This window comes from Apodemus sylvaticus, chromosome 13 (genome assembly GCF_947179515.1).
Source record: "Apodemus sylvaticus chromosome 13, mApoSyl1.1, whole genome shotgun sequence".
In the NCBI taxonomy this organism is placed as follows: Eukaryota; Metazoa; Chordata; class Mammalia; order Rodentia; family Muridae; genus Apodemus; species Apodemus sylvaticus.
Window position 1 is genome coordinate 54050616 of NC_067484.1, and position 72089 is coordinate 54122704.

Consider the following 72089-nt stretch of genomic DNA (forward strand, 5'->3'; position numbering starts at 1 on the left):
CAATCAGTAATGTTGTTACCTGTGTTGTGGACATTTTGCAGCTTTGAATATACAAGACCAGCCCCTTCTTGTTCTGTAGCAGTTCATGGAGAGGGTAAATGTTGGGGTGGGCCAACTCAAAGCCCTGAATATGGCCTTGGGTTAATCTGGCTAAGGGTTTATCTATCTTATTGATTTTCTCAAAGAAACAGATCCTGGTTTTGTTGATTTTTTGTAAGGTTCTCTTTATTTCTACTTGATTGATTTCAGCCCTGAGTTTGATGATTTCCTGTCTTCTACTCCTCCTGGGTGAATTAGCTTCTTTTTGTTCCAGAGCTTTCTGCTGTGTCGTTAAGCTGCTTGTGTATGCTCTCTCCATTTTCTTTTTGGAGGCACTCAGGGCTATGAGTTTTCCTCTTAGCACTGCTTTCATTGTGTCCCATAAATTAGTGTGTGTTCTACCTTCATTTTCATTGAATTCTAAAAAGTCTTTGATTTCTTTATTTCTTCCTTGACTAAGGCATAATTGAGTATTGTTCAGCTTCCATGTGTATGTGGGCTTTTTGTTGTTTTTGTTGCTGTTGAAGACTACTCTTATTCCATAGTGATCTGATAGGAGGCCTGGGGTTAGTTCGATCTTATATTTGTAGAGGTCTGTCTTGTGACCAAGTATATGGTCGATTTTTGGAGAAAGTACCATGGGGTGCTGAGAAAAAGGTGTGTATTCTTTTTCTTTAGGATGAAATGTTTATATATATATATATATATATATATATATATATATATATATATATATATACATATTTAACATATATATGTTAAATCAATTGGCCCAAAGTTTCAATTAGTTTAACTATGTCCCTGTTTAGTTTCTGTTTTCCTGATTGGTCCATTGAGGAGAGTGGAGTGTTGAAGTCACCCACAATTATTGTGTTAGGTGCAATGTGTGCTTTAAGCTTTAGTAAAGTTTCTTTTACAAATGAGGGTTCCCTTGCATTTTGAGCATAGATGTTCAGAATTGAGAGTTATTCTTGGTGGATTTTTCCTTTGACCAGTAACTAGTGTCCTTCCGCGTCTCTTTTGATGACTTTAGGTTGAAAGTCAATTTTATCTGGTATTAGAATGGCTACTCCAGCTTGTTTCCTGAGACCATTTGCTTGTAAAATTGTTTTCCAGCCTTTTACTCTGAGGTAGTGTTTGTCTTTGACACTGAGCAGTTTTTCCTGTATGCAGTAAAATGTAGGGTCCTGTTTATGTATCCAGTCTGTTAGTCTATGTCTTTTTATTAGGGAATTGAGTCCATTGATGTTGAGATATTAAGGCTTAGTGATTATTACTTCCTGTTAATTTTGATGTTATTTTCATGTTTGAGTGGTTATCTTCTTTTGAATTTGATGAAAGAAAGTTACTATCTTGCTTTTTCCAGGATGTAGTTTCCCTCCTTGTATTGGCGTTTTCCATCTATTCTTTGTAGGGCTAGGTTTGTAGAAAGATATTGTGTAAATTTGGTTTTATCATGGACTATTTTGGATTCTCCATCTGTGGTGATTGAGAGTTTTACTGAGTATAGTAGTCTTGGCTAGCATTTGTGTTCACTTAGAGTCTGTATGAGATCTTCCCAGGATCTTGTAGCTTTCATGGTCTCTGGTGAGATTCTGGTGTAATTCTGATAGGTCTTCCTTTATATGTTACTTGACCTTTTCCTCTTACTGCTTTTAATATTCTTTCTTTGTTTAGTACATTTAGGGTTTTGATTATTATGTGACAGGAGGTATTTCTGTTCTGGTCCAGTCTGTTTGGAGTTCTGTAGGCTTCTTGTATATTCATGGCCATCTCTCTCTTTAGGTTAGGGAAGTTTTCTTTCATAATTTTGTTGAAGATATTTTATGGCTTTTAAGTTGTAAATCTTCACTCTCATCTATACCTATAATTCTTAGATTTGGTCTTATCATTGTTTCCTGGATTTCCTGGATGTTTTGGCTTACAAGCTTTTTGCATTTTGCATTTTCTTTGACTGTTTAGTCAATGCTTTCTATGGTATCTTCGGCATCTGAGTTTCTTTCTTCTATCTCTTGTATTCTGTTGTTGATATTTGCATCTATGTCCCCTGATTTCTTCCCAAGGTTTTCTATCTCCAAAGTGGTCTCCCTTTGTGATTTCTTAGTTGTTTCTACTTCTGTTTTTAGATCCTGGATGGTTTTTCCTTAGTTCCTTTACTTGTTTGTTTGTGTTTTCCTGTAATTCTTTAATAGATTTTTATGTTTCCTCTTTCATGACTTCTGCCTGTTGACCCAAGTTGGCCTGCATTTCTTTGATTTTTGCACTTCCTCTTTATTGACTTCTCTTGACCCATATTCTTCTGAATTTCTTTAAGTGATTTTTGTGTTTCCTTTGTCAAGTCTTTTATCTTATTGATGTTCTCCTCTATTTTTTAAAGAGATTAATTTATGTTCTTCTTGTAGTCCTCTAATAGCATCATGAGATGCGACTTTAAATCCAAATCTTGTTTTTCTAGACTTGCTATTGTCAGAAAATTGGGTTCAGATGTTGCCATATTGCCTTGATTTCTGTTAGCAACATTTCTACATTTGCCTTTTGCCATCTGGTTATCTCTGGTGTTAGTTGGTCCTGTTGTCACTGGCTGGTCTTTGAACCTCCTGTGAGCCTGTAAGCTATTTGTGCACCATTGGATGACTCAGTTTCCTCTGGCACAGATTGCTGATGGGCTGTCCTACTCTTGGGTGCCATTGGACTTCTGGTGTCCCTTGCCCCAAGCAATGTTATACTCAGGTTGTTTCTGTGTACCTGGTGCTGCCTGCCTGGTTCGTTCAGGATCTAAGATGGTGGAGGCTGTGGGGACCCCTCCAAGTGCTCGTCATCCTGCAGGGCGAATGCCTCATGACAGGGCTGGAACACAGTATACCCAAAGAGCTGCCTAGGCCTTGGTGCAGGCAGAAACCTGACAGGCTGTGTTCCAAGAGATGTTTAACGTGGGATATCTCTGCATACCTGGTGTTGCCTGTCTGGTCTGTCCGGGACCGAAGATTGTGGAGCAGCATCTATTTCTTTAGGTTAGGGAAGTTTTCTTCTATAATCTTGTTGAAGATATATACTGGCCCTTTAAGTTGGGAGTCTTAGCTCTCTTCTATACCTATTATCCTTTGGTTTGGTCTTCTCATTGTGTCCTGAATTTCTTGGATGTTTTGGGTTAGGAGCTTTTTGAACTTGCATTTTCTTTGACTGTTGTGTCAATGCTTTCTATGGTATCTTCTGCACCTGCGATTCTCTCTTCTATCTCTTATATTCTGTTGGTGATGCTTGCATCTATGACTCCTGATCTCTTACCTAAGTTTTCTATCTCCAGGGTTGTCTCCCTTTGTGATTTCTTTATTGTTTCTATTTCCATTTTTAGATCCTGGATGGTTTGTTCAATTCCTTCATCTGTTTGGTTGTGTTTTCCTGTAATTCTTTAAGGAATTTTTGGGTTTCCTCTTTAAGCACTTCTAGCTGTTTACCTGTATTCTCCTGTATTTCTTTTAGGGAGTTATTTATGTCATTCTTGCAGTCCTCTATCATCATCATGAGATGTGATTTTAAATACACTATTGCTTTTCTGGTGTGTAGGGGTATCCAGGACTTGCTGTGGTGGGAGAACTGGGTACTGGTGATGTCTTGGTTTCTATTGCTTAGGTTCTTGTGCTTGCTTCTTGCAATCTGGCTATCTCTAGTGTTGGTCTTGTTGTCTCTGACTGGAGCTTGCCCCTCTTGTGAGCCTGTTATCTTAGGTGTCTGAGCACTCCTTCAATACGAGCTTTGTCCTGAAGGTAATAGGGTGCAGAAAGCTGTGATCTTAGGTGTGTCAGCACTCCTGGGAGTCCAGTTCTCTCTGGGCAGGATTTGGGTGTGGAGAGCTTTGTCACAGGGTTAGCTCTGGGGTGCTGATGGAGACTGGAAGGATCCTGTCCCTGGGTGCTACATGGTTCCTAGGCTCTGTGAGTTCCTGGCAGGGCCCACTTTGGCCAGTTATTGGAATAACAGTGGTGGTTTCACCTGTGAACTTAGGAGTGACAGCACGCCTGAGAGACCAGCTCTCTCCAGGCCTTGAAGTTATAATAGAGATCCTAGTATGGTTACATTGGAAACAGCTCCTTGTTGGTCTTTTGGGGTTCATGAACACTTCCGGGAACAACAAGCTTAGGGAGTAAAGTGAAGGAATCCTTGTTGTACTGTGTACAATGATATATTAGTTATTATGTGCATGAATGTACAGAAAAAGAAAAGAAAAAGAAGCAATCTCATTGAGACTATTAGTACTAGCTCCTGGATGGGAAGTAGAGAAGATGTGAGAATTACGGAGACAAAGAAAAAAAATGAGGGATGGAATTTGTGGGAATTTGGTCAGCGGTATACTAAAAAAAGAAAGTAATGGTACCCAGATATCATAAGCCAGGTTAGCCTCTGGTCATTGGGAGTGTTAACAGTAAGAGGGCCAGCATAGAAAAAGAGACAGAAAGGAAATCAGCAGGGAAAAACAAGTGAGAGCAAAATAGTTAAGGTATGATCAATAGGGGTGAGTCTTGATCTGCTACAATGACCCCCTGTAGTATGTAGACAATACATACCTGTCTTTATGAGGAAGAGAGCAGGGCAAAGGCATAAAATAATGAAATCACTTCCAGATAATTGCTATAGTGAATACAGAAAAGTGTGGAAATTTAAGAATATGTGATCATTTGAATGCTAATTTGTCTCTTGGTCTATTGTTTAGTCTCTGTGGTCCTGTGTTGGGCTCTAGCCCTATTTTTCTTTTACGGATGCCCAGCATTCCCTGTATGTAGAGTTTTCTTGACTATGCTCTGTAAGCTATGGATAGCCAAAGAAACTCTCTTACTGCAATTTCTATATTTCCACAGGGTTGTCAAGAATGGGTTTGTGTGTTGCTCAAACCACAGTTTGTGTTTAGCTCAGACAGTGCTGCCTTTCTCCTTTGGGGTGTTGATGCTGTCCTGGAAAAAGTCTCTGGGAAGCCCATCTATAAATTTCCTTCTGGAACAGCGGTCAAAACTTTTCTGCTAGCAGTTGCCTCCAGTCACCAGCTGTAGCAATGTTTGCTTTGGTAGCTCTTGCAGCAGGAAGTCTAATTGGATGATAGAGGAAGTCCATGGATCTCATGGCAGAAGAAGTTTATTGGCTTCTTGATCAAGTTAATTTGGACAGTGAAGAAGCAGCTGCAGGAGTTATGAGATAGTCTTTTTAAAATGTAAAATGTTTTTAATCTTTTAAGAATTTCATGCAATGATTTGATAGTATATACCACTCCTACTCCTCTATCTTTCTACTTACCCAACTTTATTATCCTTCCTTCCTCCTTCCCTTCCTTCCCCTTCCTTCCTTCCTTCCTTCCTTCCTTCCTTCCTTCCTTCCTTCCTTCCTTCCTTCCTTCCTTCCTTCCTTCCTTCCTTCCCTCCTTCATTGTTTCCTAACTTAACTCATAAAGTGAATTGCATAAACTTCTTCAGTGTGGGTCCTGACCTGGAGCGTGGTCAGTATAATAAAAGTCAAATTATCCCTGTTTGCAGATGATAAATTATATGTAAGAAATCCTAAGAATTCCATCAGAAAATTTCTAGAAACAATCATTTCAGCAAAATATCAGGATACAAAATCAACTTATAACAATCAGGAGTTTTCCATACATCATCACCAAACACACTGAGAAAGAGATTATGGACACGTCCCCACCTTCTATATTTTAAATAACCCTTCTTTGAAAATCAATGTTATTTCATAATGCTTTGTCAGGACTTTTGGATTTTGTTGTTATTGCTGTTGGTTTGATTTTTAAACTTATATGACCTTTATGTATAATTATGGTCTCTGGTTTTGTATTTTTATGGGATTTGACTCTGTGTCGGTGTCTTTGTATATTTCTTGAGTTTTTCTTTGTCTCTTTTTCTTCTGTTTCTTTTCTTTTCTTTTGTCTTATACTGGTTTGTTTGGTTTTACTTTATCTGATTTTATTTTATTAACATTTTAGATGCCTGTTTTTAATTTAATGGGGGTGGTGGATGTGAGTTCAGGTGGGTGGAGAAATTGGGGAGGGCCTAGGAGGAACAAAAATCATAATCAGAATATGTCATATGATAACTTTACTTTCAGTTTTAAAAATGTCTTAAATTTTTAATGTTCTAGATTTAATAAAGTTTATTTATTATTTTAACATATATTCTGATATCCTAAAAAAAAGAAAGAAAGAAATTGACCCAAAGCATAGCAGTAGGAGATGTTCCAGCCCTACTGTCTACAGATGCAGAAACATTGGAGAGAAATAATTAATAACCCTTAAAAGGGCAACTTTCCACTCTGCCTGTACTCACTTCAGCTCTGCACTTTTGAATTCTGTTTCTCCAGAACTTCCTTAAATCAGGTTGTTGATGAATCTCACCTAGGAGCTTTTGGCCATGAACAACAATCAGGTCTCTTCTCTTAACTATCAGTTCACTTAACAGTAGAACAATGTCTTTACCATTGTTAGAACTTTTCCATGATTCTTGCATACATTCATTTTAAAAATTCTAATAACCTACACCCATGTCCAAATATCATTGTCAAACTCACTTTTTCTCATTGGTTCTCTTGTCCTCTTACAAGTCATTTATTTGTGAAATATTTTATATATCTTCCCTTTGTTAGAAGAAGTGAGGACTGTCATTCTTCCAGTTCTTACAAGTTGATGAGACCAAATTGTCCCATGTCACCTGCCAAGAAACGATCTACCGAGAAGTATTTGGTAGGCTTCACTTCCCTCATGACCTAATTTTCAACCTTTGGAAAAGAACTCATGATGTCACTGTGTCTTATCTTCCCTGTACAATCTTTTTAGGCCACAGCATCACTCACAGATAAATTGGAGACTTAGCTGGAAGGCTGTGATTGAGGAAAGAAAAGTGAACAAAGTAGCCAAAGTCTCTGAATCAAATATCTCTTTTTGTGAGGTAAGTCAATGGGGCACACAGTGAGCGGGGATCCTTGTGTGAGGACTTCTCCAGGTTAAGGTCCTTCCTAAAAAAAAGTGGAATCTCTCTCTCTCTGTCTCTCTGTCTCTGTCTCTGTCTCTGTCTCTCTCTCTCTCTGGGTGTATTTGTCTCCCACACACCAACAGTTTCCTTTCCTAGTATTTTCCAATTTTATTGATTGATTGAGATAACTTATTTATTACATATCTATCTATCTATCTATCTATCTATCTATCTATCTATCTATCTATCTAACTCTGAGTGGTCTCCCATGATTACATTTTATGACCTTGTTGAAAAATATTTTAGAAATAGATAAGAGGGAATGTCATTCCTTAATTAGGGTCCTGGGTGGATAGAAATGTTTCTTAGAATCAAAAGACTGTCCAACTGAGCCCTGGTTATTTTTATTTGCTGTCCCAGGTACCCTGTTTATCTTCATAAAAGGTTCTTGTTTATCTTTCATAAAATGCTCATCTTCTCAAGAGTTCAAGTTATATACATTACCTTATCATTTCTTCTTTGTTCTGGTGAGTATATTTTTCAGTCCAAATGAGAACTTTAAACATATTCTAAAATATTTAGGGAGGGAAAACTGAAAAATAAAAAATGAGTGAATGAGTTTGTCCTATTGGGGCTGTGATCCTTAAAGTGGTCATGTTACAAATGCCTCTTTAAAATTACAACAGTGGCTTGCTTTTGCTTTTGCTTTTTTTTTTTTTTTTTTTTTTTTTTTTTTTTTTTTTTTGAGCAACTGAGTAATAGGTTTCTTTCTCCCTGTTTGCTTTATGAATATGAACTAGTCCACATTAGAGAAGTTTAAAAAGGGTGGTGGATTAGAATGGGCAGTGGAGACATTTCAGTCCTTGCTCATCTCTAACTCCAGATTACTAATTAAATCCTATTCTTGTTAAATACAAAGCTGAGGAATGAATAATGTCTTTAAACATGCCCTGTAAGTCAAGGGCTACTTTAGTAAATGATTTATATTCCTTCAAGTTCAAGATGGCTATGCATTTCAAAATGTGGTGTTTATGAAACCTTACCTGGAATCTTGAAATTGCAGCTGATGAGCTTTTTCCAACTTAAGTGAATACATGAAAGATATTTGAACTCTGAGGCCAGAATATTTCACCTAAAATCTTATTTAAAGTGACTATATCCAAGAACTATTAACAAATGCAGTATTATAATACTTATATAGGAGAGTAGTATATGATACTACTTTTTACAGTTACATATATTTGAAAATTAGAATTGTCTAGATTTGTGTGCATTTTTATTTACTTTTTTACTATTGCAACATAATTATCATTTATTCCTAAAGCAGCAGGCAATTTACATGTAGATACTTCTCACCGAAGACAATGTGGTCAAGGTTGTCTTTATATGTTTTATATGTTCATATTTGCTTTGTTTTCAGAAAGTTATGTTATAAGAAGAGCATTTTACAAGCATATAGTAAGTTATTATTATTTATATGGAAATTAAAAATGTTTTCTTTTTTATAAACTGAGCAACTTTTTTTCTACATTCTTTGTTTACATTCTAAATGCTTTCCCCTTTCCCAGTTACCCACTCCTCATAAGTCTCATAAGCCCTCTTCCCTCTGCCCATTCTCCAATCAACCCCCTCCCATTTCTCTGTCCTGGTAATCCCCTACATTGCTGCATCAAGCCTTTCCAGGACCACGGCCCTCTCCTTCCTTCTTCTTGGGAATGATTTGATATGTGAGTTGTATCTTGGGTATTCAGAGCTTCTGGGCTAATATCCACTTGTCAGTGACTGCATTCCATGTGTGTTCTTTTGTGATTTGGTTATCTCATTTAGGATGATATTTTCCAGTTCCAACCATTTGCTTAAGGATTTCATAACTTCATTGTTTTTAATTGCTAAGTTAATATGAGCAACTTAATGTAAAGTTTACCCCAAAATGAACTTCTTCAAAGTTAAAAATAGTATATTTTATTACAATAAGTCCAAAATATCAATCCTAAGTGCAAGACAACTTATTATTGATACAAGATGCAAAATTCAATATTTTAATCCCAAATTCCAGCCATTGGCACTCAGATGTGTAATTCAGTATCTCTACAGAACAGTAGGGACAGCACAATGGTCAATTTACCATTAAAATGATGGCTTTCATATACTCATACAATAGATGCTACATAAATTTGAAAATAAGCAAATTATCCCTTTAAATATGAATATATCTGTATATCTGTAATATATATGTGTTACAATGATATGTAAAAGTGAACCACATTGTATAACATATATGGTATTAATATTTTTGTGTAAATTACAAAAGTATCTAAAGTTGAAAATACGTGTTTATGAATATACACATAAATGAAATGTATTGACATGCATACACAGTAAATATGTGCATTGGATTGCATAGTAATTAAAGAGGAATTTTAGAAAAATAATAAAAAATTCAATTTAGTGGTGGGGATGAAGGGAATGTTGTCTGGTGGGGGAGTTTGCTGATGTTTTAATGTGAGCTAGCGCTTTTCAAAATCATATTATGCCAACTGCATAGTAGAAACCTTACAAACTAAAAACATGATAATTGTTTTCACATGGTTTACTGTGTTCTATGTACTTTACATTTATTTGTATATTATATTCAACCCTTGTATGGCATTGCATATTAAGGATGAAGAACATTTCATTCATTAACCCATTGTCTCATACATTTATGTTTTCTTTGTTTTTTTCAGGTAATGTGTAGAGCATATAGCCCTCGAGGATATTGTACCAGAGAGTATTTTCCAGTCTGTGCAACCAATGGCCGTACTTATTTCAACAAATGCACTTTCTGTTTAGCGTACAGGTAAGAATACAGTACTAAATGCACGTTCTTTCTAAGTAATGATGACTTAGTAACAAAATCTTAAATTTGTGTTATTGATATTCCATGCTCATAATAGACAGAAAACGTGTCCCTACCAAATCAATGTAAAAGACAAAGAAACATGTGTATTCCTCTTTAATACTGTGATTTCTGAAAGTGGCTTTTGCATTTGGAACCTAAGACTATGATTGTCTGAACAGGTACAAACACACAGATCAGTTACCTTAATTTTACTTATTAGAAACTATCAATTGTAGATGTACACAACATGAGATAATCCCAAAGCCTTGATGCTCAGTAGTTCTTGATAGAGGCTGTAATCTAGCATGCCAGAAAGGGGGCCCCTGGTAGGCTTGTCTTACCATTCTAAACTCCATGAAAGATTCTAGACCACAGGATGCTCTAAGATACCCCCATTCAATACCCTGTCCTTTCTGCTCCTAAGGACTCTGTGATTGGATAGCTATGCTTCTCCAAGACCTAATAACCATCCCCAATTCTTTTCTCTTGGAATCTGGAAAAGGTCCAAGACTATGGAAGGCAAAGCCAAGAAAGTAGAATGGGTCCCTCCAGCCTCAGCTGGAAGGGTGCAGATGCCAGGAGCAGGGAGGAGTCAATTGCTTAAAGAAGAAGAAATTACTGTCCGCCATTCAGTCTTTCCCCAATCAAAATTACAAAGCACACTTCCCAAAGAGTTTGATGTATTTTTTTCAACAATTTCTTTACATTTTTTATCTCCTTTATTTTTTTTTTTTCTCTACAGAGAAAATGGTGGTTCATTTACTATGTCACATTTCGGCACATGCCGAGATATGGATTGAGCTCCGTAAAGGTCTTACCATGATCATGGTTTTGCACTGAAGTCTTCAGTGAATTGGAAATTTTATCATCAGATCTTTGTAGCCCAAGAAGATTGAGTGAACCTCTGTGTAGGATACACAACAGAAGGCTGGACTGTTGCTGTTCTTTTCACTTCTAAGATCCTGGAATTTCTAGGTTTTAACTCAATTACTTAATGACATCTAAACATCTGGCATTAAGTTTACATTTGGTAAATTGAGAACTTAAAGCCATCAATGCTTAATAAAAACTTAAATTACACTCTTACCAAGATAATCTTTAGAGGGAATGGAAAGATGGCTAGTGAAGCTTGCTGATCTTGGAGAGAGCTCACTTGGTTACCAGTGTCCATGTCAGGTGGCTTATAAGCTGCAGCCCAAGGTGGATGCCATATCATCTTCTGGCCTCTGTATATATTTGGGTAGATATGTTATGCTTGCATGCACACACACACAAATATAAAATTCATTTAAGAACAATGTCCTTTGTTTCTAAGAGATAACATAAACACATACTTTTGACAAATATATATGATAATCATTGAAGTAAAGTGCTCATTTTTTATTTAAGAACAACTTTCTCTGGAAATAACTCTTCTCTTCCTAAGCTGAACTTTTTTTGGCTTGACCTTGCAACCAAGTTAACTATATTCATCAAGACAATTTAATCTTAAGCCATATTCCTTCTCTCTACAATGTGACCTTTCCATGCCCCAGACTCAGAATGAGAATTAATACTAGTAAAAGAGATTGAAGTAAAGGAACCCATATTTTCCTCAGCTGATATCACCAGAAAGAGGCAGAATATACAGAAAATTACTACGAGTGAATTCAAAAGGCCTTGTGAGTATTTGCTTATTCAATACATTAGGCACTGTGAAAAGGTAAACTCAAACTCTTGTGCATGGTGCAGCATCTTTTGGGCATATGTCCAAGAACAGTATAGCATGGTCTACAAGTGTACTCCCTGATGCAGCGAATATTAGACATGAAGTACAGAGTACTCATGATACACCTCACAGACCCACAGAAATTAAACATGAAGGAAGGCCTTGGTGAAGATGCTTGAATCTCACTTAGAAGGTGGTGGTGGTGGGGAACAAAATAGTCATAGGAGACAGAATGAGGGAGAGAAGTGGGTGGGAGAGTAGAGGTCAAGGGAAATGGAGAGGCAGGATCAGGTGTGCAAAGAGACAGGTGAGAAACCCAAAAGGCCTGGAGAATGAATGGAAATCAGCAACTGCTAAAGTGCAAGGGTGTGTTGGGGGAAACCTTAGGAAGTCCCATGGAGTCTCCCAGGAGTCAATTCCGGTGACCTTAGTCAAGGTGCATAACAATGGGGATTTGTCACCTCTTACAGCTTGCCAGCCAGGACTCCCCGGTGGAGGGATAAGAACATCAACCCACCAACAAAACTTTCCACCCCAAATTTTACTGTCTAAAAGAAATGCAGGAACAAAGATGGAACAGAGACCAAAGAAATGGCCAACCAATAACCTGTCCAACTTGAATCCCTTCCTATGGGCCAACACTAATCCCTGATATTATTAATGATACTCTGCTATGCTTGCAGACAGGAGCCTAGCATAGCTATCCTCTGAGCGGCTCTACACAGTAGCTGACTGAGACAGAAACAGATACCCACAGCCAAATATTGGACAGAAGTTGGGGATTCTTTTTTTTGTTGTTGTTTCGTTTTTTTTCTTATTCGATTTATTTTTTATTTACATTTCGAATGGTTTCCCCTTTTCTAGCCCCCCACTCCCCGAAAGTCCCATAAGCCCCCTTCTCTCCCCCTGTCCTCCCACCCACCCCTTCCCACTTTCCCATTCTGGTTTTGCCCTATACTGCTTCACTGAGTCTTTCCAGAACCAGGGGCCACTCCTCCGTTCTTCTTGTACCTCATTTGATGTGTGGATTATATTTTGGGTATTCCAGTTTTCTAGGTTAATATCCACTTATTAGTGAGTGCATATCATGATTTATCTTTTGAGTCTGAGTTACCTCACTTAGTATGATGTTCTCTAGCTCCATCCATTTGCCTAAGAATTTCATGAATTCATTGTTTCTAATGGCTGAATAGTACTCCATTGTGTAGATATACCACATTTTTTGCATCCACTCTTCTGTTGAGGGATACCTGGGTTCTTTCCAGCATCTGGCTATTATAAATAGGGCTGCTATGAACATAGTGGAGCATGTATCCTTATTACATGCTGGGGAATCTTTTGGGTATATGCCCAGGAGTGGTATAGCAGGATTTGTTCTTAGTAAATAAACTTAAGTATATAATATAGCTATTAGCACAATTGCTTGTAGGCCATTTACATCATTCAAGCATCTCTTTTTAAATTTTTATTTTATATATCATAATTCATCTCATTCATTCATCCCAACCAAAGCCATCCCCCCTTCTCTCAGCCCTTCCTCCTCCCCAGATCTACTGTTCTTCTGTTTCCCTTAAAAAATAGCAACCCTCCTAGGCATATAAACCAAACTCAGCATAAGAAGATACAATAAGAGTAGGCACACCCTCCAATCAAGTCTGGATGAGGACACCCAGTAGGAGGAAAAAGAACCCACATTCAGGCAAAAGAGTCAGAGATACCTTCACTCCCATTGCCAAGAGTCCAATAAAAAACCCAAGGTACACAGATATGGAGAGCCTGGTGCAGACAGACCCATGCAGACCCTGTGATTGTAGCTTCAGTTTCTGTGAGCCTCTATGAGCCCTGCTTAGTGGATTCTGTGGACTCCATTCTTCTGGGGGCCTTGAACCTCTGACTTCTACAATCCTTACTCTCTATTTTCTTCAGAGTTCTCAAAGCTTCACAAATGTTTGGCTATGGGTCTCGTATCTACTCCCATCGGCAGTTGGAGTAAACCTCCCTGGTGATGATTTGGTGTAGGCTCCAATCTACGAGTGTAGTAGAATATCATTAAGAATCATTTCGTTGACTTATTTTTCTTTTGGGCAGCTTACTTGGTTCTATCCTAGATATCTGAGATAGTCAGCTTCTGGATCTTTGCCATCTACACAGTGTCACTGATGGGATCCCTTTCTTGGTATGGGCCTCAGGTTAGACCAGTCTTTGGTTGGCTACTCGCACAAGCTCTGAGCCACTATTTCCCTAGTATATTTTGCAGGCAGGCAGGGCATGTTATGGTTCATAGATTTTGTGGTTTCATTGTTGTCCTAGTCCCACCAATGGGAGCCTAATATGGTTACAGAAGATATCTGGTTCCTCCATTATTAGGAATCCTAATAATCCTAGCTAGATTTCCATATTGCCCCCAAATAGCTACCTATTTCAATTCTCTCTCTGTCTCTGTCTCTGTCTGTCTCTCTGTGTCTCTGTCTCTGTGTCTCTGTCTCCCTCTGTCTGTCTCTCTGTGTCTCTCTGTCTGTCTGTCTGTCTCTGTCTCTTTTTCTGTCTGTCTCTCTGTGTCTCTGTCCCTCTCTTTGTCTTTCCCTGTCTCTCTTTCTGTCTGTCTCTCTATGTTTCTGTCTCTCTGTGTCTCTTTCTCTCTGTCTGTGTCTTTGTCTCTCTCTTTCTGTCTGTCTCTGCCTCTCTCTTTCTGTCTCTTTGTGTCCCCGTCTCTCTGTGTCTCTGTCTCTCTGTATGTCTGTCTCTCTCTGTCTCTCTCTTTCTGTCTCTCTCTCTCTCTCCACCCCCAACTTGACCCCTCTGCTTTCCACTCCACCTTCCCCCTGTCAACTCACTAAATGCGTTTTATTTCTCCTTCCCAGGGAGATCTTACATTTGTTTCTGGTCACGCCTTTCCAGCTCTTGCTGTAGGCTCTATGTTCTTTCTCCACTTAACTGCCCTTTTTGATGTTTTGTATAAATAGAATTAAGCAGAATGGTTTTTTGCTACTTCCTTCACTCAGGATTATTCTTTGTGGTTCAGTCACATCATGAATTAGTATTTCAAAGTAATGCATGATATCATCTCTTGAACTGGTAATTAACATTTTAAAATGCATCCATCATTTGATGAATGTTGGGAATGTTTTGGCATTTAACTATTATTATTGATGATACTGTGAACATTACCAAGCATTTACATTGGTTTGATTTTATTTCTTTTCTATAAATTCCTACAGATAACGTGAGTTGGTAACATGTTTGTCATTTATATATGGTATGTCAGAAATGCCAACCAGTTTTTAAAGTGGCTGAACTTTTTTGTGGTCTCCTTGGTAATGCACGAATATACTATTTTCTCTACATCTCTGACAAGACTTTGTTATACCTTTTGGTTTACAGTCACTCTTGTGATTAGATATATTCAAGATGTACAGTGTGGTGATTGTGTGTCGTTATGTAGCAATGACTATAACCTAATTCATGCATCTGTCATCATATGTGTTCCACATAGAAATAAAAATTTTCCTCTTGTTCCAGAAACTTTATATCTTCTTTTTAATAGCTGTCCCTCATCCCCAACTCCCAGGTACTGGCAACCATAATTCCCTCCTCTGATCCTGTGATTATAACTGTTTTAGGGTTCATGTGTGAGTGAGATAATACAGTTATACATCTGTTCCACTTAGCAATATGTCATCCAAGGTCATATATGTTCTCATACATGACATGATTTCCTTATTTTTATTTTTATGGTTGAGTAATATTCAGTTACATAAGTATAACTTGTATTTTATTCACTTATTACTGTAGTCTCTAAGTTATCTTTCTATATTGGTTATTATAAATAATGTTGCCATGAACATGGGAGAGTAGATATCTCTTTAGTATCTTACATTGGAATTATTTGATCAGATGGGCTTTCAGCTTCTAGTTTCTGCGGAAACTCTGTAAAGTTTTCTTCTGTGACTACATTACTTTCCATTCTTTCCAACAGTTCATAAGAGTTCCAGATTCTGTTTCTCCCTTTGACACTAGTCAAATGCTCTTTCCCTGACCTATACCACCATATCCATTCTTATGTATGTTGAGTATTAATTCCTCATCAAATACATAGTTGTAAATATTTTCTCCTTTCATGGTATGATTTAATTTTGTTGATTATTTCTTTTGCTGTTCAGAAGCTTTAAATTCTTTTATATTATGTTTGAGATTTAGCCCTTTCTTTTCCTCCCTACAAATCCTCTCATATATCACTTCGTTCCCATTTTCAAATTAATGATTTTTTTCATTAATTGTTTTTATATAAATACATGTAGATACATATATATTCTAAAATATAAGTTGATCATTCTGTATGTTTTCAGGTCTGACCAGTTGTTTTATACACACACAAACACACACACACACATACACACACATACACAGACACACAAACACACATGTGCACACACATGTGTGTGTGTGTGTGTGTGTGTAGGTTTGTCCACATTGGCATGTCTACAGTTGTCCTAATGCAGCTCATGTTTAGTTTGTCATGGTAGTAGGACTTTATGAGTGTAGCTTCTGATATTACTTAGAAGACATGATCTCACAACAAATTCTTAAAGTTTTCTGCCCCATCCTCTACAATGTTCCATGAGCTTTGGATATTGGATTTGCTTTATAGATATATCCATTGAGACTAGGCTCCACAACTCTGGATTTTTATTGGTTATGGTTTTCTGTAACAATTTCTGTCATTTGCCAAAAGAAATTTACTTGATGAGCATTAGGCCTTCACTTATCTGTAGGTATAAGAATCTTATGGTCCAAGAATTGCTAAGGGAAGATCTAAGACTCAAATAGTATGTAAAGGCAAAGAGTGTTTATTGTGCAGAAATTACTAGCAAGGGTCAACTATTCATCAAAACTGTAATGGTAAGAGGGGCTCATAGGCCCCTTCTATGCAGGACTAGGGGAATTTTTTAGAAAGATTAGATAACCTCCAGTATGATTAGTAGCTTCAAAGCATTGACATTAATACAATATTGATTGGCTATTATGTTAGGTTCTCTTATGAGACCTTGAAGAATTTTGGAAACCAGCTCTGTTCTGGCCTTGTTATTTCCTGCACCTAGGTATCCCAGGAACTGATATTGCTCTAGACTTATCCTTCCTAAGTCAGGGCCATCATTGACTAAAGGTTCATTGTCAGTGGCTCCCTCTAAGGAACACAGTATGCTTCTCAAGGAATTGAAAAATAAATTTTTGCCAAGGTTTTTGAACTTCTCAAGAGCAGTTAATAAATATAGTTAGAGATTGTACTGTTTAGTAAAGTAAATTCTTTACTAAATTCTTCTCCAAGATCCACAAGTTCTTTAGTCCTGAGTGTTAAATCTAATTAGAGAGCTGTTCTTATTCTCTCTCTCTCTCTCTCTCTCTCTCTCTCTCTCTCTCTCTCTCTCTCTCTCTCTCTCTCTCTCTCTCTCTCTTCTCTCTCTCTCTCCCTCCCTCACTCCCTCCCTCTCTCTCCCCCTTTCTCTCCCATCTGTCTGTCTGTCTGTCTGTCTGTCTGTCTGTCTCTCCCTCTCCCTTCACCCCATGTGTGTGAGTGTGTGTGTGTGTGTGTGTGTATGTATGTACGTACATGTTCTGCTCTGCTCTAGACAGTTTATTCTTGCTATTCTAAAATCTCTCTGGTTGAAACAGGTCTATCTGCTAGTAAAAATTGTAAAAGCTATCTGGATAGGTCATGGTTTTTCTATCCAACAGAAAAGCTGCTATAAAAAATTACTGGATCTTCTGACCAAGCAGAAATCCTGTTAAGAAAAAAATTCTTGGAGAGCTATTTTTGCTCTCCAGCGATCTCTAGACAGCTCAGCTCTTGCTAGAGAAAATTGGAAAAGTGCTATCATTTTCTGCTAGCTACTCTCATACATAGCAAAACAAAACAAAACAAAACAAAACAAAAAACAAAACAAAACAAAAGCAAAAACCAACCCCCCAAAACAGTTTTTTATTTACATATCAATTAAGTTATTTACTCCAGATTCCCAGATAATTTTAATTCTCCAGATAATTTTAATTATCCTATAAATTAGGATCCTGTTAAGCCAGCCCTTTGATTCTTAGGACAAAGCAAGCACACATTTTCTTTCAACATTGCAAAAGAATTTAGAGATCTGTGTGCCTTTGTTAAGTACAGAAGATAAGATAGCTGGGTGAGACTCTGTTCTGAAATTATTATTCTGTGACACCTGGGCCTGCACTCTCTTGTGTCCCAGGCTGACCTTGAACTCAAGAATCTGCTTGTCTTTGTATCTGCTGTCCTTGTATCTTTCTGACAAGTTGGCTCATTTATGCAACTGCATTTGTTCCTTTAGATTCTTGAAGCCCCTCATAATTCATACTGCATTCTTATATTTTTGAATATCTGAGAAATTATATATTTTCGAACCCATGTATTGAGATCTCTCTCATAGCCTTAAGGGCTGTCCTGAAGGTCCTAGACTTTACCATTTTGCTGAGACATTAGTCACACCTTTGCTTCCTGGATTCAGGTTGTCTGATTATCATGGAGTCATTAAATTTATCAGGGAGGACATTACTCAGAGAAATGTGTCCCTCAGCTCTTTCTCCCACTATCTAATTCATGCTGTCTAAATAGCAAGTTTTGAAATTAATTATTTTAATGCTCTTGTGAGTTTCTTGTTTCAGTGGTTCCTATTGTGGTGGAGGTAAACTTCTTTGGTCATTTTTTTTAAAACCTGCCTTCCTATGCTTTATATGGGATTTAAATTTTATAGACACAGTGTTCTGAATGGTCACCACATATCAGAATTTCTATTGCCCATCTTTGGTTATTCATATTTTTGCTTAAGGATAGAAATAGTGATTGTGTGCCTCAGAAAACTGGGCATGACACTTCCGGACGACCCTGCTATACCTCTCCTGGGCATATACCCAGAAGATTCCCCATCATGCAATAAGGACACATGCTCCACTATGTTCATAGCAGCCTTACTTATCATAGCCAGGAGCTGGAAAGAACCCAGATGTCCCTCAATGGAGGAATGGATACAGAAAATGTGGTGTATTTACACAATGGAATACTACTCAGTAATTAAAACAATGAACTCATGAAATTCTTAGGCAAGTGGTTGGAACTGGAAAATATCGTTCTAAGTAAGGTAACTCATTCACGAAATAACACACATAAAATGCAGTCACTGATAAATGGATATTAACCCAGAATCTCTGAATACCCAAGACACAACTCACATATCAAATCATTCCCAAGAAGAAGGAAGAAGAGGGCCCTCGTCCTGAAAAGGCTTGATGCAGCATTATAGAGGATTACCAAGACAGAGAAGTGGGAGGGGGTTGATTGGGGAATGGGCAGAGGGAAGAGGACTTATGGGACTTATGGGAAGGGGGGAACAGGAAAGGGAAAATCATTTTGAATGTAAACAAAGAATATAGAAAATAAAAAAGAAAAGAAAAAAATTTAAGTTGTGCAAAGATTGATTTTTGATTTTTTTTTTACTGTAAAATAGTGTTTAGCCAAAATATTCAAAACAAAATGATCCATTATAAGGAGATTCTATGCACTTATTCAGGTCCAATAAAAAGTATAATTCTCCCTCTTAGTATCCTACCATAATAGATACTAAGATTCATTTTCTAAGTCAACTATGTTTGATCACCTATATTCCAGTAAAACTAATCACACTATTTTAGCAACATGTACCTCTATAGTTGCCTGTTTCCAAGGACAAGATGTAAACACCGTTAGCAAAACATAACAAATAGATAATTAATTACTATATCACCATAAGTGATCCATGAACAGAAATGGGAGTCAAAATGAGTTCCTTTCACTGCCACACCAGACCTACACAACTACCTTCCACTCCGAGGTCAGCTGCCACAATACCCATTTACCTGGGAGAAACAAAACTCTTGAAGCTTATAACTAACAAGTCGGATTTATATATCAATTCTCAGCTCACAAGATGCCAATACAATAATTTCAGAACCAACTGATAATGATACAAGCTGTCCATCAAGATTAGACAAGTTATGCCAAATAGTCTATCCTTTATGATATCATTACTGCCTGTGGCTATTAAAAACAGACCGAGGCTTCATTATCCTAAACTTGCATCTCAAGATCAGTCATGGATGCTAGTGAACCACATGATCTTGCCCTATTGAAGCATTGCTTCTTGCCTCCTATTGTATTCTATTCTCTTCTGAGAATACATACAAAGAGAATGGGTCTTCGTCTTCTTAAAAGGTCTTTTTGCTTGTTTATTTGCTTTCCTTTTCTTTCTTTTTAGAAAGAAATAACTCCTAGTTTGTAAATTCTTTCAAATGCAGAGCTGTTATGTTTATTGTTTTTGCTTTTTGAGCAAAATTATGTTAGGCATAATTAAAACATTTTTAATGAGAAATAGGAATTTAAAAATTAACAAAACCACACAAACACTGCAAAATTATTAATCAGAAAACCTATTTTATGAGATTAACGAGCAGAGAGGCTATCTAACACGTAGTTCAGAACTTTGACCCAAATGCATTTGCTTCAGTGGAGAAATGTTCAAGAACATACAACTAATTTTATTGTCCGAGTATACAGAACAATTAGAAACAAACCATACCTAGATTCAATCATAGATATGTTAGTGGGGGGCATTTTTCAGTTTTACTCATTTACATAAACCTGTCAGTGATCTCTTATCCTTTATCTACACAGATGTTGCCCAGCATAGGCTTATTCTATATCACAATCTAGACATGAGTTCACTTGAAACTTCTAATATAGCCTATCTACTAACTGGGAGCCCAGTTAGTAGAATGGGATCCATAGATAGGCAACAACTTTAGGGACAGTGCCTACTCCAGTTGTTTGGGGACCCACATGAAAACCAAGCTGCACATTGTCTATATAGGTGTATGTGTGTGGGAGGGCAGGCTATGTCCATTAATGTATGTATTATGCTCTTTGGTTGATGGTTCAGTCTCTGGGAGCTCCCAAAGTTCCAGGTTAGTTGACTCTGAGATCTGCTCATGGAGTTCCTATCCTCTTTGGGTACCTTAATCCTTCTTTCAACTCTTCTACAAGACTCCCCAAGCTCTGTCTAATGTTTGACTGTGGTTCTCTGCATCCATTTTGGTCTGCTGCTGGATGGAACCTCTCAGAGGACAGTTATGTTAGCCTCTTGTCTAACATAAGTATAACAGAATATCATTAATAATGTCAAGTATTGGTTCTTGCCCATGGGATGGGTCTCAAGTTGGTCCAGTCATTGGTTGGCCATTTCTTCATTATCTGTTCCATCTTTGTCCCTATACATCTTGTAGGCAGAACAAAATTGAATGGAGTTTTTTATGGGTGGTTTGGTCTCTTTATCCATCCACTGGGAGTCCTGTCTGCCTACCTGAAGTGGCCGCATCAGGCTTCATATCACACAGTGCTAGGAGTCTGAATGAGAGTCACCCTCATAGATTCTCTAGAGCTTCCACCATCCCAAGACTTTGGCACATCCTAGAGATGCCCCTGTCCCACTGTTTTTCTTCACTCTCCTGGCCCTCTCTCATTGGCTGTCCCTATAATGTTCCCCACCCATTTCCCTCTTCATCCCCTCTTCCACCCAGTTCCCTCTCTACATCCACCCCCGATGACTATTTTATTTGCCATTTTGAATGAGATTCAAGCATCCTCCCTTTGGCCCTCCTTTTTATTTAGCTTCTTTTGGTGTATGGATTGCAGCTTGGGTATCTGTACTTTTCGGCTAATATCCACTTATAAGTGGGTACATATCCTGCATGACATTTTGGGGCTGGGATACCTCACTCAGGATGATATTTTGTAGTTCCATCGATTTGCCTGAAAACTTCAGGATGTCCTTGTTATTAATAGCTGAGTAGTATTCCATTGTGTAAATGAACCACATTTTCTGTATCCATTCTTCATTTAAGGGACATCTGGGTTGCTTTCCATTTCTGGCTATTACAAATAAAGCCAGCTATGAACATAGGTAAGCAAGTGTCTTTTGAGATGTTGGAGAATCTTTTGGGTACATTCCCAGGAATGGTATAGCTGGGTCTTAAGGCAGAACTATTTCCAGTTTTCTGAGAAACCAACAGATTGATTTCCAGAGTGGTTTTACAAGTTTTTAATCCCACCAGTCATGGAGGAGTGTTTTCCTGTTCCACACCCTCACCAGCATGTCACTTGAGCTTTTGACATTTCCTTGTTATGACTTGGATTCCACTTAGATGGACCTAGAGTAGGCTTTCTTTAATGCCTTAGTAGGTATCTTAAATTTTAACTTTCAATCTGCCATCTTTGCCTATCAGGACATTCTATGCATGGAGATACTAGAAAATCTATAGTGTTAAAGACCTTGAGATAAAGAAAAGATAGATATCTTTACCTTATGGACTTTAAAACTATGGCCAAAATATTAGAGAGAAATGTGAATTGTGCTTGGGAGGATAATGAGATTCTGAGGTTTAAAGTTTAAACCTCATAGTTGAACTTTATCCTCAATAGTTCAAGTTTGACTACAAAAGATAAGTTTTAAAATTTTATTTTAAGCACTTATTTTGTGTGGTTGCTAAGGTTGAAGAAGTTTGGATAGTAATTTTTAAAATCTTTTATTTTTCATTTTGGTTCTTTATTATTCAAAAATGATAGTGAAATACATATGTACAAATAAAATTAATATAGATATATTTAGAAAATGAATTATAAAGTATTTATATCTTGCATTATGCTATTAACTATGCTTGTAGAGATCTGAACTCTGGTTTATTCTAATATCTTCCTATATAGCAGATGAAATTTATAGAGGAGAAATTACATGGATGATGGATATGAAACAATAAAATATGGAGAAACAGCATTTAATTGTTGGGATCATTACTTTTCCATGTAGTCCTAATGTCACAAGCTGTGTTGTGTATATATATATCTGGAATCAAGCCTGAGATGATGAAATAATATACATTTTCTTGATATCTCTACAACTATTAGAAACTGGAATCCTAATTGTTGAGTTCCCATGCCCTTGTTGGGTATGCTCCACCCAGTGCACATGCCTCCCTCACAGAATGTGTCAGTAGCACCATCTGTCCTTCTTCCAGTCTTCAAATAGGGTTCTTCTTCCTGCTAGTTTTGAAATTACTAAAAAATGCATCCACACAACTCTGTATGAAATATGGGTCATTTTCTCCTTTTGTTGCTACAAAGTCTGCCTCTGACTAATACTACTTATACAATCTGTTGTTGAGTTGTAGCTTTATTTAGTGCTGTATGAAAGATTGCTGAGGGCCATGCAGGAACTTGTGGAATGCAGCTCTTTAGTTATCACAGCCATGATGGGTTTGCCTCACATGAGCATGACCCCAAGGACTGCTTGTTCTGAGATCTTCATGCTATTGTGGAGTTCTGCTCTGCTTGCTGCCCTCCCATTCCTCTGAATCTAAGAATTGTCTGTCTGTCTGTCTGTCTGTCTGTCTGTCTGTCTGTCTGTCTGTCTGTCTGTAGGTCTTTCTGTCTGCATGTATGCACGTTATATTTGTATTTGTACGTATGAAGTTATTGGAGTCTGCCTTTTGCTTCATCCTCTGACTCTGTCTCTGTCTCTGAGCGTGTGTGTGTGTACATGTGAGTATAAATTTTCTCTTTCCTTTTCATTCTCACCAGCCCCTAAATGTTAAAAGAGTTCTGAGTTTTTTGTTGCTCCCAGAGAGTGCCAGCCCAAATGAATCAATCTTTGTTTTCTTAGAGAAATGTCTGCTGAGTAATTTCTCTAATCATACCCTCCTAGTGTTGACCTCTGTCTACTTCTTTTAGCCCTGACCTTGATTGCCAATGCCACACCTTGCTGCCTGCCTGTTTACTCTGTAGTGTCAAAGCAGATCTTTGACATCACTTTTTGGCAGGAGATGTTGTGTCTACTTATGGAGCTATGTGTGATTGAACAATGTACTGTTGTGAGTCTCATATTTATGGTAATGGTACTATGATTTTCATTCTCCCTAAAATCCTGGGGTAGGACTTCCTTCTTTAAAAATAGAGCAAAGTGGAGATGAGCATAATGTAGTTTCATGACAGAACATATTATTAATATCTAGATCTATTTAGAAAAATAACTATGGAAATATTCAACATGTATTTTCAAGTAAATTTTTAGATTAATTTACTTTCATTTTATGGTTCTGCATGTTTTATCCTCATGCATATTGAACACTAATAAAAAACTTATAGATCATATAGTTTTCCTATGGAATTATACCAAGCATTTAAAAGAAAATTAATATTACTCCTTCTCAAATCCATGCAAAGAATATTAACAGGGAAACACTTGAAAATTCCCTCCATAAAGCCAATAGATGTAGTTACCCTGTATCTATGCCTATCCATATCCATATATTTATATCTATATCTAGTTTGTTCATATTCCTTCCTTGTCAATGCTGCATTTTTATTACTTTGTCTACTTATGTCACTCAGTTTATTAATTTGCACTTGCTTATCACATTTGCTTATGAAACCCGTTATAACACCCTGGAGGTTGTTTCACTGAGGCTTCTTTAACTCTACCAGAGATTCCTAAAACCAAGATTCCTAAAGTTAAAAAAATATATATACTTTGGAGGCAACCCTGAAATTCTCATCTGTTGGCTTATGTATTGAAAGAGAGACTCATGTCCACAATGATTTGAAGTTTGGGAAGGGGAGATATCAAAGACACTAATAATGTTTGGGAAAGTATGTACACACAAAAATTGAGACCCAGGAGCTATTTTTAAACCAATTTTATTTGAAGCGAGTAGAGCAAACTCAAAAATAATGCAGACTCCATTGTCCGGGGAGCACCATGCTTTCATCACATGTCAACCTTCCAGGAAAGCCATTGAGAAACTGGAATTGTAGTTAGATTTTGAAGTTCCAGATAATTTGGTTCATATGAACATCTAGCATTTCCCATCATAGTTGAGAGTCAGCTGCCGTTTACTCATCCTGAAAATACAATGAGAGAAATCAAGTCACTGTGTCACCTGAACAAAGAGAAATGTGATTATTTATTTGATCTCTCAGGAAATCACTCAGGAAAAGTAGGCATTTAGGCACCTTGCTTCTGCCCTTGTTCCTCTATGAACCTGGTGTTTTTAATCAATCATATAACATAATTGGTGTCTAGGATCACCTTCAATTACAAATGCCTACAAGGGGTGCAATGTTGACAGTTAAGTGACTACTAAATTCTGCAACTCTTGAAAACAGAAGTATTATTACCTTGCTGAGCATACAAGAATTCTAAAATGTTACTTTATAACTCTTTCTTTACCAGTTGCTACATTTTAAACCTTTTTATTGAATTCTATTTATTTCTATTCTATGTATGTGTATAGTGTAGGGTGGTGGTGCAGATGTGTGCCATCACACATATACAAAGGTCAGAGCAGACACACATGCCGGAGTAGCTTCTCTTCTACTGTGTATATTCCTGGGATGGTACTGGTAGTCTCAGCCTTGGAGGCAAGCACATTACTTGATGAATAACCTGCCTGTCTCACATGTTACAATTTCTAAGCATCATAAATCATTTTATTTCTTACAAGCAATATATATCATCTATAGATGTTTCATATGGATCACCAAATTTAACATTTCAATTAGACTCTTATTTTTAAGCAATAGCATCTAATTCAGGCATTTCTTATTGTTTGCTCTTTGATATGTTTTATTTACAGGAACTTCTGAGTGTTTATTAATTGTTTTACTTTCAAATCTTAGATCACTGTCTGGTACATGATAGATATTAAGAAATATTTGGTAAATCTGTAACCTGCCGTGGCTTTATCCTATGATAATGAGATTAACAAACACCAGTCCCCAAGACTTAATTAAATATACAGTTTAGCTATTATGTATCTTGGGGCTAAAGATGTACACCAGTAGTTAAGAGAGTTTGCTGCACTTTTAAAGGACCAGAATTTGATTCTCATGTACCAGACATGTTCACATGCCATCCAATTTGAATTGACATTGGATGAGAAACAAGAATCTAACACTGAAAAGCCCTGAAAATCACTTTCAGGAGTTTGAGTTGCATCTTCTTGTTGACTATAACCACTAAGTAATTTTGATCATAATTTCATTTGGAATTATCATGTTTACTTTGCAGGTTGCAGTTGGAATTGAAGTGGGTGTGAAAGCTAATCCTTAAAGGGATGGATTCAGTTGATGAGATTCTGAATTAATTCAGTTCAGGCACAAGGGTTTGAATGAAAGATGATGGGAAATAATTAGAGAGAAATGCTCTAATGAAGAAAATTCCTCAGCAATCAAAATGTGAAATTGACATTGATTTCATTTTGCTTTAGTCAGTTGCATTGCAAAGTGTCATGAGTTTATTGTATTCAGTTAACTATCATCAGGCTTGGAAAAAAGAATGACTGAAGTAAATAAGTTTAAAGAATGAAAGAGACATCAATACTAACCTGTATCCTCATTGTATTATCCTTTGAAAGGTTATCCATGCATTTTCTTTCTTTTTGATTATACAATGTCCTTGGCTTCCTTTGTTGGCTAGAATGTTCTGGTTTCCCTTGTTGGCTAGAGAATCCTGGTTTCCCTTGTTGACTAAAGGATCCTGGTTTTCCTTGTTGACTAAAGGATCCTGGTTTTCCTTGTTGGCTAGAGGATCCTGGTTTCCCTTGTTGGCTAGAGGTTTCTAAATTCCCTTGGTCAGATGACCCAGGCTTGCCTTTATTGCTAAGTGACGTTGGCTTCCCCTTTTGGCTAACAGACTCGAGCTTGTCTTTAGGCAACGATGGCTTCCCTTTCTGGGTGGGAGACCCTGGCTTTCCTTGTGGACTAGACAATTCTGATTCTTCTTGCTTGCTAGAAGCATGTGGAGTCCCTTTTTGATTAGATCCTCCTAGCTTCCCTTGCAAAATCAGAGCACTGGGCATCCCAGGCTGGTTCAACATTCCTGGCTTCCCTTGCTGATGACCATTAACTGGTTTCCCTGCCTGGTTGGAAAATCCTGGTTGTCTTTGCAGAACTAACATCCCTGGTTTTCCTTGTGAGAGACTACCTCCCTGTTTGTTAGATTCCTTCTCTCCCCCAGGATTAGCTTCATTTTTTGTCTTTACAGTAAGTTCAGGCTTTTGATTCTCTTCTAGCTTGAAAATATTTGGTTTTGAGATCTGGGCAGAAGCCACTGAAACGATACAATAATAAAAAGAAAAAGGTGGAATTATTTTAATAATTCAAAACAAATCATTTGCCACAAGAGTGAGTTTTTAATCACATAGCTTCTTGATTTTTAAATCAATTCCAAGGTAGAATTTTCCCTTTTCTCTCATGTTGAATATTTTGTTTCCTGAATTATAATTTTCAAAAATATAGCATCTAGCAAGCTTTCTCATTTGTAAATCATGAATTTTTTCTCTTCTCATTTTCCCTTGCTTTTGGAGAAACCAGTCTCTAGTCAATGTCCACTTTAAGCTTTTATTCTATCGTCTTAGGGATGATACCAATGCTAGAAGCACTAAGTCTCTCCAAGCCTGCAGGGGAAATCAATATTTGTTTCTAAACAAGAAACCCACTATCAATCATGCTGAAGTTTATTTATCTTTTTGGTCATAGTATAGAAAGTGATATATACTACACACATTTCTTGCTGTGTACCCTCTATTTCAAATTTTATTTCATTCATATATGTTCCAGTAGTACCATCTGATTTTTTTGTTTGTTTGCTTGTTTTTTTTTTATAGTGGCTCTGTTATGCAGTTTTAGACTATCACTTGTGATTCTTCCAATCATGCTCTTTCTTCCTATCAATGGTTTGGTTATCAGAGTCATACATTTTTCATATAAATTTCAGTATTTGTATTCCTTTTCTGTGAAGATTGCCCTTGCAATATTAATGTGAATTGCACTGAGTTAACTTGGACAATATAGACATTTTCTCTTCTTTCTTCTTCTTTTTCTTTTTTCTTTCTTTCTTTCTTTTTTTTTTTTTTTCTTTTTGGTTTACTTTCCAGACAGGGTTTCTCTGTGTATCCCTGGCTGTCCTGGAACTCACTGTGTAGACCAGGCTAGCCTTGAACTCAGAAATCCACCTGCTTCTGCCTCCCAAGTGCTGGGATTAAAGGCATGCGCCACCACCACCTGGCTTTGTTTATTTGTTTGTTTTGTCTTTTTGGATTTGGTTTTTCTGGAGACAGGGTTTCTCTGTATAGCCCTGGCTATCATGGAACTTACTCTGTAGACCAGGCTGGCCTCAAACTCAGAAATCCACCTGCCTCTGTCTCCCAGAGTGCTGGGATTACAGGCGTGCACCACCACCGCCTGGTTTGTAAACATTTTCATAATGTTCATTCTGTCAATTTATGAACACGTATGTTATTACTATCTCCTAGAACTCTCAATATTTGTTCAGGTTCTTAGAACGTTTGTTGGAGAGGTCCTTTATTTCCTTTGTTAGGTTTATTCTAAGGTATTATATTCATAATTTTAAATGAAATATAAGAGAATTGTATGCAACATATCTTGATCACATTCAGTTCCCAGCTCTCCTTTCTACTCCCTTACCACCTTCATGTCCTTTATTTTATTACTGGCTGAGAGGACATAAAACTTAGCATTTTAACAGTAGATCGTGAAATTAAATCTACAGTCTAAAAACAAGACGTGGGCATTTGGTTGTAAATATGAAAATTAACATAGTAAATCATGCTGACATAGTGACATATATCTTTCAACTGAGCAGTAGAGTGGCTCAGTGAGGAAGACTGAGTTTAGTCTACCTTGGGATAGCAGGAAGAAAACTATCTCAAAATAAAATAGGTATCATATCATGTTAGACCACAAATTTAAGTAATAAATTTATAAAGTAATTCTCATCTGCTTTGACTTTTTAAAAAAATTCTCAATTTACAAATCTCGATAGGTGCTTGGCTTCTCTATCTTCTCACCCCTCTCTGTGTTACCTCCCAAGTCTATATGATTGCTGCCTAGTCTTGACACACGCTCTCTTCTATCATCTGCATATTTAGTACATTCTGTCACCTAGAGAGACACTCAAAGTTCACGGCAGGAGCATCTGTCCTAAACAGGGGTTCAGGGATGGATTTAACTGTCCTATCCCCAAGCATATATGTTTTTCTTCTTCCTCTTCTCACTCTGCCCCTAGTTCTATTCTGATTTTTAAACTCATTTTATATATTTCCCAACTGCACCTCCATACAACCGTTGACCCAATCAATTTCATCACTATCGAAAGACCTGTGTTTTGAATGGACTGCAGGTGATTGCTCTTGTCTTCAGTAAGATAAAATAGCTCTGCAGTATGAAGACAATCTCTACTTCTTTTGCTGCAGGTACAGCAAGGATTAGGTCCTTGCCATTTTTGTTATTCCTTTATACTAGATATAAGAAAGGTCATCAAAACTTTGTAATTTTCAGGTAAGTTATATTATTTCCCAGGTCTGGAGATTGAATTCAGAGGCACATACATGATAATCATGAAAACTAATACTCCATACAATTCTTTAAAATGTATTACATTATAATAATTATCTTAATATATGTATTGAGATTCATATTAATATATATGTATTAAGATGCTAAAATTTTCTCATTGCTTGGGAAATTCATATATCTGTGCTAGAACTTATATTTTAAACAATTATATTAAAATATGGAATGCAAAACACATTAATATCAGTCACCTACAAAGAGATCAAATAAGGGCAGCTGATGTAACCATCCATATAATTTCTTAAGTAAAAGGAAAGTATAGTTATTTCTATTTTACAAAAGACTCAAACTCTTTAAGCATGTTATAGAAATATAAAAATTCATTATTAAACCACATTCTGTCATAATGTCATACCACCATTGTTTTACAGGATACAAATGTAAAACTATGTTCTCTTACAATATTTTTAGACTGACAGTATCTTTGTATTCTAAGCCTTTCTCAACCCCTTATTCTTGCTTCCTCCAACCACATGTCTTCCAGTCTTGTTATATCTAGTGACCATTTTATACATATAAATCTATGTTTCTGAAATTACTTTTGATTCTGATAGAGCATCACCTCATTACTCACATATTCACATTCTGTCTGGAAAGAAAGTTGTCAGCTGCAGCTTTCTTACCTGAGAACACAACCAGGAACATGAACGGAAGAAACATTAAGCCCCCCATAACAGAGTCAGTAGATTCTCACTTGGCTGTCGGGTGGCTTGAGTGTTACTCTTCTGTAGCTCCTTTCTAAATAAACTGTGCTCACCACCACCATGTTATATATTTGAAAAACTCCCCACCCTTATTGCTAAACACTGTTACTATCTTGAAAAATTACACACTAAACTTTCACAAACGAAGGTGTTTCTTGAATTTGAGTTTCACACGCTGTAAATATCCAAACTTTAATATGCGTCTATCAGATTATCTTCTCCCAGGATGAAAATGGTGAGACATACCCGGGGAAGGGATGAATTCACTGTTCATTTCTTTGTTGTTAGGGGGTGGCTTATTGTTAGTTGGTGTTGCTATCCATTTTACTGGTTTATGTGTCCATGACAGAGACCTTCCAGGCATTTTCCCTCAAATGAATTATATACCTACAACTTACCTCAAATTATATATTAAAAACAAGTAAAATGCATCAAGTATTGGTCATTAGTAAGTTATGAATGCATTCAGTGGGGAATGATGACATGTAATGTGTTTTTATGAGTTAGCAAGGGACAATAGTGTTCATGTTGAAGGAATAACATAACATTGTGACCTTTTCTTCTCACGTTATGACAGCAGACAGAAACTCATGTGAAAATTACCTTGTATCTTGGGATAATTCTAACCAAACAAGTGAAAGATCTGTATGACAAGAACTTCAAGCCTATCAAGAAAGAAACCGAAGAAGACCAGAGAAAATGGAGATTGGTGGGAGTAATATAGTAAAAATGTCCATCCTACCAAAAGTAATCTACCATCAATTCAATGCAATCCCCATCAAAATTTACAACCCAATTCTTCACAGACACGGAAGGAGCAATTCTCAATTTCACATAGAAAAACAAAAAAAACCCAGGGTAGTGAAAACTATTCTTAACAATAAAAGAACTTCTGGGGTTGTCACCATCCCTGACCTCAAGTTATACTACAGAGCAATAGTGATAAAAACTGCATAGTATTGATACAGAGACAGACAGGTTGATCCGTGTAATAGAACTGAAGATCCAGAAATAAACCCACACACTTATGGGCAATTCATCTTTGACAAAGAAGACAAAAATATACCATGGAAAGAAAGAAAGCATCTTCAAGCAGCATACAATACCGGTAGATCAGGATACTACAAAGATAGTTAAAATCACCTGAGATTCTCTTTTGAGGTCTCAGAGTTTGCTTCAACACCAACTTATTTGGAGGTATTGCTGCTTACATTGGGACATTTGTTCTTGGGATAACTATGCTTCATTTCATGATAGGAGGCTTTGTGATGAGTTTTTGTCAATGTTTCAGATAGACATTTATTTTACTTTTAATATGAGAATTATTCACTATTAGAATCTCAATCATTGTTATATTTCTTCACCCTTAAAATTAAGGTAAAAATTTAGATTTGAACTGACTCAGAAAATGATCACCACATGAACACATCGAGGAGAATGCGTATTGCAGGTCTTCAAGTGAGAAGACACACCAATACATTTTCTTCCATAGCCATTACACTTGAGCAAGAATAGCTACAGCAAAGGAGACAAGACTGAACTAGAGGTGTCTCCTCTTTTTTAGCTATACCATCTTATCTGAGTTTTATTTATTCTGTCTCCTCTACCTTCGTATTTCTAAAATCATGATAAATCATAATTGCACTTCTCTAGATACTTAGCTGTGGTTTGGAGAAGAACTACCTTTTAATATTTATTATTTTTTCCTAAATTTCTCTTTATTTCTCCATCTATAAAGTGAGCTAGAGTTAGGATTAAAGTAGATTTATTACGGAGGTAAGGGAATAGAAAACAAAATTCCTTGCCACCAATAATCATTGCAAATGTTAATTGCATGGATTGAGTTATAACAATTTAATATTTTGTTCACACTAGGAATCTACCTGCATGTGTTCACAAGTCTGCTCTGTGGATGAAATGGGGGCAAAGCTGGAGCCAGAGGAAACAATGCCTGTTGCTGCTGGATCTGGGCTACTCAAAGCTTTTGCCTGGCTATTTCAAAAGTACTTTTCAAGGAAAAAGACAAAATATGTTTCCTGTAATTTACTGGCCAAGGTGTTTCTGCTGTGGGCTGTCCAGATTACTTGATTTACTATCAAGCCATTTGCCACACAGCCAAAAGCAGAGAAGTTATCAACTCTTTAATAATTTAGTTTTTCTCTTAAATTTTTACTCATATGTGTTCTTCCTCTGGGAGAGAGGGAGAAAAAAAAAACACATCTCCAGCCTAGTCCTTGTGAAAAAAGTTCTAGAGTTTGAACACAGAAAAAGGAAAAAAGTACTCCATTACATTCCTTAGATTATTCTGACAGACAGTATGCTTAGCTGAGTCCAGACAGACAGATGGAATCCTTAGTTTTGTCTTTGAAGTATAATTCATATTTTACAAGAGGTAAATTTTGTATCATGTTGATCAAGTTGTCAGAGAAGGGCTCGTCAGTTAGTTAATACGTCTCATTAACTTCTTTATAATATCCAGAAAAGCTAAAAGCTATTTGCTAAATAATCCCCCTGTAACTTAAGGACCTTTGTCATTCCTTATTTAATTCATTGATTAATAAATTTTCACAATTTCACATTTCGCACAAGATATAGTTTCAGTATGCTGAGCTTTGAAAGGATGATAAAACCCTTGCTTCAGTATCTTCTCTGTTGTGAGTATCTATTCTTCAGTCATTACATGAAGTTTCAATGCAAATGGAAATTCAGTTGCACTCAGTTTCATCATTATTTATTGGGGTTACACATTTGCCTGGCACACACCCATGTTATCCTAATGTTAGCCATTGTTAGTTTGTTGACATGAGTATCAGAGGAACGTAGACATATGATACTGCTGACTTCATTTTAGGTGAACCCACATGAAATGAGTAGATACCAATAAAATACAAAATAGAGTATAATTAAATAGTCATGAAGTAAGCTGGTTATAATAGACATTTATTGAGTCCTTCCCAAGACTGCTATGATGTAACGATAGTTTTATGTATAAGTCTGTAAATTCTAGATACAAAATGAATTTTAGTTTTTTTGTAGGCCCTTAATTAACTTCTATTTATTGTCCCTGTAAGAAAAGCACTGATTTTGTCTTTATTTTCATATTTGTGTCTATGAGAAATTAAACCATATTATTATTAGGTGGGTTTTTTATGACTTGTTAGTTAATACTTGATTCTAGTCATATTCCATATAATATGTACTCATATTAGATTTATATTTTGAAGAAAGAGTTTAGTTTTAGAACAGCATCACAAATATCAGCATCAACTCATCCTTATATGTCTCTTTATTTTTCTACAGATCCTGAGTTCATTTCTCCATTCCTTCAATTGGAGATGTTGGTACTTTCCTTGGAATAGGAGGCAGTGGGAATACAGGAATGATAGGTTTGGGTCTAAGCTTTATGAGGCCAGGAAGTATTAGATGAAGTGAAATATGCTCAACTATAAGCTAAAATACCAGTCATATGACTGAAGCCATCCTGAAACCAGATTGTACTTCTCATTATGACAATAGCATATAGAGAGAAACAACCCTTTCCACAAAATTATGCATTCAAAAGCAATAGAAATGTGAGGAAGTAAATGAATGATTGTTGTAATCTTCATGTATCACTATCTCTTAATTATTATTGTTACATGTATATAAACAAAATATTTTTTCAAAACTCAAATTGATAGATTCCATCATATTTTCAAAATATCTATGGCAAAAATTTCAAAAGGCAGAAGACCGACATAAGCTAAATTAAAGATTTACTCTAATCTTGTGTAATCAAGATAGTGCAATGCTGGCAGGAAATAGATAAAGGAAGCCCTGAAACTGTATATAGAAACTCTCACAAGTTTTCACATAATTCAAAAAGATTGACAGATGTAAATGTCAATGTAAAACTATAAAAGTCTTAGAGACTAAGACATAGGAACTCTTTTATTGTTGTTTTGCTTTGTTTGAGACAGGGTTTCTTTGTGTAGCCCTGGATGTCCTGGAACTTGTTTTGTAGACCTGACTGTCCTCAGACTCAGAGATCTGCCTAACTCTTCCTCCCCAATACAGGAAATCTTCATAGTCTAGGATTCCTGGTGGTTATATTGAAGATCCCCTTTGAAGATGCTATAGTTTGTGTCTGGAAGCTTCTGAGAAGCCTGTCTTTAAATGCTTAGTCTCCCCATTGTGGCATCATTTAGGAGGTGGTGGAACCTTTAACATATAGAGACAAGAGGACCAAGTGGACATCAGGGAAATGGTAGATAGAACAGTAGGTTTAGCTCCCCTTCTATTCCTAGTCACAAGGTAAATGGGCTTCCTCTGCCATGTGCTGATACCACCTTTCTCCAAAGACCCAGATCTAAAGGTAATTTGAGGAGTTGAGGTTTCTAAACTATGTGAGCCAGACTAGACAAACAAGCAAATAAATAAACAGAAACCCATTTTCTTTTAATTAATTAATTAATTAATTAACAATAGTGAGACTCAAGATCTCTAAAATTATTAAAATAACATCTGGCACATAGAAAGCACTCAATGAGTCAATGTTGGCCTTTTTGTTTTTGTTTTAATTTGAGCTTTTAATTTGACCATGAGTATCCATACACTGATACTATCAAAGAGTTTTTAAAAATATTCTCTGACACTGTGGGATTATATTTCTTAGTAACCTGCTGTATACTTTATGAATAAATAGACTAGAGTAATTGATATCAAACGATACCAGCTCTGAGCATAACCCAAGAGATTTTATATTCTACTTCAGAGATACTTGTACAGAGTCACAATCTATGACCATCACTCCTCTATTTACAATAGCTATAAAATGTAGTAATAAATTCAAAAGTCTATAAGTGAATAAATAAGAAAAATGTTTTGTATGTATTCATTGGACTGTTACTTAGGTATAATGAAAAATAAAATAATAAAATTTAGAGGCAAATGATGAAACTTGAAAAATTGTTGTGACTCTGGCCTTAGAAGACAAATGCTGAATTCTCTCTCTCTCTCTCTCTCTCTCTCTCTCTCTCTCTCTCTCTCTCTCTCTCTCTCTCTCTCTCTCATGAGGATACTAGCTCAAATATCTTGTTCTGTGTCTTTACCTTGGAGAATAGAATGAAGGGAATTTTATGGGTAATCTGTAATGTGAGTCAACGTTCAGGCTGGGGAAGTCATAGTCCTTCAGGTAAAGTCTGCTACTGCTATTTTGCTTAGTGGTCATGTTGAGAAATAAGTTTTTAAATACTTATATCTATATTGATACCCCTAGATTTGTGCTGCTCTCTATTTTGATGAGAATTGATAGCATTTTATTTTTATTTTTTGTAGTGGACAGTAATAAACACAGAGGTACATAATCTATCCAACTGCTGAGAGAATAAGAAACCAAATACATAACTTTAAATGATACATTTTTATTATTCATTGCTTCTGATAAGACTCAGGGAACATCATAAGAAGAAAGGCATATTAGTTCCTTGTTTCTGTTGCTGTGAGAAAACACGACAACTAGGGCAACTTGCAGAAGAGTCTATTTTTGTTTATGGTTCTAGAGAATCAGAGTAAATGGTGGAAGAGAAACATGGCAGCAAAGAGCTGACATAGTAGCCAGAGTGCCAAGATAAGAGCTCACATCTTGAACTACAAACGTACAACAGGAGAGGGATTGGCGGCAGAGAATGAGACAGAGAACTGGATACTCTGTTTTTAGAATTTCAAACTCTGCCTCTAGTGACAAACTTCATCAATGCCTGACCCTAAACTACACTTAACACAACTGTGCGCCAAGTGTTGAAATATCTAAGACTATGGGAAACATTTCTCATTCAAGTCACCCGAGGAAAAAAGTAAGAACCAGAGTATTTGGAAGAGTGCTGTGAAGTGCTGTGTTCTGGTCATGACAAGGCTCTCACCTTTATGAGCCCACAGTGCTGTGGTTACATGCACAATGTCAACTGGAGAAAATTCCAGCATAGCTGTGGGAGTTCCTATCCTGGCTACATCCTTTAACGAGGAGCTATTGGTACATGATAACTAGGGAGAGTCATTGTTTATGATGATGCATCTATTAGTAGTATAGTAGTAGTTTCCCATGATGCAGTGGATGGCTCAAGACTGATGTGTATATGGACAGCACTAATTGGATTTTTGTAGGTTATGGGAAAGAAAATGAAGAGGAAAGAAAGACATGAAGTTGGGAAGGGAACATATTGTTCCCACATCCATATTGGGATGTGGATAAAGGGAATGCTGGAAGAAGCAATGGGATGAATATAATATTTCATTGTTTAGATGTTTAAAATTCTCAAAAATAAAGAGAAATATAGTAAAAAGTTTATAAATGTAAAATAACAACTATATTAATTTGGCTAGTACACATAATATATGTTTCCAACTATTTAAATCTATTCATACATATTAGTGATGACTAGTTAATTTTTTAATTAAGGAGAAGATAAGAAGGATGTAATGGAATGAGGAAGGAAGTAGAATAATGAACAATGAAAAAGAAAAACAGAGAAAACAGGATTTTAAAGCTCTTTATTAAAAGATAAATCAAGATGATATTTGAAAGTAGAAAGCCCAATGATTTAATGCACTGTATTTAGTACACTGTATTTAACGCACTGTATTATTATTAAATTTATGTTTTGAGGTATGTTGCATAGGTGGTTAGGATGCGGTTCTGGTTTCAGAACAGAATATTACTACTTATTGCAAATGTTACAGTGGCAAACATTGACTCTGGGAATATGTATTGATATGCATGTGTATCTTAGATCTTAATCTCAGATTGTACATTTTTAAAACCAAAGTTATTGAATGAGAACCTCAAAAAAAATGCCAAGAAATACAACTTCATGATCTACATTCTGGAACTAGAAGCAAGAATGAGGATGATCTGGTAACTTTGGTAAGTATCTAGAGAAGGGGATCAAAGTCAATCAGTTGCTGGATATTAAATAAAATATATCATTTTAGCAGCTTTTCTCATGGCTACAGTTTTTAGAACTCCAGAATTTCACAAATCTTAAATACTGATATCTAATTGAATATAAAATATGCACACTGTATATGTGTGGGCATGCATGTGTGTATATTAGTAGTATGCTAACTAAAAAAAGATCTTTGAACCACTTCTGACTTGTTTGTTGTGTGGTGAAAATTTATCCTTATTTATTATTATTATATATTTTTATTTTCTATATTCTTTGTTTACATTCTGAATGATTTCCCCTTTCCCAGTTCCCCCCTCCCCATATGTCCCATAAACCTACTTCTCACCACCTATTCTCCAATCACCTCTCTTCTTTTTCTCTGTCCTGGTACTCCCCTCCAATGCCAAATCAAGCCTTTCTAGGATCAGGACCCTCTCCTTACTTCTTCATGGGAGTCATTTCTTATGCTAATTGTGCCTTGGGTATTCAGAGCTTCTGGACTAATTAATATCCACTTATTAGAGACTGCATTCCATGTGTATTCTTTTGTGATTGGGTTACCTCACTTAGGATGATATTTTCCAGATCCAACCATTTGCCTAAAAATTACATGAATTCATTGTTTTTAATTGCTGAGTAGTATTCCATTGTATAAATATACCACATTTTCTGCATCCATTCCTCCATTGAGGGACATCTGGGTTCTTTCCAGTTTCTGGCTATTATAAATAAGGCTGCTATGAACATAATGGAGCATGTGTCTTTATTGCATGATGGGGAATCCTTTGGGTATATGCCCAGAAGAGGTATAACAGGGTCCTCTGGAAGTGTCATGTCCAGTTTTCTGAGGAACTGCCAGACTGATTTCCAAAGTGGTTGTACCATCTTAGAACCCCACCAGCAGTGGAGGAGTGTTCATCTTTCTCCAACACCTGCTGTCTTCTGAGTTTTTAACCTTACACATTCTGACTGGTGTGTGGTGAAATCTCAGAGTTGTTTTGATTTGCATTTCCCTAATGACTAATGATGTTGAGCATTTCTTAAGGTGCTTCTAGGCCATCTGAATTTCTTCAGGTATAAATTCTTTGTTTAGATCTGTATCCCATTTTTTAATAGGGTTATTTGATTCCCTGGGGTCTAACTTCGTGAGTTCTTTGTATATATTGGATATTAGCCTTCTATCAGATGTAGGGTTGGTGAAGATTTTTTTCCAATTTGTTGGTTGACGTTTTGTCCTTTTGACAGTGTCCTTTGCCGTACAGAAACTTTGTAATTTTATGAGGTTCCATTTGTCAATTCTTGATAAGAGAATAAGCTATTGGAGTTCTTCTGTTCAGGAACTTTCCCCCTGTGCCCGTGTCCTCAAGGGTTTTCCCCAGTTTCTTTTCTATTAGTTTCAGTGTGTCTGGTTTTATGTGGAGGTCCTTGATCCACTGGGAGTTGAGTTTAGTACAAGGAGATAAGAATAGATCAATTCGCATTATTCTGTATGCTGACCTCCAGTTGAACCAGCAACATTTGTTGAAAAGGCTATCCTTTTTCCACTGGATGTTTTCTGCTCCTTTGTCGAAGATCAAGTGACCATAGGTGTGTGTATTCATTTCTGGGTTTTCAATTTTATTCCATTGGTCCACTTGCCTGTCACTGTGCCAATACCATGCAGTTTTTAATGCTATTGCTCTGTAGTATTGCTTTAGGTCTGGGATACTGATTCCCTCAGAAGTTTTTACTGTTGAGAATAGTTTTTAGCTATCCTAGGTTTTTTGTTATTCCAGATGAATTTGAGAATTGCTTTTTCTAACTCTGTGAAGAACTGAGTTGGGATTTTGATGGGGATTGTGTTGGATCTGTAGATTGCTTTTGGCAAGATGGCCATTTTAACTATATTAATCCTGCCAGTCCACGAGCATGGAAGATGTTTCCATTTTCTGAGGTCTTCTTCGATTTCCTTTTTCAGAGACCTGAAGTTCTTGTCGTATAGATCTTTCACTTGTTTGGTTAGAGTCATACCAAGATACTTTATATTGTTTGTGGCTATTGTGATGGGTGTCATTTCCCTAACTTCTATCTCAGCCTGCTTATCCTTTGAGTATAGGAAGGCAATTGATTTGCTTGAGTTGGAAAATTTATCCTTCAAAAACAGTGTGTTTATCTATACAGCTGTCCATGTTTGTACATTATTAATACACTTACTCTATTTCAGACCTCAAAGAATCCCTCTTTCTACACTCGAAATCTTTCCCATTCTTACTTCAGCACTAACAGCTAAGGCACTAAGATCAACAATCAATAAATGGGACCTCATGAAACTGAAAAGTTTCTATAAGTCAAAGGACATTATTAATAGGACAAAATGGCAGCCTACAGAATAAGAAAAGATCTTTCCTAACCCTCCATCCTGCAGAGAGATACTATTCAAAATATATAAAGAAATGAAGAAGTGAGACTCCAACAAACCAAACAACCCAATTAAAAATAAGTACAGAGCTAAACAGAATTCACAACAGAGGAATCTCAAATAGCTGAGAAGCACTTAAAAATGTTCAACAACCTTAGTCATCAGGGAAATGAGATTTATTCTTACACTCATTACAATAGCTAGGATCACAAGCTCTGGTGACAGCACACACCTCCAAGTGTGTGGTGCAAGATGACCACTCCTCCACTGCTAATGGGAGTGCAAACTGGTACAACTGCTTTGGAAATCAGTTTAATGATTTCTCAGAAAAGAGGGAATAGATCTACTTCAAGACCCAGCAATACCATTCCTGGGAATATGACCAAAGAATGTCCCAATATACCACAAGGACCCTTGCTTGATTATGTTTATCCCAGATTTATTTGTAATAGCCAGAAACTAAGAACAACCTAGATGTCCCTCAACTTAAGAATGGGTAAAGAATCAGGCTGTGTATGTACTTTGGTTGGTAGGTAGTATGAGAACTCCAGGGTTCCAGGTTAGTTGGCACTGTTGGTCTTCCTGTGGGGTTGCCATCACCTTCAGGGCCTTCAATCCTTCCCCTAACTCTTCCATAGAGTTATCCAATTTATGTACAATGTTTAGTTGCGATTATCTATATCTTTCTCAGTCAGCTGCTGGGTAGTATCTCTCAGACAGCAGCTATGCTAGGCTTTTGTCTGCTAGTACAACACAGGGATCTACAGTCAACTAACCTGAGCCCATGGGGGCTCACAAAGACTGAACCACCAACCAAAGAGCTTGTAGAGGCTAGACCTAGGCCCCACACACATAGTAGCAGGTGTGTATCATGGATCCATGTGGGTCCCCTAACAAATGGATTTCAAGCTGACTCTGATTCTGTTACCTCATCTTAGATACCTTTATTCTCTCTGGGCTGCCTTAGCTGACCTCAGTGGGAGAGGATGTGCCTAGGTCTATTGAAGCTTGATGTTCCTGGGCTGGTTGCTACTCAATGGAGACTTCCCCTTCTCAGAGGAGAATGGGAAGGAATTAGGGGAGGGTGAGATATATGGTAAGACTAGGAGAAGAGGAAAAAGGAGATTACTTCAATTGGGATGTAAAGCGAATATGTAAATAAGGGTGAAAAAAGAAGAAAACTGTGCCTGTCCCACCCACAACTCCACTGGAAGCCAACAATTGTTGAGAGCTACATTTCAGCATCCTCATCACAATTTTAAAGAAGTCTCTTCACTGGCTTTTTGTGTAGGGTGTTATTTTTTTGAGGCAGGGCATGGTTGATTGTCACAGAAGAATTCTATGGCCCTCATTCTCAACTATGAGTCTGCAGCCATCAGATACCACTGCAAAATGGTAGACATGTAAAACATTGCTAAATTAATTGAAATATGAGATAGAAACATTTTATGATAGAATTGAAGATTTACATGGAAAATATTTCTGATAAAATTGTAGAAAGATGTAAAAAAAATGTTAGAATTGAAGATCATCATTGAAAAATTTATATAGATATAATACTGATAGGTATAAAAGTATTCCTAAGTTGATTGAAAGTGGAATTATAAACATTTTCTGATAAACTTGAAAATTTACATGGAAAATATTTCTGGTAAAATTCAAGAAATAAATAAACAAACATGTTGAAATTGACTATTTCATGGGGGCTTACGGGACTTTCGGGGAGTGGGGGGCTAGAAAAGGGGAAATCATTTGAAATGTAAATAAAAAATATATCGAATAAAAAAATGGTAGATATAAAAACTCAAAATAAATTGAAGGTGGAATTAGAAACATTTGCTATAAAATCAAATATTTACATTGAAAACATTTCTGTTAAAATAGAAGAAGTATAGAGAAAGACATATTAAAATTGAAGATCATGAAAAATAATATAGATAAAATTGTAGACATAAAAAGCACCTTTGGGTGGCATGTGGTAGGTACATGGTGTCACATTGATAAACTAGAGATAGGTAATATGGAGGCTTTAACTGTTCCAGAACATACTAAGAATGGCCCAGTATTCTGTACATCTTTTATTGATTTCTGACCTCAGTACATGAGTGGAAACATTATACAACTCAAAATTCCCTTTAGGAAAAACGACTATTCCAGAACATTGTGTCAGGTATATATGTTTACTTCACAGCACCCTCCTTTGCTTCCTTCAGACCCTCTGCTTAGCTACTGAAGCACTGTGCACTGATAGGGCATTTCAGAGTCTGGTAAGTGGGATAGTAGCCTGCATAGTTTTCAAATTTCTCATTTCATATTGAAGAGTATAAGAGTTTACCTAAGTTAAGTAATTAGGCATGCTTTCATTATATGAAACAAAAAAGCATTGATGCTACTGGTATAGCTTTATTGAAATTTTCTTTTATGCATAATTCGTGGGAAGCACATTGCTATGGAAACTGGGTAATAGGGAATACATGTCTTAGTGTAAAAAGCAAACCAAAGGTGCACCCAGCATTGTGATGTTAGAGAAATCAGCATTTCCCTTCATGTTTGAAACCAAGTTTTCCAATATTTCTTTCCCTGAAAGAAAGGAGAAGGTGGTCAGGCATGAAATGCAGTAGATATGGATTCATTATAGACTAAGTCAAGTGTGCAAAGATTGGGTTTCTAGGTTTCTATCACTCTAGGTTGAGTGGTAATAATATTATTTATTATTTCATATAAATTAACTTTAATAAACTAGTAGTAGGCTATTATTAAACTATTCATGGACACTTACTCCACTACACCCAACCAAGAACATCATGCTATTAGCTGTGTCCATTTGCTTACATGGCTATTTGGCAGAATTCACAGCGGTTTTGGTAAGTTTTTCCATCAGTGCCACACACTGGTTTGTGGATCTTTGGGCATGATTTTCCATCTGGGGCCAGTGTTTTCTCATAGTTGCTGCAAAAAGCCTGGCAATTAAATAAAGCACTTTTAGTTCCTTTTGTATGGAATGGAAAAATAGTCTTACATACTTAGGAATTCCTTCTAGAACATTCATTTTAACTATGCAAAAACATGTTAAAAAGAAGCACAAACTCCTAGAGTTGCAGCACTACCTGTTAGCGGTTTGTTGTCTTCCTTTCATGTGGTCTCTGGTCTGTGCACATGCCCTGCTATTGTTCTTGTGCACAATATTTTTCTTCTTGTTCATTTTGTAAAGCTATTAGCTTTTTCCCCATTTTTATTGATTATTTTATTTATTTATATTTCAAATGTTATCCCCCTTTCCAGTTTCTCCTCCACAAACCCCATCTGCCCTCCTCCTCCCCCTGCCTCTAAGAGAGTACTCTCTTGTACTCTAGCATTCCCCTATCCTGGGCCATCAAGCCTCCACAGGACCAAGGGGCTACCCTCCCAGTGAAGCCGGATAAGGCTATCCTCTGCTACATATCCAGCTGGAGCCATCCATCCCCCAATATGTACTGTTTGACTTGTGGTTTAGTCCCTGGGAGCTTTGGGGGGGGGGTCTTATAGAAGTATATTCTACTGTATAATTCTGTACCACAAATGTGACATAACTCACTTCACTGATACACTCTTATGCACTTTTTTATATTCAGTTCAGCTAAACACTCAGTAATGTGTTTATTGGATTAGTGCTACGTGGGAGCTTTGGATGTCAAATGCTTGGTGGTATATGCAACAGGGATAATTATCTCCTAAGACAAGAGAGGAGTATCCACAGAAGCATGCGCACAGAGTTCTTTGATCTACAGGGACATTGCCTGCTGGTTTGACTGAGATAGATCCTCTTTATGATGCTCTCTTCATTATCTTTATCTCTTTATATATTTGCTTAAGTTGTCAAAATTAGTGGCACACACCTGGAGGCACATGAATCTCTCTGAGTTTGAAGCCAGCCTGGTATACATAGAGAGTTACAGGGTAGCTAGAAATACATAGTTAGACCTTACCTTAATTTGAAAATTTTTCAACTTACCTTAATTTGAAAAAATATGCTATTTTCCCCACATTTCCACTATACTGTACTATTACAGAAATTCGAACTGGGTATATACTCATTCTGAGGAACTGTGATGTCTGTCTGTCTGAAGAAAGTAGGACATCCAAGACTTTTTGGTTATTGTTTACAAAATACATCTGAGGTAATCATTTTATTGGTGTGGAAAACGTGTCAAGCTATCTTACAACCTTCTCAGAAAGCTCACTGTGGAAGCTCAGAAGGCATCTGTGGAAGGGCCACAGTGCTTTGGTTGGTAGGGGCACCACTGCAGTGTGGCTTGCTGGCACACAAATGGCTTGAGAAAGATGAGTGGTACATACGTACCTGAAAGCCCCCTTGGCTCACGGCATCTACAGTGAAAGAACAGATAGTGATGAATCACATGTCAGAGTTACAGTCCTTTATAGTCCCAACTCACCACGATGGCCTTCTGCTGCATCTGGTCTGCTTTGTGGACAGATAACTACATGGAGACATACAGCTTATTAACCACTGAGGATGCTGAGAGGCAAGCTGCATGACCCACGGCTCGGACAGCATTAGTTTCACTATGCGTGCAGACAGCATGGCTCCCATTATATTTACCCTTTGTGTACTTTTATGCACTTATGTTTTCCAGTTTATGAATCATTTCATAAAAAGCTTTTGAAGGTAAAGTTTAGAACTATTCTTTGTTGAACAGGTATGCATTTCTTAGAAAGGAATATAAAATCTTCCATTTAAAAGGTTTTGACGAAAGGATAGTGATATAACAAAAAATAAAAAGACATTTTAAATAATTGCAATAAGAATTAATTTATGACATTTCCATTAAACATATCCCCCTTATAATTACTGTGGTAATTGTATATTTAAGTGCTCTGTAAAGTTTTACATATATCAACTCATGTAGCAACTCTATTTTCAAAGATGAAGAAGGCTGGCTATTCATGATTGTGCACGCTTATAATTCCATTACACAGATGTGGAAGCAGCTAGATCTCTGGAAAGTCAATGGAAATCCTGGTCTTTTTATCAATTGCCAGGCCATCAAGTCCTGCATAGTTAGACCCCATCTCAAATAAAGAAAACACAAGAAACCCAAACCAAAATAACAACAAAAACCCCCAAATAAAAACAAAACAAAACAAACAATAATAACAGCAAACCCAATCAACTAATGATCTAAGGAAACTGATTATCTGGACAAGTATTTGGCTAAATGTTAATACTCAAATGCTATAAATAGCAGAGTTAAGAGGACAATATAGACTTGATAGACTCTAAAGCTTTGGCAGTACTTTTTTTTTTTTTTTGAAGGAAGCATCAGTGCACAAGTTTCCTATGCACCATTAACATCAGTTCAAATATCAGGCAGAGCACTGGGGTGACTTGTTCAATATGAGTAAGGGGAGCAGAAGAATGAGCGCTGGAGACAAGTCTTGGAATGCCAGCTCTGGCTCCTTCTGCTCTCCAACATCACCCCAATCTTTGAAGTCACTCCCTCCCTACCCTTACCCCTTTCTCTTTCCCTTTCACAATTATCTCTTTACTTTGTTTACTTAGAGGTTTATAATTAATGACTCTGATTTTTATGTGCATCTCTAGAGAATTCTGAGAGTTAAGGCCATTGAATAAGAATTTTTAAAGAAGATATTTTAGTTTTTTTTCATTTCTATAACAGTTTCCTTAATGTCTGAAGCATAATTCTAACTGTGTGGCTCCTGTGGTGGCCCACAGAAAGCAATGCAAATGGCCTACAATTCCTATATTAGACAGTGGGTGCCCATGAAGTACAAAACCAGTCTTCTATTCTCGTATAGCCTGAAGCTGATTTTGGAGTCAAATAAAAGTGCATTCAGCAGAGCACTGTTGCATGAAATAAAGTAGCTCATTTATATACTAAAATTCCAGGGAAATGAAAAGGGTTGGGGCATCATTCATCATTGTCCTCATCACTGTAAAAAACAGCATCATAATTCAGGCTGCTGACATTAACCAGCCTGGTCCAGAAGTCCACTGCATAGTTTTTCACTCACCTACAGAGAGGAACAAACAGGCCAGGCTGATTAAAAGCAGAAAGGCACCAGCTGGCTTCATGTTGCTGAGAACCTTGAGGTCTGAGAACACAGAAATGTTAAGGGTGTTCAACACGGGGATGATGTTCTCTAGCCTGTATTTATAAGTGGATCTATTTGTCTGAATCCGAGTACCTATACATTTGTCACTCGGCTACAACCTCCACCCCTATTATGCAATTGATTTCTCTAAAGAATAGACACTAGACACCAAAGAAACTCATTTCAGGCCCTTTCCAGTCAAGAACAATAGTAAAAAATTGATGTTTAGACATAATGAAGTATGTTATAAATAGCACACCCCAAATTTCTTCTGTGCACCAGACAGTGATAATTGCAATCAAATTCTTACCTGGCAATTTATGCAATTTGGACTTGTCTGTAACAGAGCCTTAGGGCCACAGAGCTAATAACTGTAACCTGGAATACAGTCTGAATAATATAATGTTAATAGGCTTTGGAACCACAATTATGAGGAAATGAAAAATGTTGATGTAAGGGATTTTGAGGTCAAGGAATTTATTAGATAAAATAGGAGCACAGCCTGAGTGTCCATAGAGAATAAAATGATAGATGTTGGAGGTGAAGAATATTTACAAGGCTTTTCCTTTCAGCTCCTAGATTTGACTCCGTGTCTCAGGGTAAATGCGATTTAGTATTTTTTAGTTAAATAAATCTTTGATATGTCATATTTAGGCATTAGACATATATGACAGCCATAGTTTTCTTTCTTCTTTTTCAAACATGCTGCACTATTTTAGCTTTGTTACTTTTTATTTTCTATAAGACACATTTCTGGATTAGAAACTTGAATAGCTCATTTTGCTTTTTGTATTTTTTAAACAATATAATAAAATCTTACTAACATGATCACCAAATCATGAGCTGCGCAAGGACAACAACAGACATGCAAAAGTGGGGGAAAGACCACGAGACCTCAATCCTCACAAAGAGCTACAGGCAACTAAGGAATCCTGGGAGCATGAGAAATAGTTTTCCCCACTGGAAAGCACATCAATTAGTTATGCAATGGAAATTTGTCAGTCTTGAAAACATATAGACATAAGTAATATGATACAAATTGAGCAGCTTGAATTTAGGAATAGTATGCATAAATGTCCTTCTATGTATGAAGTAGCAATTCATGAAAAAAGAGGACAAGAATTTGAAAGAGAACAGCTCGGGTAATGGAAGGGCTTTGAGGGAGGAAAGGGAAGGAAGAAATAATTATAATATAACCTGAAAAATAAAATAAAAAGGACACAATAAGTCTGGATATTGCCTTTATAGGAAAGAGGTACCTGACTAATCACAATGCTTTCATCTTAAATTAGATTGATAATTTTTGTCATATTCAAAATCTTTGTTCAAGGTCTAAAATTGACATTTTGTTAAAATTAACATTATATATTTACCAATAACTAAAAATACATTTGTAGACATACAAACATATACAAGTTCAGAGTCATACGAGCCAGGATATAGCCAACTGTATTGTTCATTTTCTTGTGTCTGCATGACTATATACTTTCTGGCATATACATGTACATAGACATCACTTGCCATTGGAAAACAAAAAGCAATTCTTCCAAAGTAATGACCAGGCATTAATAATTTCAGGTATAATTAAATGCTGAAAATTAAACTGCACAAATTTAAGACATATTTATAGAACTTAAATCCTACAGTCTTTTCTCAAATATTTGAACTTGAACTCTATGAATTTGAGGAAGTTGTGTCCTGGAAATTTATAAATGGGAAGAAGTTCACATGTACATGTAAAATAACAAAACAATTAAATTTATATATGGATAGATAGGAGAGCACTGGATATTCATTGTAAATGATATATATGAGTTTCAGGCAAGAGATAGTAATGACTAGATGCTTAAAAGACTTGGTCTTGGGAGTTATTGGTCCTGAGGATCATAGATGAAAACTCAGGAGTGTGATAACCAGAGCTAGCATGAGAAAATAATAAAAAGTTAATTGTAATGTTGTAGATAATTTTTGGTGCTCGGGCTTTGTACCTAGGAACAAGCACATACTAGTCAAATGTTTCCCCGTCAAGCTCTATGACAGATGAAGGTACAGTCTTGGAAATGAGAGTAATTAAGTATTAGATTTAAATGTAGACAGAAAATTGAAGATAAATAATGTTATTGGATATTTTCTGTTTCTTTTTGTCCCTAGAGTCCATTAAATTTGCTGTTAGATATATTTTTTCTCTTTGGAAGTATATTTTATAGTTTGGACCTACCTTCCTTGTAAACCATTAAGGTTTAATTCTTCTTACACCTTCTCAAGTACATAGAATAATTGACTTAATAATCTTGTTTATATGTTACACAATATGAGCCTCTTATGCTACATTTATACTAAGTGTTCAGATAAGAAAGCTTTTTTTCCTTTTTTTTTGGAAAACAGAGATTGTGAATTTTATTTTGATAGAAATTTGATATTTTTGACTTTGTATAAAGAATTTTCACTTATTCAGTCAAATTATTTGAAAGTAATTCTTATTTTCTGAGATCTCCTTTAAAGCTTTCTTAGATGTATACAAAGTAACCTTTTATCCAAAGCCAGTATTGCTGTACCATAGAGATGATGGGTCTTAAGTTCTAGCCTAGATGTTATTATTATTATCCTTACCATCAGGGGTTTGAGGCATGGGCATGGGCATGGGCATGTAGAGGTCAGGGAACAGCTTTGAGAAGTCCATCTTTTCTTTCACCTTTGTGGGGAATATGGTGATATAACTTCAGCCACCAGGCTTGGATGGAAAGTGCATTACCAGATAATCCAAAAATACAGCCCTATTACTAGACTTTCTTAATATGTACATGGTGACCAAAATTTAACTGAGGATTGAGAGTGGGTCTCTGAAGACTTCCTGAGCCCTACACTCTGCCCTGTAGACTACAGATGCCTTGTTCTCCCTCACAGAAACTATAGAATACTACTAAAGGTTCTTTCCTGATGTTGTCACCTGGAAACTCTATAGGAAGTAAAGTGGTTCACTTTAGATTATGGTATGAAAGTTGTGCTATATGTTTTGTCTGGTACATTAATATTTAACAACTACCATCAGCATCTTCAATACTCCAGGCTTTTTTTTTTTTATTAAAGCATAATTATTGCTTACAAAAAGCTTTTACTTTTTATGTAAAATGATTCTTTTTTATGCAAAAGCAAGAGGTTTATTTTCTGGTGCATCTGGGTCTAGTTTCAATTAGTCCCTCAAGGTAGGTGACTAGAAGGTAACCCCAAATGATTATTACAAGCAGTTTTTATACTTTTTAGGGGCACAGTTTACATCAACAAGGTTACAGTTCAAACTTATTGACTAAGCATATTGACCTTTAAATCTATTGACTAGCAAGCATGACACACATTTGAACTCTACTTGGGATTTTCCAGAGGGTCAGGTAACTATCAGTCAGTACATTCTGAGCAGTTTTTACTCAAGAATGTTCCTGTAGGTGTAGACTGGAACTTGGCCTAGCCTTGACCCCAGGCGGGAGGGGGGAAGCTGTAAGGAGGGTGTGGGAGGGTCCCTCATTCCCTCCTTTTTCTTTCACCACCTCCTATCCTGGAGCTAAGCTCGGGGGTCTTGGGCAACTAACTTGGGCAACTGCACTGTTCCTATTCTCTTTTTTATGTAGGCTATAAGCTTGTTCAATATGCAGGTCTAAAGATCAACTATAGCAGGAAAACAATTAGGGGTACTAACAAGGTGGATATGAGGGTAGTTAACCAAGGGAAGGAGTTAAACCAAGACTGGAAACTGCCCTGACTCTGTTCTCTTTCTCTCTTACATTTGGCTAGCCCTTCTCCCTCCTTGACTATTGAATCCTTAACTATCCCTGGAATGGTCTCCAGTACCTGCTTTCCAATGTTTCACACCCCAGGTAGTACAGAAAAAGTGGTTGGCCACTCCAACACTGATGGGCCTGCTGCTGGCTTCTCCCATCTTGGGGGCACATCTATATGGGGGGTTCTTGCAGGACACTCCTCAACTTCAGGGGTCTGTACCCTAAGCATCATCCTCCAAGGCCTCCTCTGGGACACAGTTTAGATTCACATTTCCCTTGTCCCCACATTAGGGTAATCCCTCCCTCTGTGTCTCTAGGTTGGGTATGTCCCAGGAGTCAAGGCTCACCAATAACTTACAGAGATCAAAGACAAGGTCTTACTTTGATAGGGTTGTGGGAAATTCTGATGCTCAAGGCTGGAAGATACACCATAACCATCTTATGGCTTCTCTGGTGTCTGGACGAAGAGATGGCCTCACTTAAAATATATGGAAGAAGAATGGACTCAGATTGCTAGCCACCCTACCAACTATTACCTAGAGAAGGAAGGACCATGGCACACACAAGAAGGGAGAACTATACTCCCCAGAAAGCAAGTAAAAGACTTACTAGGCCAAATGCACAGATGGACTCATTAAGGGGATAAAAATTTTGTTCAAGCGGTTAAGGGGTCTAAAGTAAAAAAATGGTCCTCAAGTTTTGGGCCAGAGAGATAGAACAGTGTAAGGTACTACAGCAAGTGAATGCTTATGCAGCTGAGAATAAACAGGGAAAAAGACCTAGGGGAGAACTGCCTGGAATATATCCTTAGGTTGATTTTACAGAATTTAAGCCAGGAAAATATGGTTACAAATACCTTCTAGTGTTTGTGGAGACTTTCCTCAGCAAGCAGAAATCAGCTACCATGGTAACCAAGAAGATAGGAAATTTTCCCAAGGTTAGGAGTGCCCAAGGTAAATTAGATTGGACAAGGGCCCTGCTTTTGTCTCTGAGGAATCCCAGAGGTTCCACAAGAGGTACCAAGTTGGATACTGGGTATATGTAAGAGACAACTTGCTGAAAACTTGGAAGCAAAGGGCCGTTACTGGTGTTATTGACCTCCATTAAAGTGGATGGCATAACTGCCTGGGTTCACATAACTCATGTCAGACTAGCACCTGCACCTGACACCAACTGGATAGCAGCCAAACACCCCAGCGAGGTGCCAAACACCCCCTTCTGCAAGGCCACAGAAACCATGAGATAGCTATGGTATAAAATTAATTTTTTCTGGTTTGAAAGTGTAATTCAGTAGTAGAGTATGGGCTAAGCTGGCAAGACACCCTGGATTTGATTCTATCATTTAAAATAAAATAAAGATTATTTTAGTATTTGTACTTTATTCAAGTTAGGGAATTATACATTGGCACAGAGTTTTGTAAGATCTTTAGACTGGTCAAGGATTCTACTTCATTAGTTGTCTTGGACTAAAATTGGCAGAGAAACAGTTAAATTAGAAACAAGATAGGTCTACTATTTTGCATGGGGAAAATATACATGCCTGATCATGAATAGATCTGAGTTCTCACATTAACCTTGTTTATTACTTCTGATAACTCTGAAATTAAAACTATATATAACCTCTCTCATATATATATGATAATGTATGAATATCACATATATATGTAAGTGTGCTGTTTTATAGAAAAGTTTTATTGTTTCTTGCTATAAAATGCTTATAATAATATAGTTTAAAATATACTTTAGAAAAGATTTGTCAAATGTTGATTAAATAAATAGACCAATGTAAGGGCTACTTACTGTTTATGAAGTTAGAGCATTTTTCTGGAATTTTAGGCAAAAAGACAAAAGCATCTGTCATCCTGGAACTTTGGTTTCTAATAATTCTAATAGTGAAGTACTACAATTACAAACAAAGTATAGAAAAACTGCAAAGAGACACATATGTGCTTACTTCTCTCATTTACTTGAAGCTATTAATATGCAAACAGTTTATTGTGTTTTTAAATGAATTGTCTGTTTCTTTAAGTTTCTGAAGGAAACGTAGCAAAGTAAAATGCTGAGAAGTCAACACAATGCCACAGCATTCATCTGGAGCTAGAGGAGGGTTGATGGATTCAGTGTTTTTTTCCGTCAGCCATGTGGTTCTCGGGCATTGAACGTAGGTCATCCGAAATGGTAGTGAGAATCATCATATGCTGAACCATCTTCCCACCTGGAGGCAGAGATTACAAACTGTTAGCGCCTAAAACATACACACACACGTGTGTGTGTGTGTGTGTGTGTGTGTGTAACTGTGTAGAATGAACTGGCTGTTTGGGGGAATATATGTCCATATGTTTACATATATGTATATAACACCAATGAATGAAAAAAATGCAATGAATTTGTAAGAGAGTAAAGAGGGGTGTATATGGGAGGGTTTGAAGAGATAAAAGGGGAGGGAGAAATGTTGGAATTATATTTCCATCTCCAACAATAAAATAAATAATTTAAAAACCATAAAAAGATGCAGTGATAGAAACAAATGTAGTAAGTCACAAATCACATTTAGGAAATAAATGAAAATAGCTGATAAAGAAATTCACACAGAAAGGATGTGTGCTCGATGGTACCAGCTACAGGACATCTGGGAAAGGCAATGAGACAGAGAATAAGAGGAACTGGCTGGCTGCCCCCAGGAGTTTATAATGAGAAGGAGAGGAAGGAACAAACACAGAAGAAGGAGAATGGCACCATTTTGCGTGGCTTTATAACAAATCATGTTTAAACACTTCTTAGCTTACAATAGAAACAGTAAAGAGACACACTTGTTGTAAACCATCGAATCTAGTCAATAGTGCTGTGCCAGTGTTGCTTGATGAACTGTGAATGCATTCTATGGTGGACACAGGCTGGAAGAAGCTGAGTATAATTCACAGAAGGCCAAATGTGAGAAATATTCCACTAATTTTATATTTTTCTGAAATTTCTTTAAAATGTTTTATTAGTATCTAGATGACAGGAGCACAAATGTAGGAAAATAAAAGAGAATTCTGGTTCTTAATTTGGTCAATGTATGCTGAATCTGCCTGAGTGAAATTCTAAAAGGTAATGTTTTACACAGTGGCAAAAAGCTAAACTAAAAATTTAAATAGAATAATTTAAAAATCAAACATGATACTCAAGCAGACACATGTTCTGAGCATCAATTAGGACTGTGTCTCAAGTGGAAGTCATCTCCTTCATATCTATCATTAGAAGCCTGCTTTCATGTAGTCACTACACATGTACTTTAGTGTATGTGTAGAGACTGGTTTGCATTTATTCATTTGTCCTAAAACCAAATTAATGATGTTTAATTATTTATATTTAACATTACACTACATTATATCAAGCATGATTTAATTCTGTTTTAACTCATCATTCTTGTTAGAACCCAAATAAAGGCATCGTCAAACTCAACACCCAATTCTGTCCAGGGACTCTGGAGAAAGTCGAACGACAGACAGACTGGCTGTAGTACAAATTTGTATATTGAACATTCCCTCTAGAGGAGATTAATTTATGCCAGAGAAGCATATTAGGACTACAATGAGAACAAGTGAACACTGCCTTGTATAAGATTTTTTTTTTAATTTTTCTTTTAATATAGCATGCACCCTTTCTGCTTTCCTACAAATGCATGGTCTTTTCTTTCATTTGCAGTTGTTGCATACACACACATTTTGTTATTCTTGGTCATCTGGACAATACCTTACTATCCCTCTTTGTAGTTTTGCAATGTGATATTCTCTTAAGGAACAGAGTGTAATAGCTTCTGACAAAGCAGAGCGGCACCTCGTTTACTAAAAACAGAGAGCAAGTCTCTTTTTCCCATTGTATGAATTTAAGAACAAAACCACTAGTGTTCTTAGAAGAGAGGGAATCATCTCATACATAGTAAAGTATTGAGAGATTATACAGTTTCATTCTTATAAAAGAGTACAGAGGTTTTCACTAACTTACAGAAATTAACCTATAATTAATTATGACGCCTGTAGGAGAGGTTTAACGTTTCTTTATAGCTAGTAACAACTGGGTGTTTAATGATGTCTGCCTACGTCTATAAAAATTTCAAAGCATTGCACATCCAAAAAGTTTATTGCAGAAATATAAGGTGGCTTTTATTGGATTAACAAAGGATTTTTTTCATAATGATAATTTAAAGGGAGGTGTGAGGAAGTCAGACTGGTCACAGAAAAACTAAAACAGTCCACATTGTTTCCATTCACAGTTACTGTGATGTGAGACTTGTGTGGTTTCTGACTCTCTCTGTTCATTTTCTCTGCAAATAGCCCTCTGTTGTCTCTCCATCTTGATTGAAAACCAGCTTGACTTCTATGTGCTTCATGTTTTCATCATATCCTCTGTGGAATTCTTAGTATAGTCTACCTTTCTTGTGTCATTTGATAGTATGTTTGTCAAATTTAGTTTTCCCAGGTGTGTTTAATATTTTCCTTGGGGGTTTTCTAATCTTTCTTTGTATGTGAATGTAAATCTCTCTGGAAGTTTCCTCTGCTGTCCTAAGGCAGCAGTTACAAGCTGGGCATCTATGGTTTGGGCCAGACCATAGCTGCTCTACCTCATCTCTGATAATACAGTTTTTTTTATCATAAAAATGAGCAGTCTAAACTCAATGCTAATAAAAGAAGGGGTAAAAAGATTTTTAATAGATATACGAAAATAGAGATTAGCTAAATAATGCAGATAAAAAGAAAAACCCAAAGGTATTTCTTTGAGAAGAAGAACAAATTGGTAAAGATGCTGTTTAGATTGACTAAAAATAAAAAGAGAAAATCTAAAATCAGATTTGAAGATGGAAATATTCCTATTTGTTTATGGAAATAAAAAATAAGAGAATATAACTATATTCTAACTAGTACAAAAATTAAATGAAACATATATTTCTAGAAATATATAATCTATCAAAAATGAGTTAGATGACAGAGAATTTACTGGAGATATTATCAGTACATAGACTTTTAAAAGCATTTATTTATTTTACTTTTACGTGTATTTGTCTGATATATGCACGTGTACACTATTAATAATCACTATGTGTGGTGACTCTGGAGGTTAGAAAAGGGTACCTATTCCCTAGAGACTGGAGTTACAGAGGTTGTGAGCTGCCATGTGGATGCTGGAAAATAAATCTGGATCATCCAGATGAGTAGCCAGTGTGCTTAACTCCTGAGTCATCGCTTCAGACCCAGTGATAAGATTTTTTTAGCCATAAATTTAAACCTTTCACTAAAGAATAGTTGTGGCTCAGATCATATAATAAAACTAATTTAACTGTGTAACTTTAGATAGCTTTACCAAACAGATATTTATATACTAAATATTCCAACATTCATATCCTTGAGAGTAGGATATTTGTTTGTTTGTTTGCCTTGGAAAGTATTTTAGTATAGACAAGGTAGAAGTTTCCACATGATCCTTTGTGTCCACTGTTTTCATTCCTCTCTTCCCTTTTCTCTCTGCAAACCTCCCCATAGACTCCTTCTTGCTCTAATCCTAATTCATGCCTCTCTTTTCATTTGTTGTTGTTACACACATATATGCCTGTGTCTATGATTACTCTGTATCTTATGCACATATTTTCAGTGCTGGTCATTTGGTTAGATAACTACCAATTAGTGCACTTTTCTTTGGAGATGTCTTTCTTCTTGACTTAGCATTTCTTAGTTGCCTGTAGGTCTTTTTTTTTTTGTCATTTTTTTTTTTCTATTTTTGTAGGATTGAGGCTTTATGTGCCTTCCCTTGTCCACCTTGGCATGCCTATTAATGATTTCCTTGTTCAGGTCATGTTTAGGCAGTCATTTTGGTGAGAATTTGTAGGTGTATCTTCTGACATTACCAGGAGATGACAATCTCAGAGCAAATATTTAGAATGTAGTAAAAGATTCTACTGGTTTAGTAAGTAGTTGTAGGTGATGAATCATTAATTCTTTGAGAATTTTATATAATGTATTTTGAACATATTCATCTCACACTTCCTACACATTCCATATCTTCCTTCTCCCTAACCATCCTACTTCATGATCTCTCATTCTTTCACTATCTTCCACCAAGTCCAATTTTGGTACACTTGAATTTGGTGCATGACCTGGAATGTGGTTGACACATTCCAGATATCACAACATTAAGGAAAATGGACTTTCCCTCTTAGAGCAGTAGTAACAAGGTACCAGTAGATGCCCAGTTAGGGGTGGAAGGGCCTACCCATTTCTCTTCCTCCATTCTGGAATTTTGCCCCTCTTGAACTTATGTAGGTCTTTCTCATATTGTCACACCTTCTGTGAGCATTTGTAAGTGCACGTTCACTGTTGCTTCAGGGAAACTACTTTTCTTGAAGTTATCTAACAACCTGACTTTAAAATCTTTCTGGAGCCGGGCAGTGGTAGCACACGCCTCTAATCCCAGCACTCTGGGAGGCAGAGGCAGGCAGATTTCTGAGTTCGAGGTCAGCCTGGTCTACAGAGTGAGTTCCAGGACAGCCAGGGCTATACAGGAAAACCCTGTCTCGAAAAAAGCAAAAAAAAAAAAAAAACAAAACAAAACTTTCTGTCCTCCCTTTCCATAGAAATAGGGATGATATAAATGTCCCACTTAGGGCTGAGCATTCCGAATTCTATTTCCTGCATGTTAAAAGTTGTGGGTTTCGATGTTTATTGCCATCTACTACAAGAAGAAGCTTCTGTGATGAGGGCTGAAAGATGAATTGATCTACAGATACAGCAATAAATCATTAGGAACCTTTATATAGTTGCCTATATAGCAAAAGTGGTTTTCAACCTTCCTAATGCTATTTCCCTTTCACCTCATGTTGTAATGACCCCAAACGTCTGAATTATATATATATATATATATATATATATATATATATATATATATGCTATTTCATAACTGCAATTTTGCCTCTGTTAGGAGTCATAGTGTAATTACTGCAGACCAAACTCAGCCGTGGGATAATCAGGATTCTTTTGGGTCAGGAAGGCACGGGTTCTGAGAAATGACACACAGACACAGAGGTGGTTTTTGGATCTGAGTATATTTTTTGTTTTGAGGCATGAGCCTTTAAGCATGAGGGATTGACATTTACATATCAAAAGATGTATCCAGTAAAGCAGGCCCAAGGAACAATTAGCATAACCATTTGGCACAAGGAAGTATAAAATCAACCAGGTAAAACGTTTTTTCCATGTAACAAATTTAGAAGCGGGAACACAGACAACATCAATCTTCTTGATAGAAACTTTTAAAGAGACTTTAAAGGACATTTTGTCAAACTCCCTGAGTCTAAATGAGTCTCAGTGAGTAATAAGTATCCTGAGTCACACCTGAATAAGATAAGAATGTTGTTTTGGCCAAAGACCCCCTAGGTGGGGTCTGCAGGACAAACGCAGTTCCTCATAAGCTTCCATTGAGGCAGCTCTGAGCTCTGCACCAACTCAAATGTAAATTCTTTCTACCTTACCCAACACCCACCTGTTAGGCAAGGACATTGTATAAGGTTCTTCAGATGTAAATATCTTCTAGTCTGGGCCTATTGTTTCAAATCCACCTCTCCTTCAAGGATGACAAAGAGGATAAAAATACAAAAGAAACTTGTGTTTTTCATGTGTCGCTGTTTAAACTAGACTCTTTTTAATAACATTATATCTTTTAAATTATGTCCAATGATTTATAAGCTAATATACAGTCAAGACATGTGAAATATACTTATACCATTATGCTAATTAATGCTTTTCATACCATAGTGTCAGAGCCATACTTCATTTACATACTGTTAGGACGTAAATGTAATTATGTAAACGACTGGAGCAAAGCATTGCAGAATTTTCTGGCTAGTGACTTGCTTCAAGATGGATTCTTTTACATCTTAATTTGCTTGGTTTTTGTTAGTCCCAGATACTAAGAAGGGGGAGAGTTTAGAAAATTGCCAAGTGAGATTTTCAGCTTCTGAATAGGGGTGTTCCAGAGAGCCCCAGTCTCACCTCAGTCTATAAAACTTTGTCTTACAGAGTTTACTGGGGCCACTGCGGCATGTAATATTTTGGGAGATGGAGGTTTGCCAAGGGTCATGACCCACAGGCTGAGAACCACTGATAAAATAGGTCCCAGGACCTATCTAACCACAGTGTCTTGGTCTCACTCATGGTGTCAGGGTTGGGTTCTTTTTCCTGGAACAGGTCTTTTAAAATGTACTTGGTTACTCCCTTAATGTTCATGCCACTATTTCACAAGTAGGCACATCTTTCCAGACAGATCGTTATTGTACCTTGAAGGGACTGCACTGGTGAGGAATTGCTGACTAATTTTCTCCTCTGGGAGTGTGCATAGCATCTATCAGCACCATGAAAGCAGCCCAGTAAAGAGGAAGCTTTCAACTGAATACCAGCTAGATTTCTCCATGTTCTATGACTTAAGCATATGGGTTCATCAGCAATGGAATCTAACAATAAATTTCTGGAGGAAAACCATCACATTAGTAATATTATGTAATGTTTGGGGCTGGGAACTATCAGACTACATTTTCCAAGAACTGAAAACAAAGTAAACATTCTTGGAACTGGACTTTTTATTTGGTACCATATAGTGTATAGGCCAGCTGTTGTTTTTGTTTTCTTGTTTAGTTTTCAGTATTACTGACCTCTTTAGAGGTGAGATACAGCGATTAAATCACCCAGCATTATAAAAAGCTCTCTAGCCTTAAATTCTATTTATTTTTTGGAGTGCCTAATATTTGGTGCAAAGATGTTTACAATGTCATATCATATTAATGAAGTCTTCTTTTTATTAATGGATCCTGTTAGTCTTTAGATCTTTCAATAAATTTGGCTTGAAATTTACTTTATCAGATAATGTAATAGCTACAGTGCCTTGCTATTAGTTTCCATATTCCTTTATAGTTTGACATTCCTGCTTTTACTTTCAGTTTATGGGTGTTTTTGTTAGTGCAGTGAATTTGGAAAAAACACAGTTGGATCTTGTTTTTGGTTTGGTCAATTAGTCTCCATCCTTTATCTGCTGAGTTGAGATTATGCATATTTAAGGTTAAAGCTATTATTGAGAAAAATTCTGTTAATCTCTGTAATCGCATTGATTTTTTTTTCTGGGTTGAGTTGGTTTTTGATTGTTCCTTTCTATATCCCCTGTTGATATTAAGGTTTTGCTTATTTACTGTGTTACATGTGATGGTTTACTTCATAGATTTGTCAATTCATTTCATAGAATTTAGTCTGTTCTCTTGTGTTTGAGATATTCTGTCACTTCCCCTCTTTCTGTTTTTGACAATAACAATGATCTTTATTAAGAAGACCAAAGCATCATAATGAAAAATATTTTCAGTTCTGTTTATCAAAATATTGCAGTTGTTTTTAGATGAATCTGGAATTATTGTTTCATTAGCCAATTTCTCACCAGTAGAGCAGACTTCTCCATACTTTAATACTTTGCTTTCTTCTTCTCCTTCTCTTCCTCTTCTTCCTCCTCCTCCCTCTCCTCCTTCTCCTTCTTCTTCTTCTTCTTCTTCTTCTTCTTCTTCTTCTTCTTCTTCTTCTTCTTCTTCTTCTTCTTCTTCTTCTTCTTCTTCTTCTTCTTCTTCTTCTTCTTCTTCCTCTCCTTCTCCTTCTCCTTCTCCTTCTCCTTCTCCTTCTCCTTCTCCTTCTCCTTCTCCTTCTCCTCCTCCTCCTCCTTCTTCTTCTCCTTTTCTTCCTACTCCTCCTCTTCCTATTCCTTCTCCTTTTCTCCCTCTTCCTCCTTCTCCTTCTGTACATAGTATTCTTTTTTAAAGGGAAGTAAAACCACTTTATGATAAAATTAAAAATTTGCATGGAAAATATTTCAGATAAACATGAAAAATTGATAATTTTCATGGAAAATTAAGGTGTAAAGTGGTAGACATGTAAAACATTGCTAAATTAATTGAAATATGGGATAGAAACATTTTATGATAGAATTGAAGATTTATGTAGAAAATATTTCTGATTAAATTATAGAAAAATGTAGAAAAACATGTTAGAATTAAAGATTATCATGGAAAATTTTATATAGATATAATAAAGGTAGGCATAAAAATATTCCTAAGTTGATTAAAAGTGGAATTATATACATTTTCTGATAAACTTCAAGATTTAAATGGAAAATATTTCTGATAAAATTGTAGAAATATATATAAAACATGTTAAAATTAAAGATTATCATGGAAATTATATAGATAAAATGATAGGCATGAAGATAATTCTAAGTTGATTGAAGGCAGAATTATAAACAGTTTCAGATAACATTGAAGATTTACATGGAAAATATTTCTGGTAAAATTCAAGAAATAAATAAACAAACATGTTAAAATGGACTGTTTCATGGAAAATTTTACATAAAAATGGTTGATGTAAAAACTCTTTCTAAATTAATTCAAGGTGGAATTAGAAACATTTGTGATTAAATCAAAGATTTACATTGAAAACATTTCTGATAAAATAGAGGAAGTGTATTGAAAGACATATTAAAATTGAAGACTATCATGAAAAATAATGCAGATAAAATGGTAGACATAAAAGAAATTACCAAATTAATTAAACGGGGAATTATAAACATTTTCTGATAAAACTGAAGATTTACATGAGAAATAAAATCTTTTTATTGGGGAGTTGAGTCTATTGTTGTTAAGAGCTATTAGGTAATAGTGATTGTTGCTTCCTGTTATTTTTTTATGTTATTTTTATGTTTGTGTGAGTATCTTCTTTTGGGTTTGTTGGAAGATTACTTTATTGTTTTTCCTAGGGTGTAGTTTCCCTCCTTGTGTTGGCATTTTCTATCAATTATCCTTTGTAGGGCTGGATTTGTGGACAGATATTTTACAAATTTGTTTTTATCATGGAATATCTTGGTTTCTCCATCTATGATGATTAAAAGTTTTGCTGGTTATAGTAGCCTGGGCTGGCATTTGTGTTCTCTTAGGGATCTTCTAGCCCAGGATCTTCTAGCTTTTATTGTCTCTAGTAAGAAGTCTGATGTGATTCTGATAGTTCTACCTTTATAAGTTACTTGCTCTTTTCCCCTTACTGCTTTTAATATTCTTTCTTTCTCTAGTGAATTTGGTGTTTTGATTATTATTTGCTGGGAGGATTTTCTGATCTGGTCCAGTCTGTTTAGAGTTCTGAAGGCTTCTTGTAAGTTCATGGGCATCTTTTTCTCTAGGTTAGGGGAATTTGCTTCTACAATTTTGTTGAAGATACTTTCTGGGCCTTTAAGATGTAAATCTTCGCTCTCTTCTATACCTATAATCCTTAGGTTTGATCTTCTCGTTGTGTCCTGGAGTTACTGGATGTTTTGAGTTACCAGCTCTATGCATTTTGCATTTTCTTTGACTGTTTTGTTTCGTTTTGTTTTGTTTTTGGATTTGGTTTTTTTTTTGAGACAGGGTTTCTCTGTATAACCCTGGCTGTCCTGGAGCTCACTCTGTAGACTAGGTTGGCCTCAAACTCAGAAATCTGCCTGCCTCTGACTCCCAGAGTGCTGGGATTACAGGCGTGCACCACCACTGCTTGGCTTTCTTTGACTGTTGAGTCAATGTTTTCTATGGTATCTTGAGCATCTGAGGTTCTTTCTCCTATCTCTTGTATTCTGTTTTTGATGCTTGCATCTGTGACTCCTGAATTATTTCTAAGGTTTTCTATCTCCAGAGATGTCTCACTTTGTGATTTCTTTATTGTTTCTACTTCCACTTTTAGATTCTGGATGGTTTTGTTCAGTTCCTTCACTTGATTGTTTGTGTTTTCCTATAATTCTTTAAGGGAATTTTGAGTTTCTTCTTTAAGGGCTTCTGCCTGTTGACCTCACAATCTCCTGTATTTCTTTAAGGGATTTTTTTGTGTTTCCTCTTTAAGTGCTTTTACCTGTTGATCTATGTTCTCCTGTATTTCTTCAAGGAAGTTATTTAAGTCTTTCTTGAAGCCCTCTGTTAGCAACATGAGATACAATTTTAAATCCAACTCTTGCTTTTCTGGTGTGTTGGGGTATCTGGGACTTGCTGTGGTGGGAGAACTGGGTTCTGATGTTGTCATGTGGCCTTGGTTTCTGTTGGTAGGATTCTTGGGCTTGCCTTTCGCCATTTGGTGCTAGTTAGTATTCTTGTCTCTGACTGGAGTTTGTTCCTCCTGTGGGCCTGTAAGCCTGTTTTCTTACTCCTCTGAGCTCAAAAGTGAAAGCACTGCTGGGAGATCTCTCCCTCCTGGTGGGCTATGCACATTAGACAGGAGTCCCTGGCTCCCCAGTGCAAATGGTGGTGGGAAGACTTCAGTCCCAGCTGCTCCACTGATCTTAGGCCCTGTGTGCTCCTAGCTGTTCCTCCCCAGAGAGAAGGTGGAGATCTCACCTCTGTGCTCAAAAGCGAAAGCCTGCTGGGAGATTACTCCCTCCTGGCCGGCTATGCACAGAAGGCTGTGGAGTCTCCTGGCTCTCAGGGGGTGGGAAGGCTTCAGTCCAAGCTGCTCCACTGATCACAGAAGGCCGTGGAGTCTTCTGGCTCCCTGGTGCCATACATAGTATTCTTAAAAATATCTTCTATACTCAAGGCTTGGTGGTTTTACATTGCCTTGATTAGTGTTTGCCTCAAAATGCTCCCTCCTACTTAAAAATCAAAATCGAAGACAATTATACTGAATATAGTTTTCAGTTGATAATTATTTATAGTCACGGATGGAGAGGTATCTTTCCAAGCATTCCTGGCTTTAAGGGTTGCTGATAAGATATCTGGTGATCCTGCCTTTTAAGGAGAGTTGTCATTTTTACCATCCATGCTTTAATATTGCTTCTTTATTTTTCACCTCTTCACTACAATGTGTCTTATAGAATTTATTCTTTGGTTGCATCTATCTGGGACTCTGAATTTGAGTGCCCAGGTCTCTAAATTTGTGAATATTCTGCTGTAATTGTTTCAAGTAATTTCTTCATGCCACCAGTGGTTTTTTTTTCCAATTCCCTTTTCTATTTGGTTAATTCTTAGGGTTAGTTTCTGGATTGTATCTTGCATATTGTGGTCAAACTTTTTACTTCCCTTTTTATTTGCATTTCATTTCTCATAATATATGATATTACTTCTGTTTGGTGATTCTGTCCACAGTATTTTGTGCTTGATTTATTCCACTATTTTTCTTGCTATGTTTTTAAGGATCTAAATTTGCTTGGTGAATATTATTCTTTGTTGCTGACATTTTTATTAATCATGTGATATTTCTCATTTATTCTACTGACTTTGTCTTCCTCTGTTCCTCCCGTTCCCTCTATGACCTGGATTAAGCCCATGTTTGTATCCTCTTTTAGGCCATTGGTTGTTTCTAAACATGAAATGTTTGGAATCTCCATCTGGCATATTTCACCTATTGTAAAATATTTGACTTCAGCTTTATGATTTTTATTTAAGAAGTCATGTTGTCTCGTGCTTCATTTTTCTTGATTCCTGTATGATTATTGGCTCATCTGTTGATTAGAATGTCTCCTCTGGATTTTGGAGGATCCTATTCCTATCACTCTTCAATTCTAAATTCCTAATACCTCTCAGCAATGAGGAAACACAGAGTTCAAGAGGACATAATCCATTATGGTAGACAAGACGAAGCAGCAGGTAGTTGGGAAGTCCAGATACACTGTCCTCACAGATAGGAAGAAGAGTGCTATTGCTAAATTTATGCCATTTTTAGTAAATAGATTAGTTACAATCATTAATGAAGAGTTATTTCATTCTCTGTGTTACCATTTTCTAGGACTGTATTTTCTCAAGTTGCATTTTCCCCTTTGCATATATGCATATTTCCCTTCAAGAAACTTCTACATTGTCAGGCTATGCAACACTTGTCACTAAAGCTTAATCATTGATATGCCAACTATTTTTTCATTTAGTTATATTAGGAAAAAGCCTGATAACTGATAAAGATGTGACTTTCTAACTGTGGGAACGAGCAATAAAAATGCCCAGGAGTAGTTAATGATTGTACCTTTGGCATGATCTGTTCTTGACAATGTTCTCCTTCTGATCTAACGATATAATAATACGTATGAGAACTGAAACCAACAAAGTAATTATATCGCTTTGCTTAAGAACAAGAAATACAAGTTGTACTTGAAAAATGTGTGTTGTCCTGAACATCACAATAATGAAATTTATTTTTTGACAAAATAAATCGATATATTCAGCCATCCAACTAACAGCTGAATCTGTTTTTGTAGATGAGATAGAAGCTGTGATTTTCCACTAAATATTTTTCATTGAAAAAATTAGAAAGTAATAATGAAAGAATTTGTATTTTGATATTATTCATTCGTGAATTTTATTGAGAACACTCATACATATGAATTGTAATATTATGCATTTACTTTTTAAGTTTATTTTACAGTATGTATTTAAGACATAAATCATGTATATGAAGACTAGAAAAATAAAACCTAGAAACTAGATTGAAGGATTACACATGAGTCACTCTACATGGCTACATGAATGTGTAAAAATACTTATAATTCATTTTCTTTTTTTCTTTTGTTTTTTTGAGACAGGGTTTCTCTTTATAGCTCTGGTTGTCCTGGAACTCACTCTGTAGATCAGGCTGTCCTCGAACTCAGAAATCTGCCTGCCCTGTCTCCCAAGTGCTGGGATTGAAGACAAGTGCCACCACTGCCTGGCATAATTCATTTACTTAACTAACTTTTAGTATCAATACAAAATTATCACAACTGCCTATGTGAACATTAGTGTTTTCAGACTTATTCATTCATACAAGCAAAACCAGAACTCCCATTGTTTTCCTTTCTCCCAGTTTCTTCTCTTTCTTGACACTGGTAAGTCACTTTTTACTCTTTGTTTCCTTGGCTTGGCATTTTTCTAATACCATGTAGATATTTCCTTTCATTTCTCTATTATTACACCTTTCATGTGGTTTATATTGCAGGCATCAGTGTTTGTGTGTGTCGTAGTTAAGACCATTATATGTTTATTTTCATAGATATCAGGAACATTGATGAATGTATACATCCCTGTAACCCCAAAATTTACAGTTTTGATTGCTATTATTTGACTAGCTTTTCCTTCGAAGAAATATAACTTCTGTTCTTCTGTTTTTTTAAAATATATTTTCTTTGCATCCTCAAATAGTTGAGAACCAGAAAGTAAATTGTATTTTGTCCACTTTCAGATAAACAACAGGAAATAAGCTTTAGGATATGTGATAGGATTAAGATATAGCTTAGAGATGCTTACAAGGGAAGAAAGTAGGCTGTTCGGGAGAATATAATATGAGAAATGTTCAGGGAAGAACAAGTCAGTAGGTGAAAGGAGTCTTCACTGTGAGTATAATAGAGAGGGGACCTGTCTGAGCTGGAGGGGCTAGTAAGAGGCAGATGTGGAATTTGCTTAGAAACAATATACCATGGAAACACTGTGATTCTGTTAGCAATCACAGTGTTTGCTTGTTTGTGTTAGAAATAGCTAATTTATTTTATTAAATAAAATTAAAATGAGTAAAAAGACATGATTTCCCAAATGAGAAGTTATAGTTCAGCTTATACGCACTGAGGACAAAATAGTTGAGATAAAGTGTTCCAATATGCTATATAAAAAGACTATGAATATTTTTAAAAACTACTACCTTATATATGAAATAAAAATTTTATAGCAATGTAGACATTGTTATGCTGTAAATGGTGACTGAACTAATAATCATAGCTACTATATAACTGTCTCTTGTTCCATATAAATCTTAACATTCATTTTTAAATATACCTTCTATTTCTTTCTTTGTTTCTTTCTTTGTTTCTTTCTCTTCTCTTTCTTTCTTTCTTTCTTTCTTTCTTTCTTTCTTCTTCTTTCTCTTTCTTTCTTTCTTTCTTTCTTTCTTTCTTTCTTTCTTTCTTTCTTTCTTTCTTCCTTCCTTCCTTCCTTCCTTCCTTCCTTCCTTCCTTCCTTCCTTCCTTCCTTCCTTTCTTTCTTTCTTTCTTTCTTTCTTTTCTTTCTTTCTTTCTTTCTTTCTTTCTTTCTTTCTTTCTTTCTTTCTTTCTTTCTTTCTTTCCTTCTTTCTTTCCTTTCCTTTTTCTTTTTCTTTTTCGAGACAGGGTTTCTCTGTACAGCTGTGGCTGTCCTGGAAGTCACTCTCTAGTCCAGGCTGACCTTGAACTCAGACATCTGCCTGCCTCTACCTCCCAAGAGCTGGGATTAAAGGCATATGCCACCCCAGTGTCTGGATTAATTAAAATCATTTTATTTAGAGCTGGAGAGATGGCTCAGCTGTTAAGGGCACTGACTGCTCTTCCAGAGGTCCCGAGTTCAATTCCCAGAGACCAAATGGTGACTCACAACCACCTGTAATGGGGTTAGATGCCCTCTTCTCGTGTGTCTGAAGACAGCATCAGTGTACTCACATGCATAAAATAAATAAATAAATAAACAAAAAGAAAACAAAACAAAAACAAAAACCATCCAAACCTTATACATCACAGTCCGAGCCAAAGCCTGAACAATTACTACCATGCCACACATTTTGGACTTAGGACTTTTTTCAGTCAATACCTGTTATTTGCCTAATCAACAAAATCTTACTAAGCTCCATCATATCTTCTAGAACAAACTTCAACCTCAAGAATTGGATCTAGTTTCTTCCTTTGCTCTTCTTTAGGACCTTTGCTTGGTCAAGACTTTCATCTTAAGGTCTTCCCAGTAAGAGTCACTCTAATGACCTACCATACATAACATTGTCTTCAGCTACCACTCCTCCCTAAGAACTTTCCACCCATAGTAAATGATTCTGTTTGATATTTTTCTGTAGCATGTATCATATTTCATTTTATTATTTTTATTTATCATATTTATTTTTCAATTTGTTTCTCCATTACTAAATGTAAGTCTAATTAGTTATTGAAAAAATATTGATTGTTCTTACTTCCATTCACGTGTGTAACTGTAGGCATTTAGAACAGAATCTATTCCAGATCGGACACCAGGAAAAGTTTTCCTAGCAAAGTGAATGTCATTGCATTTAAGGAAATTTTCATATATGCTAAACAAAAATGTTCCACAGGAGGGTATTATTTGTAAAAATCATATTCTAGTCCATAAAAGTATTCAAATGACTGAATTCCAAGACTTTCCTGCCAATTTCTCAGAATGAGATGAACTTATACATGAAAATTGTGGGTTTTCATAGAATGGAATAGCTACATGGTATATGACTGACTTATCAAAAGGACTCTTGTAATCTTTAGTTTTCTTCTAATTGGAACTGATTTTTTTTAGCATGTAACTAAATCACATATTCTCTATTGAATAGTCAACACTTGTTAAATATCCACTCTTCAGTTTGAGCATTTCTTTACTTCCTGTTCAGAATGCCACAGGATGTTTTCAGGAAGATAAATACTATATTTAAATATCATACAATCTAAATACACTATTTCAAAGTCAGGTTAAAATAAGGTCCATAGATAATGTGTGCTTTATTTTTATATAAAATATCTTTCCTGAAATTAAGAAGGACCAACATCTTGTAATCTAATATTCAAATAACTTATTTTAGAATCACATTAGTATTAGGTTTATTGTTACCATGCAAATTGCAAAAGTGAAAGAGAGGAACTATTTTTTTTGCTGGGCTCAATCATGGGTCATTTATTTTGATGACGAAAGCCAGACATTGACTCAAATTAATAAATCATGTTCATTATTCTTAGTATTCCATTTTGTTACATTAATCTCAGACCAAAATGTAATCAATTCTGCAGAATTTTCTTTATTGACAAGTCAAAGGAAACAGACATTGTGACCTACATAAGACCCACACAGAGAAAAAGTTGTGTTTTATTATTTATGAATATATGTTATTTGCTAGAGAATAAAGTAAAATTAAAAAAATAAGGGTGAGAGAAGACAGGCAAGCTGGCACAACACACCAGCTCTCATTCAGCATTTCCCACGATGCTTCAGGTTGATCTTCCCAGAACTTTTCCTATATATAAAAAGATAAATATAGATTTAATGTAGTATCCTCAGTGTTTATCACAGAGCCCAGAACAGCTTTAAATATGGTACCACTCATATGATTATTGGATTTTGTTGATATCTGTATTACTCAGCAGACGGTAGTTAAATGTCCTCATCTACCTGTGAGAGAAATGGGTTTTAAGCCAATTAAAAATTGTTAATCTTTAAAACTTTTGATACCTATAACTCATTGTACAAAAGTGAAAGAGAGATGGGAGAAGAAATTATGCCAATAAATGATAAGTCATGTCTGTCCTGGTAAGAAAATTAATCATCAAATATTGAAGCATTTCCATTTTTATACCAGACTGTATATTCAGGTTTAATCAGGTATATGTCCCTTCCATTCATTCAAATCTTACCCTACTTCCAGAACTTCTATTAAGAAAAATTTGCACTGAATTGCAAAGACAGGTCACACCTTAATGTGTTCATTACATACTGAAAACAAAATATTGACATCATAAACATTTTTGAATAAAAAGTGTCTGGAAAATGGTTCAGTGTTAAGAGCACTGGCTGCACCTGCAGACGAGCCAGGTTTGAGACCCAGAAACCATATGACAACATACCACAGTCTATAACTACAGTTCTAGTGATCTGATAACCTCTTCTGGCCTCACTGGGCACCAGGCATGTGCATGGTGCAAAGGCATACATGCAGGCAAAACATATATACACATAAAATAAAATGATAAAAATATAAGAGTAATTATAGGTGAATTGTTATATGCAAAATGTTGTGCAAAGAAATCTACAAAATGCATTATAATAGTTAACAAGTAGTTAAAATGCCTTGAAATAATTTGTTGTGCAATTTTTGAGACTTTATTTTTAATTCATTTTGTAGAAGAACATTTCATCTTCAGTCTCTGTATGAGATATGGATAGAACATTCTAGGCTACATCATGAAACCATTAGTTTAACTTTGGAAGTTTATGCTCACCAGACGCAGGTGTAGGGAGAATCATACTTACTCCAATGCCTTGCAGAAGGCACACTTATTCCCATATGTCTGGCCATCAGAGCCACAGAGTGGGTCAGATTCCCGAGTGCAGAAGACCTTGGGGTCACGGAACTCACCACAATTAATCTACAATAGAAAAAGATTATAAGTAACATCCTATATAATAAGCTAATAGTTTGGAGCAGAAACTTAATCTAATGCATCCTGAAATAGATATACAGAACATTTTGTTTCACTGAGACTTTTATTTACATCATGGCAATTTGAGAAATATATTATTATGATGATGATGCATAAATTAATAAGGTCAAGTGCTATAAATAAAACTTTTGCTCCAACATTAAATTAATATAGTTGAGAGTAATTTTGGGTAATACATGCCCTATTCTTTTGTAACATGCACTAGGTCAATATACTCTAATAGTGCTTCTACATACTAGCAACACATGGATGATCCTTGCTGGGGCGTGTCTAGACTTTGCTTGAAGCATGCTGGTTTTCCCATAGATGGGATAACCATTCATTATATATTGATAACAGTTCTAATGTCTTTACCCTAATTTGCTTCTAGAATCTTTTTGTAGAATTTGAACTTTGCTGACTATTACAGTAATTTATTATTAACCCCTATGCTGCTGTGTTTAGAACGATCCTGAGGTTTCAGTCTCATGGGAACCTTTGTTATGTGTAATGAAGAACAGCTACTACAAAAAAGCATTATAGTATTTGTTCATAACATATTCTATTAATTACATTAATAAAATAATGTGATTATTGGAAGTAAGGTAGTTGTCAATATAAGGGTAATAAAATTGATAGGTGATGTATTTTTATTTCCAAGGTATTGATAATATGAAATCCATTGAACAAAACACCTACAAATATCAGCTAGGAACAATGAGGTGTTATTTACATATGAACAAGGAAACTAGCTTCAATTTTTTAAATTTCCATTTAAGTGACAATCTCATTATTTTCAGTGTCTCCATAAAAGTTAGTCATTTTCAAATACATTACTTCAGCTGAACCCAGTAATATCCCTGAGAAGTATGCAGAGTTATATTAAACACCAGGGAGAAGAGACTAGAGCACAGCTGGAACTGTGGGGTTTATCCACGATTGAATATATTACTCCTCATTTTGGGGTGCAGAATTTCCATTAACCTACTATAGCTGAATAGTAATACTTCCCTACTGAGAGAATCAGACTTGGCATCACTTTCTATTCTTTTCACACAGATTTCATTAACAGACCTTACCAGTTCTAGCATGCAATATAAATGCTACAGGCACTATAATTGTATTGCATTCAGAATTTCAGCTAACTGAATAGATTTAATGGTTATTACCTCAGAACAAACAATGACTAACAGTGTGAGGTTATGGGTATGTTAGCTTCACTATAGAAAATTTTGGTATATTTTATATATGTTATTCTATAACATTGTGTTATATACTTATATACAAATCTATCCTATGGATTCTTTAGATATAGGATATTAGTGAAATTTGTGGGCCTTGGCAAGAAGGTCTGCTTGTTTAACATGGGAGACACCATTACATCCTGACAAACTTGTCTGAATGTTCAATGGGTATATCGTCAATGAAATAGTTATACAGTCACATTTGAAAACTAAATATGTACATCAAGTTTAAGGTACCTGAGAGCATCAAATATGCATTTTTTGGTTGAAACATGGAATCTTACTGTGTTGGGGAAAGGGAGTGTGATGCTTACCTTCCTCTCTGCTAAAATACAAACTCATCCTTTGATGTTCCTTCCATATTAATAATCTTTCTTTTAAGTTTTCTAATGCAATTAAATCTAGAAAGTCTGGAGAATGATATGTACCCCTAAGAAATTTTCCATTCACAATGTTATAAAATTTAAATCACTATCTTACATGATCACAGCTATATCATTGAGACCAAAAAGAGTGGGAACTGCAGTGTTGTCTTTGATATTTCATTTATTCCTCAAATGCTCAATGAGTAACCCAAGTATAGAAGGCACAGTGCTGGATGCTGGGCAGACAAGGAACTGGTAATGAAGAGCATTTCAGTAAGCACACCATTGCATTTTCATTAGGGAGGAAAGAAGAGATGATATAATCGTAGCACAATGTGTGTCAAAGACCACAAGGAGGAAAACACCGGTTGTTTGCAAGCTGAGGAAAAGATACCTAGATCTAGAATCCCAGGCAGTAAGGGAAATAAACAAGAGAGTCTCTTACTTGAAAGAGACGATGTCTTAAGATACCTTTCCCTGGAAATCGGCCCTCTGATCTTGTGATCCAGCCTCTTTTGTCCTTTGGAAAGTAGATAGTAAGACAGACACTTGGGGAGAGCATTTATTTTGATTATTTCTCATCCTCTCAGCCCTCCTTAAGTCATTTACTACCTTTCCCTGCTCACTGAAAAAAAATTAGGAAGAGCAAACAGTTTTAATGCACAAATTCACAGAGATCAGCTGACATATGAATGAGCTGCCTGAGAACAGACAGCTCCCATACTGCTGAATAGTGGGATACTTCAACCTGCAGTTAGTTAAGAGTCATGTTCTAGAACTTTCTCATCATTGGTTGTGTTATCTCAGGTGAAGTAACATTTAAGTCAGTTTTACATTTACTTCAATGAAGAAAGCACCCCGCAAACAACTATCTTGCCTTGCTCTCAAGTTCTCAGGGTGGTTTCAGAGACCCAATGTGACATAGGATTTGCACAATCATTGTGGCATATTTAAAATGATTCTTGCATTGCAGAAAGAAAGCCTCCTTATAGGGGGGCCTCTTCCAACATAATATTTTTATGAATTATTTCAGAATTTTGTACAATGCACCCCTACCCTACTCACCCCATTCCTCCCAGGTCCACCCTTCAAACTTTGTGCCCTCTCTGCAAACAAAACAAAACAAAAAACAAAATAACCCACCAAGTCCAATTTGTGTTGCCCATATACTCATTGGAAAATGATCAAATTCCCAGTGGCCAGCCCCTTAAAGAAAACCAAATCCTTGATTTTTACATTTGTTGAACATGGGCACTTCCACGAGACTAGATATTTTTCGGTGGCCTATCTAGTTTGGATTGTCTGAAAAGTAACAATGACTTCTTTCATTGAAGTGTCTTAAATAGAGCTTTTCTATCTCCAGTTCCTAAGCTGGATGGCAAATATGGTCTAGGAAATCCACTGCATTCACTGCAAAGTTTCAGCAAGATCACAGCAATCAGAAGAGGAATTTGTAGCAGAGGCATGAAACTCCCAGTGTAGTTACCAAACTAAACAAAAACAACCAACCATCCTACCAACCAACCAACCAACCAAAAAAAAAAAAAAAAAAAAAAAACCCTACAAGGCAGCGTAAGGGATAAAAGGAAAATATAGCTTCTACCATGTGAAGAAAAATATTAAGAGTTATTACTGGCACGCCTTTCATGTGCCTGATTTTTTTCTTTTAAATTTGGTTGTAGACTCTTTAATGGCAGCCATGTGATGGCTTCCTTCCTGGAAGTTGAAGCAGATCTAGATGGAGGAGATTGTAGTTACCATTTCCCCATTTAGATTCCATTCATGAGCATCAGGAGTGTCAGGAGAACTGCAGTGCCCTGGGAATCTAATGAAAATATCTCAAAAGAGTTATATAAAGTTTCCTGTTGGTGGAGTGTTCTCATAAATACCAGCCAGATAAATTGTTTCACATACCAGAATTTTGGTGTGATTGCTTCCATATTTGAATAAGATTTATTTTTAATGTATTGCTTTCAGATTTAAAAAGAAATTTCATTTAATCTTCTTTGATATTCAAGAGTTCTATCAGGGTTTTGAGTATCAAACTGAGTATTGGCCTGACCTCTTGTGGTTTGTCAAAGAACTGTTGTCTCTTAAACTTTGCATGGCATTTCAGTACCCAGATTAGCCATAATTATTAATAGAGACAATATAATTGTTTTCTTTTATTGAAATTTGAACATATATGCTTATAAAATCAACTAAAGACTAGGAATGATTAATGTTTTAGTCATTTTAAGTTTGCAAATCA

The 72089-nt window shown here is 36.2% G+C and overlaps 4 protein-coding genes across 4 annotated transcripts in view; 1 reads left to right on the plus strand and 3 right to left on the minus strand.

Annotated features, from left to right (window-relative positions):
* The first annotated feature begins 7464 nt into the window (after nucleotides 1–7464).
* LOC127663652 (ovomucoid-like) lies at nucleotides 7465–10679 on the plus strand. The gene is made up of 4 exons (XM_052155301.1): nucleotides 7465–7525; nucleotides 8419–8456; nucleotides 9725–9837; nucleotides 10622–10679. Exons 1-4 carry the CDS (start codon nucleotides 7465–7467, stop codon nucleotides 10677–10679), a joined length of 270 nt encoding a protein of 89 aa, XP_052011261.1.
* Nucleotides 10680–24575: 13896 nt separating this feature from the next.
* On the minus strand, nucleotides 24576–29762 carry Marcol (MARCO like). The gene is made up of 3 exons (XM_052155302.1): nucleotides 29741–29762; nucleotides 26069–26793; nucleotides 24576–24584 (listed from the first exon to the last, which is right to left on the minus strand). The coding sequence occupies exons 1-3, from the start codon at nucleotides 29760–29762 to the stop codon at nucleotides 24576–24578; spliced, it is 756 nt and encodes a 251-aa protein (XP_052011262.1).
* An 11914-nt stretch (nucleotides 29763–41676) lies between these two features.
* On the minus strand, nucleotides 41677–45239 carry LOC127698153 (serine protease inhibitor Kazal-type 12). The gene is made up of 4 exons (XM_052201483.1): nucleotides 45179–45239; nucleotides 43485–43510; nucleotides 41978–42105; nucleotides 41677–41725 (listed from the first exon to the last, which is right to left on the minus strand). The coding sequence occupies exons 1-4, from the start codon at nucleotides 45237–45239 to the stop codon at nucleotides 41677–41679; spliced, it is 264 nt and encodes an 87-aa protein (XP_052057443.1).
* A 21761-nt stretch (nucleotides 45240–67000) lies between these two features.
* Nucleotides 67001–72089, minus strand: part of LOC127664216 (serine protease inhibitor Kazal-type 6-like) — an 11507-nt gene continuing 6418 nt past the window's right edge. The window contains exons 3-4 of the mRNA XM_052156094.1: nucleotides 68060–68175; nucleotides 67001–67046 (exon numbers count right to left, since the gene is read on the minus strand). Of these exons, the coding sequence (XP_052012054.1) occupies nucleotides 67001–67046; nucleotides 68060–68175 (162 nt within the window). The remainder of the gene's footprint in view (nucleotides 67047–68059; nucleotides 68176–72089) is intronic.

Excerpts from the sequence above, each read along its gene's own strand:
- LOC127663652 (XM_052155301.1), top strand. The coding sequence starts at position 7,465 with ATGCTCATCTTCTCAAGAGTTCAAGTTATATACATTACCTTATCATTT. Across the intron at positions 7,526-8,418 it reads ATCATTTCTTCTTTGTTCTG|AAAGTTATGTTATAAGAAGA; the intron begins GTGAGTATATTT and ends CTTTGTTTTCAG. Across the intron at positions 9,838-10,621 it reads ACTTTCTGTTTAGCGTACAG|AGAAAATGGTGGTTCATTTA; the intron begins GTAAGAATACAG and ends TTTTCTCTACAG.
- LOC127698153 (XM_052201483.1), bottom strand. The coding sequence starts at position 45,239 with ATGAAGCCAGCTGGTGCCTTTCTGCTTTTAATCAGCCTGGCCTGTTTG. Across the intron at positions 43,511-45,178 it reads CTGTTTGTTCCTCTCTGTAG|ATGCCGTGAGCCAAGGGGGC; the intron begins GTGAGTGAAAAA and ends CTTTCACTGTAG. Across the intron at positions 42,106-43,484 it reads TGAGCCAAGGGGGCTTTCAG|GCTTTTTGCAGCAACTATGA; the intron begins GTACGTATGTAC and ends TTTAATTGCCAG.
- Marcol (XM_052155302.1), bottom strand. The coding sequence starts at position 29,762 with ATGTTCCTGGTTGTGTTCTCAG. Across the intron at positions 26,794-29,740 it reads GTTCCTGGTTGTGTTCTCAG|TGGCTTCTGCCCAGATCTCA; the intron begins GTAAGAAAGCTG and ends GTATCGTTTCAG.